Genomic DNA, 56,280 nt, shown 5'->3' on the forward strand with positions numbered 1-56,280 from the left:
TGCCTCTCAGAAGTTGTTGGTCTATATTGATATGACAGCTGATTTTTCAGCTGGACGTCCATGATGTGAATCTTATTTCACCACATCCCAAAGGTGCTCTATTGGACTGAGTCTCAGGTAGGCTGTGGTCTGTAAATGATGTCAGTTGGTACTAAGGGACCCAAATTGTGCCAACCAAACATCTCCACGCTATTACACCAGCAGCAGGATGGATCCATGCTTTATGTTGTTTAAGACAAATTCTGCCCCTAAAATCTGAAAGTTGCAGAGATTGAAAAAAGTTGCCTGGACTGATGGGTCTCAATCTTTTCTTGTCCACTTTTGTTGATCTCGAATGTAAAAGAGCCCACCCATCACGTTAATCACACTCTAGAATGGAAAGAAGCCAGGGAACACACACCAATTAATTAAATTGCTGAAATGTCTTAAAGATATAAAGACCTGGGTGATGTCTAACTTTCTGCTGCTGATTGTAGTTTGCCCTTAAAATTCTAGAAATATGTTATCTAACCAGCTCTGGGTGGCTACCTTGGCCCAAACATCGCAAAATATCCTGACGCTGAAAATCTACTTCATGCATTTATTATTTCTAGACTAGACTTCTTCACAGCGACGCGATGAAGGCTGTCCCAATTTAAAGGCTGCTCGAAATGCAGCCCTCAAAATCTATCTATCTATCTATCTATCTATCTATCTATCTATCTATCTATCTATCTCATAATGATCTGACAACACATATAATATTGACTATATTATATTTACATTACCACAGTGAGATGCTTTTAGTCTCAACAACATTAACTAATTGTTAGCACAGAAATGAAGCCCAACAATCATGTTTTACAGTCCCGTGGTCTCAGCCTCAGATACTCAACTAATCAGAGTGATGTCATGACTAAAATGAATGACTAACAAAACATTTTTCTCCTTCATTTCTGTCAAACAAAGCTGTATGTAACGTTTCTCGTAGTGAGTATCATGGTTGCTAGGCAACCTGAACAGCGCGACGAAGGCTAGACCGTCCCATTTCACAAGCCTCTCACTTCCGCACTTCTCGTTCTTATAGTACGCACCATATGTAGTACACGTAGTGCGCGTACTTCAAGCGAGCGGTCTCTTGATTGGGACACAGCCGTAGTTTTCCAGAGGCCTGGTAATGAGCTAATCATGTGATACAGGTGTGTTGACCCAGGGTGCGATCTAAAACCTGCAGGGACACTGGACTGAGATTGGGGACCCCTGCAGTAGATGCTATGCAGATGACAGTGAGCTTTGTCTATCCATAAAACCAGGTAACACACACCAATTAATTAAATTGCTGAAATGTTTTAAAGATATAAAGACCTGGGTGATGTCTAACTTTCTGCTGCTGATTGTACGTGGCCCTGGAATTCCTAGAAATATAATATCTAACCAGATACTTGCTCTGGATGGAATTACCGTGGCCTCCAGTATCACTGTCAGAATCTTGGAGTAATATTTGACCAGGACATTATACAAATATGTAGAGCTGCTTTATTTCATATGTGCAATATCTCTAAACATCTCAAAATATCCCGTCTCAGAGTGATGCTGTTCATTAATTTATTACTTCTAGACTGGACTACTGTAATTTGCTATTATCAAGATGTCCTAAAAACTTGCTTAGACGCCTTCAGTTAATCCAAAATGCTGCAGCAAGAGTACTGACAGGGCTTACTTCTTGTTCCTTGAGTATTTAAAAGTAGAATGGGAGGAAGAGCCTTGAGTTTTCAGGGCCCTCTACCACGGAACCAGCTTATTAGTTGGGATTGGTGAGGAAGACACTATCTCTAATTTTAAGATTAGGCTTGAAACATTCCCTTTTGATAAAACATACAGTTAGGGCTGGATCAGGTGGCTCCGAATTCTTCCTTATTTATGCTGCATTAGGTGTAGGCAGCAGGGGAATTTCCCATGATGTGTTGAGTATTTCTTCCTCAGTCACCTTTCTCACTCACTATGTGTTAATAGACCTCTCTGCATTGAATCATACTTGTTATTAATCTCTGGTTCCCTTCCACAGCATGTCTGTTGTCTTGTCTTCCTTCTCTCACCCCTGCCCGGTTGTGGCAGATGGTCGCCCCTCCCTGAGCCTGGTTCTTTGAGAGCTCTGCTTTCCTGTTAAAAGGGAGATTTTCCTGCCGTTTTCATCAGATTCCACTACACTGCATTTTCGCAGGAAATGCAACCTTTTCTAGTTTTTAACATTTAATTAACAATATATATTTTTGAATTTAAGCTAGAACAAGACTTGGCATTATTTAAAGGATATGCTTATGTCTGTGACGTTACCCCAAATAAATTGGACTCACGTCTTGAAAGTTGGTCTGCTAAAGGATTACCTACATTTGATAGTCTGATTAAAGTTGGGAATTTAATTAGTGTTGATACATTGAAACAAAAATACAATCTGGAAAGACAGGATTCATGCCGATACTTGCAAATAAGGCACTATATAAAGACGACAATTAGAGTGGCGACACTAATGTAGATTTGATAGCAACGCTCAAAAAGGCATATAGTGGCGAAGTCAACAAAAAACACATTTCCTCTTTGTATACATTTTTACAAATAAGATATTATGGGAGAAGGAGGGAGGAGTGTGCATAACACAGGATGAATGGACTCAAATATGGAAACAACAATGGAAATGCACTACCTCACAAAGATGGAGGGAATTTGGATAAAATTTTTTGATTAGGTTCTTTATCACCTCTTACCAAAAGACTCATTATGATGGGAATCCCCCGTATGCTGGAGAAAATATGGACACAGACGAGTACACCTCTGACATTTGCAGGCAGAATTTTAAACCTTGTGTGAAATGGGGTCAATGCAGTTCTTAAGCATGCATGCAAAGGTTCATTAGTCAGCTGTGAGCGAGTTTTCCCCATTCATCTTTAAATGCCAGATTTTCACTTCAGGAAGCACACAGCCCCACCCCACTGACGACTTGCTGTTGGCCAACACCCTCAACAACTTTTACTGTCGGTTTGATGATCCATCAAGCAGCTTTCACACCTCAATAGAGACACTTTGGTCCATCATCCCCCCACCTTCCCCGCTCCCCCCACAAAAGAGCCATCTACACTATCAAAGACTTCACCCACAGGAGCCCCCTCCTCACTTCACACCTATGAGGATTTCAAACCACCTTCTCCCACTACAGCCCTTCATATTCATGAAGCAGATGTGAGGACACAGTTTAACCCCTCTAGACCTACTAAAGAACCAATTCAATTCAATTTTTATCTATATAGCGCCAAATCACAACAAAAGTTGCCTCAAGGCACTTAATATTGTACAGTAGATACAGAGAAAAGCCCAACAATCATATGACCCCCCATGAGCAAGCACTTTGGCGACAGTGGGAAGGAAAAACTCCCTTTTAACAGAAAGAACCCTCCGGCAGAACCAGGCTCAGGGAGGGGCGGGGCCATCTGCTGCGACCGGTTGGGGTGAGAGAAGGAAAACAGGATAAAGACAAACCAGACTGTACTGCCATGTTTGTTGTTTACAATTGTGTTTTGTTTAGTTACTCCTCGTGTGTCATAGTGGTCTGATCAGACTTTATATATACCCTTCTGTGTCAGTTCATGTTTAGGTCAGTTATATTTCTTTGTGCAGTCATTTGGTTTGTTAAGTTTGCAGTTCTTTGCCCGAGTTCAGTTTTGTTTCTTTGACCTTTTTTATGAGCTCAACATTAATTACTTTGGTAAATATAATTTTTGGGTTAAATGAATAAAAACCCTGTTTTTCTAATAATTCCTGTGACTCCTGCTTTTTCCAACTCGGCCGATCACACAGCCCTAAATATTTCTTTAATGTCCTGGTCAAATATTACTCCAAGGTGTTACTGGAGGCCAAGGTAATGCAATCCAGAGCAAGTATCTGGTTAGATACCACATTTCTAGGTATTTTAGGGCCACGTATAATCAGCGGCAGAAAGCTAGTTGTCACCCAGGTCTTTATATCAAGCTCTGCTGTGTTCAAGCTATTAATTACTGCGCGCAGGAGAACCACAACACACATCAAACATTAAGGTTCAGTTATGCCAGCTTTAACTTTGGGATGCCTCAGCTTCTCCTTTATCCCCCCCACACACAACTCTCTGCATCAGGAAGGTCCTGGCACTGGTCATCCTGGGATTTTCATCCTTCTACGCCCTAACAGTTAGCAGATAACATAGTGAAGCAGCGCCAAGCAGTTTTCACAAGGTCATGCTGACACATAATTTGACTATGACTTTAAACATTGGTAACTTCAGGTGTTGCTCTGATATACAGGAAATGACATCACGGCTCAAACTCTTTGTCAGTAAACCATTTCTTTATTTAACATGTAAAATTTTGGTTTAACTGTTGCAGGATCTCATATCACAAACAAGCTGAAAAAAAAAAACTGCAGAAAACATGGATCGATGCATTCATTAAAAACATGATAACAGGAAACAGATTTTTGATTCAACTGCTGGAACAAAGCTAACCACTCAACATGAACACTACAGTAGAACAGTTTAGAAAGCTTAAAATGTAACGAGGCACATTTTCATTCATATTGTTTGAAGTCCGTTGAAGTGGTGAAGCCTCTCCCACATTCTTTACAGTAGTTCAGTTTGTCTCCAGTGTGTCTACGTTGATGTATTTTTAGGGTCTTTTGATGACTGAAAGTTTTTCCGCAAAGGTCGCAAAAAAGTCTTTCCCACAGCGATGATAGGGTTGAGAACTGGATCCATCTGTGTCGCTCTGCTTCTAAACAAAGACACAAACACAGTGTAAGTCAGTCCTTCAACATTTTCACCCTGAACGTTGCCTGAAATAAAGAGCATCTCTGCCAAAGTCCAATTACATTTTACTGTTTACATTATCACACTCGGCTCAATTTAAATTGCTATAAAAACGATAAGAGTAAAACCATTAAATTAATACTAGTTTAATGCTACAATAACAATAATACAATTCTCAAACACTATCACTAAAAACCTGTGATTAGAGTCTGAATAATCACTCAGAGGTGTTTTTCCATGCAGTAAAATTGCTAACATGCTAATACAAGTTGTTTCAAACAGTTGGGTTGACAAGATAAAAATATAGATACATACCTCACAGTAACTGCACTTGTAGAGTCTTTCTTGTGTGGATCTTTTGGTGTGCTTTCAGGTCATATGGAGATTTAAAAGTCTTGTCACACAAGTCACATTTATAAGGTCTCTCCTCAGAGTGGGTAAACATGTGGCGTTGTAACTGTGTGCCTGTTAAACATAGTTTACCACACTGATCACAGCTGTACACATCATGTCTGGTGTGAATGCGTAGGTGTGTATTTCGGTGCTGTTTCAGGCTGAAGGTTTTTCCACAAACGTCACAGCTGTATGCTTTAATCCCAGAGTGGGTAACTAGATGACTCTGTAAGCTGCTACTCTGAGTAAAAGCTCTGCCACACTGATCACAGCTGTACGCTTTAACTCCACTGTGGATGAGTTGATGTGATTTTAAGCTTCCAGACTGAGTAAAAGACTTTCCACAGTCGCCACAGCTGAACGGTCTCTCTCCAGTGTGGATGAGTTTGTGTGTTTTTAAGTGTCCAGACTGAGTAAACGACTTTCCACAGTCATCACAGCTGAACGGTCTCTCTCCAGTGTGGATGAGTTGGTGTTTTTTAAAGGTTCCAGACTCGGTAAAAGACTTTCCACAGTCTCCACAGCTGAACGGTCTCTCTCCAGTGTGGATGAGTTGGTGTTTTTTAAAGGTTCCAGACTCTGTAAAAGACTTTCCACAGTCTCCACAGCTGAACGGTCTCTCTCCAGTGTGGATGAGTTTGTGGTTTTTTAAGCTTCTAGGCTGAGTAAACGACTTTCCACAGTCTCCACAGCTGAACGGTCTCTCTCCAGTGTGGATGAGTTGGTGGTTTTTTAAGCTTCCAGACTGGGTAAAAGACTTTCCACACTCATCACAGCTGAACGGTCTCTCTCCAGTGTGGATGAGTTGGTGTTTTTTAAAGGTTCCAGACTCTGTAAAAGACTTTCCACAGTCTCCACAGCTGAACGGTCTCTCTCCAGTGTGGATGAGTTTGTGGTTTTTTAAGCTTCTAGGCTGAGTAAACGACTTTCCACAGTCTCCACAGCTGAACGGTCTCTCTCCAGTGTGGATGAGTTGGTGGTTTTTTAAGCTTCCAGACTGGGTAAAAGACTTTCCACACTCATCACAGCTGAACGGTCTCTCTCCAGTGTGGATGAGTTGGTGTCTTTTTAAGTTTCCAGACTCAGTAAAAGACTTTCCACAGTCTCCACAGCTGAACGGTCTCTCTCCAGTGTGGATGAGTTGGTGGTTTTTTAAGCTTCCAGACTGGGTAAAAGACTTCCCGCACTCATCACAGCTGAACGGTCTCTCTCCAGTGTGGATGAGTTGGTGTTTTTTAAAGGTTCCAGACTCGGTAAAAGACTTTCCACAGTCTCCACAGCTGAATGGTCTCTCTCCAGTGTGGATGAGTTGGTGGTTTTTTAAGGTTCCAGACTGGGTAAAAGACTTTCCACAGTCTCCACAGCTGAACGGTCTCTCTCCAGTGTGGATGAGTTGGTGTTTTTTAAAGGTTCCAGACTCGGTAAAAGACTTTCCACAGTCTCCACAGCTGAACGGTCTCTCTCCAGTGTGGATGAGTTGGTGTTTTTTAAAGGTTCCAGACTCTGTAAAAGACTTTCCACAGTCTCCACAGCTGAACGGTCTCTCTCCAGTGTGGATGAGTTTGTGGTTTTTTAAGCTTCTAGGCTGAGTAAACGACTTTCCACAGTCTCCACAGCTGAACGGTCTCTCTCCAGTGTGGATGAGTTGGTGGTTTTTAAAGGTTCCAGACTCGGTAAAAGACTTTCCACAGTCTCCACAGCTGAACGGTCTCTCTCCAGTGTGGATGAGTTGGTGTCTTTTTAAGGTTCCAGACTGGGTAAAAGACTTTCCACAGTCTCCACAGCTGAACGGTCTCTCTCCAGTGTGGATGAGTTGGTGGTTTTTTAAGCTTCCAGACTGGGTAAAAGACTTCCCGCACTCATCACAGCTGAACGGTCTCTCTCCAGTGTGGATGAGTTGGTGTTTTTTAAAGGTTCCAGACTCGGTAAAAGACTTTCCACAGTCTCCACAGCTGAACGGTCTCTCTCCAGTGTGGATGAGTTGGTGGTTTTTTAAGGTTCCAGACTGGGTAAAAGACTTTCCGCACTCATCACAGCTGAACGGTCTCTCTCCAGTGTGGATGAGTTGGTGTTTTTTAAAGGTTCCAGACTCGGTAAAAGACTTTCCACAGTCTCCACAGCTGAACGGTCTCTCTCCAGTGTGGATGAGTTGGTGTCTTTTTAAGCTTCGAGACCCAGTAAACGACTTTCCACAGTCTCCACAGCTGAACGGTCTCTCTCCAGTGTGGATGACCTGATGCATTTTTAGGGAAGCTTTAACGGTAAAATCCTTCCCACACTCGTCACAACTGTATTTTCTCTCTCCCTTTCTTCTGTGAGGTTTGTCGGCCTCCTGAGAGCGCTGACTTCTTGGTCCACGTTGGTCCTGCAGTGACAGAGAAACAAACAGAGGCAGTGAGTGAAATGCAGTCGTGGAACAAACTGAACTCCCTCCATTAACCCTTTATGGGTGGTCCGAGTGTGCTATAGAGATTATCTATAGCACATTTGGACACACACACACACACACACACACACACACACACACACACACACACACACACACACACACACACACACACACTCTTTCACCTCTGACATGGCTTTAAACTACATTAATTGACGTGACTGATTATTTGGTGAAACTGTGATATTTTCCTCACCTCCTGTGTTGAGCTCATTGTTTCCTCTGTAGTGACTCAGCTGAGTCCAGATGGCTGAAAATGTTCCTCTGCTGCTCCGTCAGACTCTTCTCCTCCTGCTGATCAGCTGGGACACAAAACAGATCTTTGTTAGGCTCCACACTGCACTGAAGAGTCAAAGTGTCTCATATGTTCATCTGACAACACAAAGTACAAATTTCACTCTGATTGCTTGTAGAAATCTTGTGAGACGTGTTGTGCTGCAAAGTGAGGAAACTCTCTCACTCACTTATACTTCAGGAGGAACTTTGTGACATTGGCTCTAATATTCTAAGCAGCCCTTTACTATGACAGGGCCAGAAAGTCCTATTTGAAGGTTTGGGAGAAGGACCATGTTAAAGGTGGATTGGGGTTTATACACTTTGTTATGATACAGGTAAGGCTGTAAGAGCCTGAGAAGGTGTCCTGAATGAACCTCTAAAACCAGTTTTCAGCTAACGACTCTGCTTCAGTCTGGAAAACAGCAACTACAAGTTTAAAGACTCCATCAACAATTCACACCCAGCAACAGCCTGAACAGCTCCTCCTGTGGTTTCCACAAACAGGGACAGACCTGTTACTCCCCCACCCCACACTTTCAACTCCTTCAGGCCCCCAGCTCCACCTACATAATGACTGAAACTAGCACCACTGAAGGAACAATGGGCTGGGAGGTCAGTTCCTTGACCATTAATATGCAAATTCTCATGACCATGTGATTGCAGCCATTCCCCAAACTCTTCGTGAAAGGTACTCATGACCATTGATCAATGAGCTTCTATCAGTGAAAAGACTTTTCTACTCCAACTTTCTGCCAGCAAATGCTCAACTTCTCCCAGCGTGCTGAGCCAATGATTAGTTGGTGTTTTTCTCCAAACACTCTCTCACTCTTCTCTCAACGTGTTCACAATAAACTGTGAACAGACACCGAGGAGAGCAGCAGAAGACCTCATTCAGGAGCTAAACTCAACATGAACTGAACTCACAGTAAAGTTAGCTCGGTGCTTACCTTTAGATGAGCCCACAAACCGAGAGAAACTCCGCGATGAAGCTGCAACTCTTTCCAAACACAGGAAACAGATCAGGGAGCAGAGACCCACGTGGTTCACGCTGATCTCGGCTACGATCCAGGAGACAAGGGTGGGCAGATCGATGCAGATATCGATCCAAACGGTGGTAGTGGTTTATGATCGATGCTTTAGTTCGTCCCTCTCCTCTAAATTTAGAACTTTACTCCCTTTGGATGAAAAAGCAGCTCTGTCTGTGAAAACACCGCTTCTTATGCGGCAGACTCACTTTGCTCCGCCCCCTTCTTTTTGCCCTGCTGGGATTTGTTACTGTGCAGTCACGTGACTCAGATGCGCTCGGAAGACGCATTTGGGGTGCAGAGAGAGAGAGAGAGAGAGAGAGGAGCACCATGTGGAGATATTTTACGGTTGTAAATGAAAATGCAGGAGAACAGATGGAAGGCATGTCAGCACCTAAAGCCACAGGAGACCACAACAAGATGTAGAGTTCAGCTTAGTTTTTTCACATCTCAGTTAAATGCTTTGACTGAATTCTCACTGCACAGTCTGTCAAGTAAAATATTCACAGTCTTGGAGTAATATTCGACTCTTCTTTGGGCCTTGACTCTCATGTAAAATATTTTTCTCGTTCCTGTTTCTATCATTTAAGAAACATCTCTAAACTGCGACATGTGGTTTCCTCAGCTGAACTGGAAAAACTCATTCATGCATTTGTGTCATCACACTTAGATTACTGTAATTCCCTGTTTACTAGCTTGGATAAATCATCTCTCTGTCGCCTCCAGGCAATACAAAACGAAGCAGCCAGACAACTAACTCGCTCTACCAAGCGTGTTCACATCACTCCCATCTTATATTCTTTACATTGGCTCCCAATACAGTTTAGAATTTGCTTTAAAATTCTTGTTTTAACATACAGAGCACTAAATGGCCAGGCCCCAGATTATTTATCCAAGCTTCTTATAAAATACACTGCTGCTTGTCATCTCCGCTCACAGACTCAGAGTCTGTTAGTTGTTCCCCGTACACGACTGAAGACAAAAGGGGACAGCCTTTCAGTCAGTTGCACCAAGCCTGTAGAACAGTTTACCACATCAATTACGTTTGCTTGACTCTGTGGATTCTTTTAAAAAACAGTTAAAATCTTTTCTGTTCAAACAAGCCTTTTGTTGATCTACATATTTTATTTAATTTTTTTTACATTATTTACATTTGATCTTTTACATTGTATATAATGTCTATTGTTTTTATTGTTTATTTTAATATTTGTGTACAGAGGGGGAAAAAAGTTACCGGGCCACCGAGGAAATGCCCGATGGCCATTCCAGCATTGGTTGTGCCAACACTTAACCCTTCACGTGCAAACTGTGGCACGCGTGCCTAGGGTTGCTGACCCCTGATGTAGATGCTAAAAATGACAGCCTCAACATGATCAAACTATCTCTAATAATCAGCTATGTACCACAGGCCTTCAAGGTGGCTGTAGTTAAATCTTTACTCAAAAAGCCATCTGTAGATCCAGCAGTCTTAGCTAATTATAGGCCAATCTCCAACCTTCCTTTCATATCAAAAATCCTTGAAAGAGTAGTTGTCAAACAGCTAACAGATCATCTGCAGAAGAATGGCTTATTTGAAGAGTTTCAGTCAGGTTTCAACAGCTTTAGTGAAGGCTATAAATCAGGCGTGCCCAATCCCGGTCCTCGAGAGCTACCGTCCTGCAGCTTTTAGATGCATCCTTGTTCCCACACACCTGAATCAAATGAATGGCTTGTTATCAGGCCTTTGCCAAACATGATGGCATGCTGAAGAGATCAAACCATTTGATTCAGCTGTGTTGGAGTAGGGATGCATCTAAAAGCTGCAGGATAGTAGCTCTCGAGGACCGGGATTGGGCACCCCTGCTATAAATGATCTTCTTATGGCCTCTGACAGTGAACTCATCTCTGTGCTTGTCCTGCTAGACCTTAGTGCAGCGTTCGATACTGTCGACCATAACATCCTATTAGAGTGATTAGAACATGCTGTAGGTATTACAGGTACTGTGCTGCAGTGGTTTCTATCATATCTATCTAATAGACTCCAATTCGTACATGTAAATGGAGAGTCCTCTTCACACACTGAGGTTAATTATGGAGTTCCACAGGGTTCAGTGCTAGGACCAATTCTGTTTACATTATACATGCTTCCCTTAGGCAGCATCATTAGAAGACATAGCATACATTTTCACTGCTATGCTGATGACACCCAGCTCTATCTGTCCATGAAGCCAGATAACACACACCAATTAGTTAAACTGCAGGAATGTCTTAAAGACATAAAGACCTGGATGGCCGCTAACTTTCTGCTTCTTAATTCAGATAAAACTGAGGTTATTGTACTCGGCCCTGAAAATCTTAGAAATATGGTATCTAACCAGATTCTTACTCTGGATGGCATTACCTTGGCCTCCAGTAACGCTGTGAGGAACCTTGGAGTCGTTTTTTACCAGGACATGTCCTTCAACGCACTTATTAAACAAATATGTAAGACTGCTTTCTTCCATTTGCGCAACATCTCTAAAATTAGAAATATCCTGTCTCAGAGTGACGCTGAAAAACTAGTTCATGCATTTATTACTTCCAGACTGGACGACTGTAATTCATTATTATCAGGATGTCCAAAAAACTCACTGAAAAGCCTTCAGCTAATCCAAAATGCTGCAGCAAGAGTCCTGACAGGGAGAGCATATTTCTCCTGTTTTGGCTTCCCTTCATTGGCTTCCTGTTAAATCCAGAATTGAATTCAAAATCCTGCTCCTCACATACAAGGTCTTAAATAATCAGGCCCCATCATATAGTAATGATCTTGTAGTACCATATCACCCTATTAGAGCACTTCGCTCTCGCTCTGCAGGCCTACTTGTTGTTCCTAGAGTATTTAAAAGTAGAATGGGAGGCAGAGCCTTCAGTTTTCAGGCCCCTCTTCTATGGAACCAGCTTCCAGTTTGGATTCGGGGGACAGACACTATCTCTACTTTTAAGATTAGGCTTAAAACTTTCCTTTTTGATAAAGCATATGGTTAGGGCTGAACCAGGTGACCCTGAATCCATCCCTCAGTTGTGCTGCAATAGACGTAGGCTGCCGGGGGATTCCCATGATGCATTGAGTTTTTCCTTTCCAGTCACCTTTCTCACTCACTATGTGTTAACAGACCTCTCTGCATTGAATCATATCTGTTATTAACCTCTGTCTCTCTTCCACAGCATGTCTTTCATCCTGTTTTCCGTCTCTCACCCCAACCGGTCGCAGCTGATGGCCCCGCCCCTCCCTGAGCCTGGTTCTGCCGGAGGTTTCTTCCTGTTAAAAGGGAGTTTTTCCTTCCCACTGTTGCCAAAGTGCTGCTCATAGGGGGTCATATGATTGTTGAAGCACCTTGAGGCGACCTTTGTTGTGATTTGGCGCTATATAAATAAAATTGAATTGAATTGAATTGAACTATATGCCTTTTTGAGCATTGCTATCTGTCAGGGAATTCCTTTCTTCTTTTTTTTGCCTGTCCCATTTGGTTCTTTAGCCGTCAGAATTGTTGTCTGAAGACCAACAAGGATACCCAATGGATTTACTTTGCCAAATGGGTCATCATGGCATTGCCGTATTGGTCCATTTGATCGACTTTTGTTTTTATTATTTATTTTATTTTATTTTACACACGGGACAGACATGAGTGAGGGATAGGAAAGGGAGAAAGAAAGAGGAAGGCAAAGAAAAACAGAAGGGGAAAGGGACAGTGAGAAAGGGAAAAAAAATCTCCTGGATCACCTGTTGAGAGAAAAAGAATAGAAAACAAGCAATAAAAAGCCAAAGCAACATACTAAACACAACACATTATTCTAGCATCGCATTAATCTAGCTAAGTGTAAACAGCAGTAAACACTAAATATTGAATGTTGTTGTGCAGCACGCAGGACAGACAGCGCACAATGTGCTTTGACGTAGCAGCCAAGAAAGGTGTAATTTAAGTCTACGAACTGTGAACACCCATGTGCACACCTGTGTGGATCAGCGCGCTTGTATTCAAATGGTTTCCCCATGTAATGGTCTGCAAGAGGCTGTAGAGAGCCATAACCCTGTCCCCCAGGGCATGAAGCAGGCATGGAGGAGATCCAGGCCCCAGACATCCAGAGGCCCCAGAGTGCGAGAGCCCAAGGAGAATGCATTGAGTATTTCTTCCTCAGTCACCTTTCTCTCTCACTGAGGTTGTATCCCAATTCAGGGTCTGCAGCCTTAAAGGCCGCATTTTAAGGCCGATTACATCACAGTGAAGGCTGTCCCAATTCAAAGGCTGCTTGAAATGCGGCCCTCAAATGCGTCCTTCACTTCCCTGAAATTTAAGGCTGTGGCGGTGTAGACTTTGTGGCCCAATATATCCCACAATTCATAGCACGGCAGTCGGTGTGGATAATTTTGCGGCAGACGGCAGAAGCGGAGTGGCCAAGGAGTAAACTGATAAAAGTAAGTACTGAATAATATATCACTTATTTATGTGCAAATGTTGAATAATGAAGAACATTAAAACATTACTGTTGGCCACATGTCGGCAAAGTTATGTGTCATTAGCGATGTTTGTACTTTCAGCATTTACTTGGTTTTAAAGCCTTTACTTTAAAATATACGCCGCTCAATAGTGGACCTTAATCTTACAGAGATTGTGATGATTTTGTGGATAATTAAAGTCAGTCATATATCCACAAACACAACAGGCTGAAAGTCAGTGATGCTGCTCGGTTTGCAGTCCTGAACATCACGGCACAAGCAGGATTCACTGCACTGTTAATGTTAGCTATGTTATATTGCTGCCTCTGTTCGGTGGTGTCGAGCCAAACAGACTTTAACGTGTGTTTGAACGAGCTGACGGTTCACTCGTTAAGCTGAAAAAAAGATGCTTTAATCACAGCAGTCACACATGTGTCCACTGTACCATCTGGGAACTCTTCTTGTTTAGCACTCGTAATAACACAAACACTAAATCCTGTTTGTAGCAGTGTGTACACCTGAGACTCTCACCTGTCTGTCTGTCCTGCTCTCTCTCTCTGTTTCTTTCTCTCTGATTGTGGAATAAAAGTATGAACATGTGTTTATAAGTTACACTTGTGTTTGAATCCTGCAGCTTATCACACATTTGATTTCCATGTGTGACGACTGCAAGTGTCCAGAGTGAGGACAGACTGAGGGACCCACTGCTGCACATCATCTGTGAGGCTTTGCACCCCTGATGATCCACCAGGACAAACTCAGCAGTGTGTGAGGAAGAGGAGGAGGAAGAGCCAGCAGCAGCTGACAGATGGAGAGAATAGACAGACTGTTCCCTGTTTGTGAAGGACTGCTAGGAAAGTTTAACATGTCCTGTCCTGAATCAGTCTAATTAGGTAATGTTCAAATAATGTGATCATTCCAGTGTTTTCAGTGTGGGAGAAAGTACTCAGGGCCTTCAAGTTACACACTATGAAAGGCAGCAACAAGTGTAATATTCAGAAACCTAAAGTCTGTATCAGCAGCAGAATGGAGCTAAAAACAAATGTTTGTTTCAGTTCTATGAAGCTTTGAGTATTTTGGATCAGTAACACTGCTGTGTTTGTTGCATCATATTGCTGTAATTGTGTATGCTTTATATATTCTGAGGTAAGTTGATCTATAGTGTTACATCATATTCTATAAGGATGTTATGTGTTTGTAGACTTTCTGCCCAGTTTGACCCATTTAGCAGAAGTCAGCCTGTTTAAGGCTCTGATCTCTCCCTCCCTCCCTCCCTCCCTCCAACATTAGCTAATTGTTATTTACTAACTAATCTTAAAATGACAGTTCAGCACAGAAATGAAGCCCAACAGTCATGTTTTACAGTCCCGTGGTCTCAGCCTCAGATACTCAACTAATCAGAGTGATGTCATGACAAAAACGAATGACCAACAAAACACTTTTTTTCCCGCCTTCATTTCTGTCAAACAAAGCTGTATGTAACGTTTCTCGTGGTTAGTATCATGGTTGCTAGGCAACCTGAACAGCGCGACGAAGGCTAGAACGTCCCATTTCACAAGCCTCTCACTTCCGCACTTCTCGTACTTATAGTACGCACCGTACGTAGTACACGTAGTGCGCGTACTTCAAGCGAGCGGTCTCTTGATTGGGACACAGCCGAGGTTTTCCAGAGGCCTGGTAATGAGCTAATCATGTGATACAGGTGTGTTGACCCAGGGTGCGATCTAAAACCTGCAGGGACACTGGACTAAGACTGGGGACCCCTGCAGTAGATGCTATGCAGATGACACTGAGCTTTGTCTATCCATAAAACCAGGTAACACACACCAATTAATTAAATTGCTGAAATGTTTTAAAGATATAAAGACCTGGGTGATGTCTAACTTTCTGCTGCTGATTGTACGTGGCCCTAGAATTCCTAGAAATATAATATCTAACCAGATACTTGCTCTGGATGGAATTACCGTGGCCTCCAGTAGCACTGTCAGAATCTTGGAGTAATATTTGACCAGGACATTATACAAATATGTAGAGCTGCTTTATTTCATATGCGCAATATCTCTAAACATCTCAAAATATTCTGTCTCAGAGTGATGCTGTTCATTAATTTATTACTTCTAGACTGGATTACTATTACTACTACTACTACTAGTGTGCATAACACAGGATAAATGGACTCAAATATGGAAACAACAATGGAAATGCACTACCTCACAAAGATGGAGGGAATTTGGATGGAAAATTTTGATTAGGTTCTTTATCACCTCTTACCAAAAGACTCATTATGATGGGAATCCCCCGTATGCTGGAGAAAATATGGACACAGACGAGTACACCTCTGACATTTGCAGGCAGAATTTTAAACCTTGGGTGAAATGGGGTCAATGCAGTTCTTAAGCATGCATGCAAATGTTCATTAGTCAGCTGTGAGCGAGTTTTTCCTATTTATGTTTAAATGCCAGATTTTCACTTCAGGAAGCACACAGCCCCACCCCACTGACGACTTGCTGTTGGCCAACACCCACAACGACTTTTACTGTCGGTTTGATGATCCATCAAGCGGCTTTCACACCTCAATAGAGACTTCCCCAACAATAGAGACACTTTAGTCACTCATCCCCCCACCTTCCCCGCTCCCCCCACAACAGAGCCATCGATGCTATCAAAGACTTCACCCACAGGAGCCCCCTCCTCACTTCACACCTATGAGGATTTCAAACCACCTTCTCCCACTACAGCCCTTCATATTCATGAAGCAGATGTGAGGACGCAGTTTAACCCCTCTAGACCTACTAAGGAACCAAGTCAATTCAATTTTTATCTATATAGCGCCAAATCACAACAAAAGTTGCCTCAAGGCGCTTTATATTGTACAGTAGATACAGAGAAAAGCCCAACAATCATATGAACCCCTATGAGCAAGCACTTTGGCGACAGTGGGAAGGAAAAACTCCCTTTTAACAGGAAGAACCCTCCGGCAGAACCAGGCTCAGGGAGGGGCGGGGCCATCTGCTGCGACCGGTTGGGGTGAGAGAAGGAAAACAGGATAAAGACAAACCAGACTGTACTGCCATGTTTGTTGTTTACAATTGTGTTTTGTTTAGTTACTCCTCGTGTGTCATAGTGGTCTGATCAGACTTTATATATACCCTTCTGTGTCAGTTCATGTTTAGGTCAGTTATATTTCTTTGTGCAGTCATTTGGTTTGTTAAGTTTGCAGTTCTTTGCCTGAGTTCAGTTTTGTTTCTTTGACCTTTTTTATGAGCTCAACATTAATTACTTTTGTAAATATAATTTTTGGGTTAAATGAATGAAAACCCTGTTTTTCTAATAATTCTTGTGACTCCTGCTTTTTCCAACTCTGCCGATCACACAGCCCTAAATATTTCTTTAATGTCCTGGTCAAATATTACTCCAAGGTGTTACTGGAGGCCAAGGTAATGGCATCCAGAGCAAGTATCTGGTTAGATACCACATTTCTAGGTATTTTAGGGCCACGTATAATCAGCGGCAGAAAGCTAGTTGTCACCCAGGTCTTTATATCAAGCTCTGCTGTGTTCAAGCTATTAATTACTGCGCGCAAGAGAACCACAACACACATCAAACATTAAGGTTCAGTTATGCCAGCTTTAACTTTGGGATGCCTCAGCTTCTCCTTTATCCCCCCCACACACAACTCTCTGCATCAGGAAGGTCCTGGCACTGGTCATCCTGGGAGTTTCGTCCTTCTACACCCTAACAGTTAGCAGATAACATAGTGAAGCAGCGCCAAGCAGTTTTCACAAGGTCATGCTGACACATAATTTGACTATGACTTTAAACATTGGTAACTTCAGGTGTTGCTCTGATATACAGGAAATGACATCACGGCTCAAACTCTTTGTCAGTAAACCATTTCTTTATTTAACATGTAAAATTTTGGTTTAACTGTTGCAGGATCTCATATCACAAACAAGCTGAAAAAAAAAAAACTGCAGAAAACATGGATCGATGCATTCATTAAAAACATAACAGGAAACAGATTTTTGATTCAACTGCTGGAACAAAGCTAACCACTCAACATGAACACTACAGTAGAACAGTTTAGAAAGCTTAAAATGTAACGAGGCACATTTTCATTCATATTGTTTGAAGTCCGTTGAAGTGGTGAAGCCTCTCCCACATTCTTTACAGTAGTTCAGTTTGTCTCCAGTGTGTCTACGTTGATGTATTTTTAGGGTCTTTTGATGACTGAAAGTTTTTCCCACAGCGATGACAGGGTTGAGAACTGGATCCATCTGTGTCGCTCTGCTTCTAAACAAAGACACAAACACAGTGTAAGTCAGTCCTTCAACATTTTCACCCTGAACGTTGCCTGAAATAAAGAGCATCTCTGCCAAAGTCCAATTACATTTTACTGTTTACATTATCACACTCGGCTCAATTTAAATTGCTATAAAAACGATAAGAGTAAAACCATTAAATTAATACTAGTTTAATGCTACAATAACAATAATACAATTCTCAAACACTATCACTAAAAACCTGTGATTAGAGTCTGAATAATCACTCAGAGGTGTTTTTCCATGCAGTAAAATTGCTAACATGCTAATACAAGTTGTTTCAAACAGTCGGGTTGACAAGATAAAAATATAGATACATACCTCACAGTAACTGCACTTGTAGAGTCTTTCTTGTGTGGATCTTTTGGTGTGCTTTCAGGTCATATGGAGATTTAAAAGTCTTGTCACACAAGTCACATTTATAAGGTCTCTCCTCAGAGTGGGTAAACATGTGGCGTTGTAACTGTGTGCCTGTTAAACATAGTTTACCACACTGATCACAGCTGTACACATCATGTCTGGTGTGAATGCGTAGGTGTGTATTTCGGTGCTGTTTCAGGCTGAAGGTTTTTCCACAAACGTCACAGCTGTATGCTTTAATCCCAGAGTGGGTAACTAGATGACTCTGTAAGCTGCTACTCTGAGTAAAAGCTCTGCCACACTGATCACAGCTGTACGCTTTAACTCCACTGTGGATGAGTTGATGTGATTTTAAGCTTCTAGGCTGAGTAAACGACTTTCCACAGTCTCCACAGCTGAACGGTCTCTCTCCAGTGTGGATGAGTTGGTGGTTTTTTAAGCTTCCAGACTGGGTAAAAGACTTTCCACAGTCTCCACAGCTGAACGGTCTCTCTCCAGTGTGGATGAGTTGGTGGTTTTTTAAGCTTCCAGACTGGGTAAAAGACTTTCCGCACTCATCACAGCTGAACGGTCTCTCTCCAGTGTGGATGAGTAGGTGTTTTTTTAAGTTTCCAGACTCAGTAAAAGACTTTCCACAGTCTCCACAGCTGAACGGTCTCTTTCCAGTGTGGATGAGTTGGTGGTTTTTTAAGCTTCCGGACTGGGTAAAAGACTTCCCGCACTCATCACAGCTGAACGGTCTCTCTCCAGTGTGGATGAGTTGGTGTTTTTTAAAGGTTCCAGACTCGGTAAAAGACTTTCCACAGTCTCCACAGCTGAACGGTCTCTCTCCAGTGTGGATGAGTTGGTGGTTTTTTAAGGTTCCAGACTTGGTAAAAGACTTTCCACAGTCTCCACAGCTGAACTGTCTCTCTCCAGTGTGGATGAGTAGGTGTTTTTTTAAGTTTCCAGACTGGGTAAAAGACTTTCCGCACTCATCACAGCTGAACGGTCTCTCTCCAGTGTGGATGAGTTGGTGTCTTTTTAAGCTTCGAGACCCAGTAAACGACTTTCCACAGTCTCCACAGCTGAACGGTCTCTCTCCAGTGTGGATGACCTGATGCATTTTTAGGGAAGCTTTAACGGTAAAATCCTTCCCACACTCGTCACAACTGTATTTTCTCTCTCCCTTTCTTCTGTGAGGTTTGTCGGCCTCCTGAGAGCGCTGACTTCTTGGTCCACGTTGGTCCTGCAGTGACAGAGATACAAACAGAGGCAGTGAGTGAAATGCAGTCGTGGAACAAACTGAACTCCCTCCATTAACCCTTTATGGGTGGTCCGAGTGTGCTATAGAGATTATCTATAGCACATTTGGAGACACACACACACACACCTGTGTTGAGCTCATTGTTTCCTCTGTAGTGACTCAGCTGAGTCCAGATGGCTGAAAATGTTCCTCTGCTGCTCCGTCAGACTCTTCTCCTCCTGCTGATCAGCTGGGACACAAAACAGATCTTTGTTAGGCTCCACACTGCACTGAAGAGTCAAAGTGTCTCATATGTTCATCTGACAACACAAAGTACAAATTTCACTCTGATTGCTTGTAGAAATCTTGTGAGACGTGTTGTGCTGCAAAGTGAGGAAACTCTCTCACTCACTTATACTTCAGGAGGAACTTTGTGACATTGGCTCTAATATTCTAAGCAGCCCTTTACTATGACAGGGCCAGAAAGTCCTATTTGAAGGTTTGGGAGAAGGACCGTGTTAAAGGTGGATTGGGGTTTATACACTTTGTTATGATACAGGTAAGGCTGTAAGAGCCTGAGAAGGTGTCCTGAATGAAGCTCTAAAACCAGTTTTCAGCTAACGACTCTGCTTCAGTCTGGAAAACAGCAACTACAAGTTTAAAGACTCCATCAACAATTCACACCCAGCAACAGCCTGAACAGCTCCTCCTGTGGTTTCCACAAACAGGGACAGACCTGTTACTCCCCCACCCCACACTTTCAACTCCTTCAGGCCCCCAGCTCCACCTACATAATGACTGAAACTAGCACCACTGAAGGAACAATGGGCTGGGAGGTCAGTTCCTTGACCATTAATATGCAAATTCTCATGACCATGTGATTGCAGCCATTCCCCAAACTCTTCGTGAAAGGTACTCATGACCATTGATCAATGAGCTTCTATCAGTGAAAAGACTTTTCTACTCCAACTTTCTGCCAGCAAATGCTCAACTTCTCCCAGCGTGCTGAGCCAATGATTAGTTGTTTTTCTTTTGCTAATTAAAAAAAAAGAAAACCACTTCCTGTCATGTGTTCATCCAGAGCAGCTGGACAATAAAGTTTATTGTGATCCTGATACTGCAGCAGATCGCTCTCCAAGTTCCAAGTTCAACTTTATTGTCACTTCAACCATATACAGTTTAAAAATACACAGTGAGGCGAAACAACGTTCCTCCAGGAACCAAGGTGCTACAAGACAAGTTAGTGCAAAAAAAAAAAAAAAAAAAAAAATAATATATAATATATCTAGTAATAATATTGTGCAAAAGAGCATTTACAGGTTGGTGTGTGTGATGGTTTGGTGGTGTAGGTCAGTGTGTTTGCGCTTTGTGTTGGTTAGTCAGTCCAGTCTCAATGTTTTGAGGTATTTGAGTTAAGCTGAGTGATAATGTTAGTGTATGTGTGTGTGTGCGTGTTTATCAGTCAGTCCCTTTTTGCTGAGGAGACGGATGGCTTGTGGAAAAAAGCTGTTGCACAGTCTGGATGTGCGTGCCCGAATGCTTCGGTACCTTTTTCCAGATGGCAGGAGTGTAAAGAGTGTGTGAGAGGGGTGTGTCCGATCAGCCACAATGCTGGTGGCTTTGCGAATGCAGCGTGTGGTGTAGATGTCCTCAATAGAGGGTAGAGACACCCCGATGATCTTCTCTGCTGTTCCCACTATCCGCTGTAGGGTCTTGCGGTCTGATATGGCACAGCTCCCAAACCAGACAGTGATGCAGCCGCTCAGGATGCTCTCAATAGTTCCTCTATAGAAGGTGGTCAGGATCGGTGGTGGAAGCCGGGCCTTTCTCAGTCTTCTCAGAAAGAAGAGACGCTGTTGGGCTTTCTTGTGCAGGGAGCTGGTGTTGAGGGACCAGCCGAGGTCCTTCTCCAGGTGTACACCCAGGAATTTGGTGCTGTCAACGATCTCCACAGAGGAGCCGTTGATGCTCAGCGGTGAGTGGTCGCCTCGTGTCCTCCTAAAGTCAACAACCATCTCTTTTGTCTTGTCAACATTCAGAGACAGGTTGTTGTCCTTACACCAGTCCGTTAGTCTCTGCACTTCCTCTCTGTACGCTGACTCGTCGTTCTTGCTAATGAGACCCACCACGGTCGTGTCATCAGCGAATTTAATGATGTGATTTGAACTGTGTGTTGCTACACAGTCATGAGTCAGCAGTGTGAACAGCAGAGGACTGAGCACACAGCCTTGTGGGGCCCCAGTGCTCAGTGTGGTGGTGCTGGAGGTGCAGTTCCCGATCCGTACTGACTGAGGCCTTCCGGTCAGAAAGTCCAGGATCCAGTTGCAGAGGGAGGTGTTCAGGCCTAACAGGCTCAGCTTTCCGATCAGTTGTTGGGAGATGATCGTGTTAAATGCTGAGCTGAAATCTATGTACAGCATTCGGACGTGTGAGTCCTTCTTGTCCAAGTGTGTCAGGGCAAGATGGAGTGCAGTGGAGATGGCGTCGTCCGTTGAGCGGTTATGGCGGTATGCAAATTGCATTGGGTCCAGTGAGGGGGGCAGCAGGGTCTTGATGTGTCTCATGACGAGCCGTTCGAAGCACTTCATGATGGTGGGTGTAAGTGCGATAGGGCGGTAGTCATTGAGACAGGACACAGAAGACTTCTTGGGCACGGGGACGATGGTGGTGGCCTTGAAGCACGTGGGGACAACGGCACTGCTCAGAGAGATGTTGAAGATGTCGGTGAGAACATTTGCCAGCTGATCAGCACATTCTCCGAGCACTCTGCCTGGGATGTTGTCTGGTCCAGCAGCTTTACGTGGATTGACTCTGCGTAGAGTTTTCCTCACCTCAGCTGTAGTGAGACACAGGACCTGGTCGTTCGGAGGAGGGGTGGTCTTCCTCGCCGCCACGTCGTTCTGCCTGTCGAACCGAGCATAGAAGTTGTTAAGCACATCTGGGAGGGAGCCGTCACTGTCACAGGCAGGTGGTGTCGTCCTGTAGTTAGCGATGGCTTGTAAGCCCTGCCACATGCGTCGTGTGTCGCCGCTGTCCTTAAAGTGGTTGTGGATTCTCTGGGCGTGTGCGCGCTTCGCCTCTCTGATGGCCCGAGAAAGTTCAGCCCTCGCTCTTCTAAGCGCCACCTTATCTCCCTCTTTGAAGGCAGAGTCTCGGGTCCTTAGAAGTGCACGCACTTCCGCAGTAATCCACGGTGTCTGGTTGGGTCGTGAGATGATGATCTTGGAGACAGTGACGTCATCGGTGCACTTGTTGATATAGCTGGACACTGATGATGTGTACTCCTCCAAGTCAGTGAAGTCGCCGTAAGTTGCAGCCTCTCTAAACATGTTCCAGTCAGTGCTCTCAAAACAGTCCTGAAGAGCAGAGATGGCTCCTGCTGGCCAGGTTTTCACCTGCTTCAGAACCGGTTTTGATCGCCTGACGAGTGGTCTGTATGCTGGAATTAGCATAACAGAGATGTGGTCTGAGTAGCCGAGGTGGGGGCGGGGCTCTGCCCGATATGCGCCGGGGATGTTTGTGTAAACAAGATCCAGCGTGTTTTCTCCCCTCGTTGCAAAGTCCACATACTGATGGAATCTAGGAAGCACTGACTTGAGATTTGCATGGTTGAAGTCCCCAGCAACAATAAACAGTCCATCCGGGTGTGTATTTTGCAGTTCACTGATCTTTGTATACAATTCCCATAGCGCTTCCTTAGCATTAGCGCTAGGTGGAATGTACACTCCGATAATGAAAACAGTGGTGAATTCCCGTGGTAAGTAAAAAGGTCTGCATCTAACAGTCACAAACTCCACCAGCGATGAGCAATAACTAGAGACTAGCACAGAGTTCTTGCACCATTTCTCGTTGATGTAAACACACAAGCCGCCACCGCGAGTCTTACCGCACAGAGCTGCATTTCTGTCGGCGCGAAACGAGGCCAGCCCGTTTAGCTGAATAGCGGCGTCCGGTACTCTTTCGCTGAGCCATGTTTCCGTGAAAACAAAGACACAGCAGTCTCTAATCTCACGCTGTGTGGCCTGCTGGAGTCGGATGTAATCCAGTTTGTTATCCAGGGAGCAGACGTTGGATAAGATGATGGACGGTAGAGCCGGCCGGCTAGGGTTTGTTTTTAGCCTAGCACAGACTCCCGCCCGCTTGCCGCGCTTCCGCTTCCTCGCGCAACGCTTCCGATGTCTCCACCTCCGTCCGCCGGCATCAGGCAACGCCGAGGCTTCGAGGCCTGGTTCGCGGAGCAAGCCGAGTTCACGCAGCGTTTCCCGCAGCCCCTCCTGGATGTCGTCAACTAGGTTATTTAGGTTGAAAAGTGTCTGGCTGTTGTATGCACGAACACCGACACCAGTTGCGACGTTATCCATACATAGTGCAAAATAAGCACGCTACACACAAAAACGTAAACAATAAACAATGCAGCACCAGTTTTGGCTCCGGAGTGGCCGCTGCGTGCTACTGCCGCGCCGCCATTTCCTGTTATCACTTCAAATAGAAATCAGGCTGTAGAGGTTTGGTGCAGGCAGAAAAACAGCTGCAGGGACAATGAAAAGACTTTTCTGCTCCAACTTCTCCCAGCATGCTGAGCTAATGGTTAGCTGGTGTTTTTCTCCAAACACTCTCTCACTCTTCTCTCAACGTGTTCACAATAAACTGTGAACAGACACCGAGGAGAGCAGCAGAAGACCTCATTCAGGAGCTAAACTCAACATGAACTGAACTCACAGTAAAGTTAGCTCGGTGCTTACCTTTAGATGAGCCCACAAACCGAGAGAAACTCCGCGATGAAGCTGCAACTCTTTCCAAACACAGGAAACAGATCAGGGAGCAGAGACCCACGTGGTTCACGCTGATCTCAGCTACGATCCAGGAGACAAGGGTGGGCAGATCGATGCAGATATCGATCCAAACGTTGGTAGTGGTTTATGATCGATGCTTTAGTTCGTCCCTCTCCTCTAAATTTAGAACTTTACTCCCTTTGGATGAAAAAGCAGCTCTGTCTGTGAAAACACCGCTTCTTATGCGGCAGACTCACTTTGCTCCGCCCCCTTCTTTTTGCCCTGCTGGGATTTGTTACTGTGCGGTCACGTGACTCAGATGCGCTCGGAAGACGCATTTGGGCTGCAGAGAGAGAGAGAGAGAGAGAGAGAGGAGCACCATGTGGAGATATTTTACGGTTGTAAATGAAAATGCAGGAGAACAGATGGAAGGCATGTCAGCACCTAAAGCCACAGGAGACCACAACAAGATGTAGAGTTCAGCTTAGTTTTTTCACATCTCAGTTAAATGCTTTGACTGAATTCTCACTGCACAGTCTGTAGTGGAGATATCAAAGATAGGCACGGCTGTGGCACTGATTCAGTCTTTGAGCACTACGGTCACCCCGGTGTGTCGGCCAGAACACCACTTAAGGCCAAATTGCCCAGAGCACGAAAGAAGGAGAGAGCTTAAGGTTCCGTTTGAGGCACTTTATTGTCACCGCTTAATTTCTGGGGCTGTAACACAGCGGGTGTACATAAGTGTGTGTCTGGGTGTGTGTGTGTGTGTGTGGTTTCCTACAAAGGAAATAAACAAGGGAAATAACAATAAATAAAGAGAATGGAAAAGTCAAATACTCAAATATAAACATAATACAACATAGTTAACATAATCAAATATAAAGATCAGAAAAATATAATACACTTCAAACTGCTCACACTATGCAACTAAATAGCATTAGTGCGAGGTTAAGCAACCGTCAGTACATGTGAACTACTTCCGGTAGTTATACAAAATAAAAGCGTCCCCCATTATATTCCGCTATAATGCTCTTATTGTGAAGGGCAAGTGGGACGCCATACTTCCGGTTATACTACGTTTGCTATTTTATTAATCCACGTACCTAATTGTTCGCTACAAACTCCGCTACTTCAAAGTAAACAATCACAAGCATCACATACAACATATAGAGAAGGTCTGATAACACAGGAATGACATTATGGACATACGAGCGACCGTACATGCGTCAACAAGCTAAACCGGGGCCAAGCTAACAACATAAGTTAGCATATGAAATGAGGGTGAACTCACGCGTTGCATGCGTGGCCTACCGCTCCAACTATGGACTACATTAGCTCCTAAATGGTAACATACTACAGTACTGACACAACAAAGGCAAAATACGACACAGGTCACTACTTACTTGTCATTTACGCACACCTAACATGCCCCAGGAATCAGTGCACCCCCTCCGGACCAACACTGCTCAGCCGCCATTAAACTGCCCACCTTACTAACCGGATGATGTCACTAGAAGGTGGGCTGGCCCAAACTGACAGAAGATGGAACATTACATGAACTTATATAAACTTATAAACACCAGTAAAACTATTATATGAACTTTGGGCAGGGATAGCTCAGTAGGTAGAGTGGTTGCCCCATGATCGGAAGGTCGGGGGTTCGATTCCCCTTAACAGCTACCCTGAGGTACCCCTGAGCAAGGTACCGTCCCTACACACTGCTCCCCGGGCGCCCAATGGCTGCCCACTGCTTCACTGAGTGAATGGGTTAAATGCAGAGAGCAATTTCCCCACGGGGCTCAATAAAGTACAATAATGTACACACTTTCTTCTTCTTCTTGGGGCCTTTTATACACAGTCTGTCAAGTAAAATATTCACAGTCTTGGAGTAATATTCGACTCTTCTTTGGGCCTTGACTCTCATGTAAAATATTTTTGTCGTTCCTGTTTCTATCATTTAAGAAACATCTCTAAACTGCGACATGTGGTTTCCTCAGCTGAACTGGAAAAACTCATTCATGCATTTGTGTCATCACACTTAGATTACTGTAATTCCCTGTTTACTAGCTTGGATAAATCATCTCTCTGTCGCCTCCAGGCAATACAAAACGAAGCAGCCAGACAACTAACTCGCTCTACCAAGCGTGTTCACATCACTCCCATCTTATATTCTTTACATTGGCTCCCAATACAGTTTAGAATTTGCTTTAAAATTCTTGTTTTAACATACAGAGCACTAAATGGCCAGGCCCCAGATTATTTATCCAAGCTTCTTATAAAATACACTGCTGCTTGTCATCTCCGCTCACAGACTCAGAGTCTGTTAGTTGTTCCCCGTACACGACTGAAGACAAAAGGGGACAGCCTTTCAGTCAGTTGCACCAAGCCTGTAGAACAGTTTACCACATCAATTACGTTTGCTTGACTCTGTGGATTCTTTTAAAAAACAGTTAAAATCTTTTCTGTTCAAACAAGCCTTTTGTTGATCTACATATTTTATTTAATTTTTTTTACATTATTTACATTTGATCTTTTACATTGTATATAATGTCTATTGTTTTTATTGTTTATTTTAATATTTGTGTACAGAGGGGGAAAAAAGTTACCGGGCCACCGAGGAAATGCCCGATGGCCATTCCAGCATTGGTTGTGCCAACACTTAACCCTTCACGTGCAAACTGTGGCACGCGTGCCTAGGGTTGCTGACCCCTGATGTAGATGCTAAAAATGACAGCCTCAACATGATCAAACTATCTCTAATAATCCTCTATGTACCACAGGCCTTCAAGGTGGCTGTAGTTAAACCTTTACTCAAAAAGCCATCTGTAGATCCAGCAGTCTTAGCTAATTATAGGCCAATCTCCAACCTTCCTTTCATATCAAAAATCTTTGAAAGAGTAGTTGTCAAACAGCTAACAGATCATCTGCAGAGGAATGGCTTATTTTAAGAGTTTCAGTCAGGTTTCAACAGCTTTAGTGAAGGCTACAAATGATCTTCTTATGGCCTCTGACAGTGGACTCATCTCTGTGCTTGTCCTGCTAGACCTCAGTGCAGCATTCGATACTATTGACCATAATATCCTATTAGAGCGATTAGAACATGCTGTAGGTATTACAGGTACTGCACTGCAGTGGTTTGTATCATATCTATCTAATAGACTCCAGTTTGTGCATGTAAATGGAGAGTCCTCTTCACACACTGAGGTCAATTATGGAGTTCCACAGGGTTCAGTGCTAGGACCAATTCTGTTTACATTATACATGCTTCCCTTAGGCAGTATCATTAGAAGACATAGCATACATTTTCACTGCTATGCAGATGACACCCAGCTCTATCTGTCCATGAAGCCAGATAACACACACCAATTAGTTAAACTGCAGGAATGTCTTAAAGACATAAAGACCTGGATGGCCGCTAACTTTCTGCTTCTTAATTCAGATAAAACTGAGCTTATTGTACTCGGCCCTGAAAATCTTAGAAATATGGTATCTAACCAGATTCTTACTCTGGATGGCATTACCTTGGCCTCCAGTAACGCTGTGAGGAACCTTGGAGTCATTTTTGACCAGGATATGTCCTTCAACACACTTATTAAACAAATATGTAAGACTGCTTTCTTCCATTTGCGCAACATCTCTAAAGTTAGAAATATCCTGTCTCAGAGTGACGCTGAAAAACTAGTTCATGCATTTATTACTTCCAGGCTGGACGACTGTAATTCATTATTATCAGGATGTCCAAAAAACTCGCTGAAAAGCCTTCAGCTAATCCAAAACGCTGCAGCAAGAGTCCTGACAGGGACTAGAAAGAGAGAGCATATTTCTCCTGTTTTGGCTTCCCTTCATTAGCTTCCTGTTAAATCCAGAATTGAATTCAAAATCCTGCTCCTCACATACAAGGTCTCAAATAATCAGGCCCCATCTTATCTTAATGACCTTGTAGTACCATATCACCCTATTAGAGCACTTCGCTCTCGTTCTGCAGGCCTACTTGTTGTTCCTAGAGTATTTAAAAGTAGAATGGGAGGCAGAGCCTTCAGTTTTCAGGCCCCTCTTCTGTGGAACCAGCTTCCAGTTTGGATTCGGGAGACAGACACTATCTCTACTTTTAAGATTAGGCTTAAAACTTTCCTTTTTGCTAAAGCATATGGTTAGGGCTGGACCAGGTGACCCTGAATCCTCCCTTAGTTATGCTGCAATAGACGTAGGCTGCCGGGGGTTTCCCATGATGCATTGAGTATTTCTTCCTCAGTCATCTTTCTCACTCACTATGTATTAACAGACCTCTTTGCATTGAATCATATCTGTTATTAACCTCTGTCTCTCTTCCACAGCATGTCTTTATCCTGTCTTCCTTCTCTCACCCCAACCGGTCACAGCAGATGGCCCCGCCCCTCCCTGAGCCTGGTTCTGCCGGAAGTTTCTTCCTGTTAAAAGGGAGTTTTTCCTTCCCGCTGTTGCCAAAGTGCTGCTCATAGGGGGTCATATGATTGTTGAAGCACCTTGAGGCGACCTTTGTTGTGATTTGGCGCTATATAAATAAAATTGAATTGAACTGAACTATATGCCTTTTTGAGCATTGCTATCTGTCAGGGAATTTCTTTTTTTTTTTTTTCCTGTCCCATTTGGTTCTTTAGTCGTCAGAATTGTTGTCTGAAGACCTACAAGGATACCCAATGGATTTACTTTGCCAAATGGGTCATCATGGCATTGCCGTATTGGTCCATTTGATCGACTTTTGTTTTTATTATTTATTTTATTTTATTTTACACACGGGACAGACATGAGTGAGGGATAGGAAAGGGAGAAAGAAAGAGGAAGGAAAAGAAAAACAGAAGGGGAGAGGGACAGTGAGAAAGGGGAAAAAAATCTCCTGGATCACCTGTTGAGAGAAAAAGAATAGAAAACAAGCAATAAAAAGCCAAAGCAACATACTAAACACAACACATTATTCTAGCATCGCATTAATCTAGCTAAGTGTAAACAGCAGTAAACACTAAATATTGAATGTTGTTGTGCAGCACGCAGGACAGACAGCGCACAATGTGCTTTGACGTAGCAGCCAAGAAAGGTGTGATTTAAGTCTATGAACAGTGAACATCCATGTGCACACCTGTGTGGATCAGCGCGCTTATATTCAAATGGTTTCCCCATGTAATGGTCTGCAAGAGGATGTAGAGAGCCATAGCCCTGTCCCCCAGGGCATGAAGTAGGCATGGAGGAGATCCAGGCCCCAGACATCCAGAGGCCCCAGAGTGCGAGAGCCCAAGGAGGACCACTGGAGGGCATCCGTGCCACCCTCATGGGAAGGGCTGAGGATCCCCAGACAAGGGGTCACCCAGTAGCCATCGAGCAGAAGCTAGAGGGGGCTGCACCGGCGTGCCCGCCGGCTCTGCCGGCAGCCAGCTGTGCCAGAGTGAACCGAGCCACAGGCCCAGAGGCCGGAGGCCCGAGGGCCCCCCCGCACCCCGGAGGAAGCCTGACCGAGCAACAGGCGCCAGGCCCCGGGGTCATATGATTGTTGAAGCACCTTGAGGCGACTTTTGTTGTGATTTGGCGCTATATAAATAAAATTGAATTGAATTGAACTATATGCCTTTTTGAGCATTGCTATCTGTCAGGGAATTTCTAAGAATCTCCCAACAGTTCTTCAGCTGAGACACCTGAGTTAGAAAACACAAACACTGCAGTTGTCTTTACTCCCGAGGGCAGCCAGAGCGCTCGTACTCGCAGAGAGACGCTCACGGATTCGTGCTCTGTCACTGTCTGCGTTCTTTATTTATACAAGCTGGTTACACGTGTGTACAAAGATAACAAAGTTATTCCAAGAACTCAGAGCTGAGGTTCCCCTTTTCTGCATCTGTATGTTCTCAGAACAGAGGAAGCTGTTAGTTGCTAAATAAGTTTATCACCACTGTAGCTGCCTCCACCAGTGTGTGAATGTGAGAGTGAATGAATAGTGGCATTGTAAAGCGCTTTGGGTGCCTTGAAAAGCGCTATATAAATCCAATCCATTATTATTATTATTATTATTATTATTATTATTATTATTATTATTATTATTAAAAGTTGTTATATGAAAAGTCACGTAGACATGAGGTTTGCTTAACTATCCTTACAAGGGCACATTTCATAAAACTGATCACATTATGTATAATTGACTCTTAACACTATCAAATCTACATTAGTGTCCGACACCACTGTAATTGTCATCTTTATATAGTGTCTTATTTGTAAGTATCAATAGAAATCCTGCGATCTTTTCCAGATCGTTTTTTTTTTTCAATGTATCAACACTAATTAAATTCCCATCTTTAATCCGCCTATCAAATGTAGGTAATCCTTCAGCAGACCAGCTTTTAAGACTTGAGTCCAATTTATTTGGGGTAAATCTCCCTTTTGACAAGAAAGCAGAACTCTTGCAGAACCAGGCTCAGGAAGGGGAGGCCATGTGCCACAACCGGGTAGAATGAGAGAAGGAAGACAGGATAACAGACATGCTGTGGAAAAGAACAAGAGATTAATAACAAGTATGATTCAATGCAGAGAGGTCTATTAACACATAGTGAGTGAGAAAGATGACTGAGGAAGAAATACTCAATACATCATGGGAAACCCTGGCAGCCTACACCTATTGCAGCATAAATAAGGGAGGGTTCAGAGTCACCTGAACCAGCTCTAACTATATGACTTAGTAAAAGGGAAAGCTTTACTTTTGTTGTGATTTGGCGCTATATAGATAAAAATTGAATTGACTTGAATCGGTTCTTTAGTAGGTCTAGAGGGGTTAAACTGCGTCCTCACATCTGCTTCATGAATATGAAGGGCTGTAGTGGGAGAAGGTGGTTTGAAATCCTCAAGGTTGTGAAGTGAGGAGGGGGCTCCTGTGGGTGAAGTCTTTGATAGCATCGATGGCTCTGTTGTGGGGGGAGCGGGGAAGGTGGGGGGATGATGGACCAAAGTGTCTCTATTGAGGTGTGAAAGCTGCTTGATGGATCATCAAACCGACAGTAAAAGTCGTTGAGGGTGTTGGCCAACAGCAAGTCATCAGTGGGGTGGGGCTGTGTACTTCCTGAAGTGAAAATATGGCATTTAAAGATGAATGGGGAAAACTCGCTCACAGCTGACTAATGAACATTTGTATGCATGCTTAAGAACTGCATTGACCCCATTTCACCCAAGGTTTAAAATTCTGCCTGCAAATGTCAGAGGTGTACTCGTCTGTGTCCATATTTTCTCCAGCATACGGGGGATTCCCATCATAATGAGTCTTTTGGTAAGAGGTGATAAAGAACCTAATCAAAATTTTCCATCCAAATTCCCTCCATCTTTGTGAGGTAGTGCATTTCCATTGTTGTTTCCATATTTGAGTCCATTCATCCTGTGTTATGCACACTCCTCCCTCCTTCTCCCATAATATCTTATTTGTAAAAAATGTATACAAAGAGGAAATGTGTTTTTTGTTGACTTCGCCACTACATGCCTTTTTGAGCGTTGCTATCAAATCTACATTAGTGTCCGACGCCACTCTCATCGTCGTCTTTAGTTCCTTATTTGCAAGTATCGGCATGAATCCTGTCTTTCCAGATTGTATTTTTGTTTCAATGTATCAACACTAATTAAATTCCCATCTTTAATCAGACTATCAAATGTAGGTAATCCTTTAGCAGACCAACTTTCAAGACGTGAGTCCAATTTAATTGGGGTAACGTCACAGACATAAGCATATCCTTTAAATAATGCCAAGTCTTGTTCTAGCTTAAATTCAAAAATATATATTGTTAATTAAATGTTAAATAAAAGCTAGAAAAGGTTGCATTTCCTGCGAAAATGCAGTGTAGTGGAATCTGATGAAAACGGCAGGAAAATCTCCCTTTTAAAAGGACAGCCGAAGCTGCACAAAACACCTACAAACTTATCTCACTACAACGTGGTGCCGAAAATATGACTCGCAGCTCCAGCACGACACAGCTGCTGACATCCAGCTAGCCACAGCTAAAAAGATATTTAGAGAAAACGTACCATTTCCTCAGGTTACACGAGTTGAGTTTTTTCACGCTGAAAAGTTGGTTTGTTTTGGCTCTCACCGAAGACACCGACACTGCAGACATAGCTGTTCCTTTGTGCTGCTTTTAAACGAAACATTCTTTGCATGTGAGGAAAATGCTGTTCATCCTCTTCAGCTCTAGCGTAGACTCTGCAATGTTTTCATGTTTCTTCTTTCCATGTGTCGCTACTTTGAAACGCTTGGGCCGCTCTGCCCACCACAGCTTCAAACTGGTCATGTGACTGCATGGCCACATCTCATTGGTAAAAAAAGTTACCAGAAACTCCACTGACGTCATGTTATCTAATGTGTTAAACTAATTATTTTTTTAAAAAGTAACGAGTCGAATTTTGCAAATGTAGCGGAGTAAAAGTACCGTTTCTTCTTCACAAATGTACTCAAGTAAAAGTAAAAAGTATCGTGCAAAAAAGATACTTTAAAAGTGCATTTTTTTCAAAAACTTACTCAAGTAAATGTAATGGAGTAAATGTAACTCGTTACTACTGTTACCTGATTCGTATTTTGAGGAAAGACAACGACTGCAGAGTCCCAGTACGGTGCGCCAAAACAAGGATTTTATTGAAACGTATATGGGGGGAAGTCGAGCACGATCACTCAAACAGCATCGATCTTCCCCGAACAATAGTTGGGGTGTGATACTTATAGACATGATGACCATGGTGACATGCGTCACTACAGATGAAAAACAACATGCATGTTCCAGTAATTCTATCTCAGGAGATATTCCAAAAAGAACAGTTCCTTCCGATGTTCCTCCACCTAACAGATGCATCCTGTCATTACACTCTTACACTGGACTAATCAGAACTAAACTGTCACGTATACAGGTACACAGCCTTTGCAATCAGTTCCCTCAGGCAGACTATGTGTCTGTGTTGTGACCTTAGCGCCTGACCCCCCTCTACGTCCTCTGTTACCAGGCAAACTTCAATGCAGGAGGCTGCTGAATGCACACAGGCAATATGCAGTAAATTATACGATAAACATGTAGGCAACCTTTCAATAGCTGAACTTTGCTCCATTGATCGGCCAGACATCGCGCTGCCCGTAGCTTCAAACCATTAATTAACTTGACCGAGCTTCAACCCTTTAATTATGCAATATGTGTATAACATGATTACAGTTGCACCTGCAATGAAAGATTATGTGCTTATGCCAACCCGTGAAATACAGACTTTAATATAACCTCACCAGTTTCAATAAATGTGTCAATGAAAGATTACAATGATAAATCATAAATGATACAACAGTAATATTGATTATGAATATAAAATAATATTTCATCTCGACATTACCCACCTCTGTCCAAGAGTGAATGTTAGAACAAGTTCAGAATCAGCAACTGACCTCACAATAGTGTCAGACTCATTGGCAGGTATTTGTTCATGGCAGGTACCGACCGTAGGTAAAGACCGCTATCCTATGACTGAGATAGAGCTGAATGTAGAGAAACATGACAAAGGGGGTGTTTAGAAGTGGTGTTGCAGTACTGCTGATTGGTAAACATTTAGATTAGTCAGTGACCAGGAAATACAAAAGATTGATATAAATGTTGAGGTTGCTGATTAAATTCTTCTACTTGTAATGCAGTCTCAGAGGTGGCAAATTGGGCGATAAGGTCTTAAGATCAAGCTTTTATATTTGAGGCAATTAGCCAAAATAAAGCCCATCTTATCAAAGGAGTGTTATGAGACAGCAATACATGCCTTTGTTACATCTAGGCTGGAATATTGTAACACACTTTATTGTGGGGTTAGTGATGCATCCGTTGTTGTGGAATAATCTGTCCTTGCACGTTAGGCAGGTCTTTTTTCTTTCTGAGTTTAAAACTTATCTGAAAACATACTGATTTGCTGAAGCCTTTGGCACTATTTTAAGGGGTTGACTCAACTTTCTTTAAAAACATTTTTAATGAAATTATTTTATTTTGTTTATTTGTTTATTTGTTTAAATCTACCTGTATATATACAGTACTTTTTAAAGCGCTATATAAACGTTAACATAAAACCATATAAATAAAGCTGGTACGGTCAGATGGATGGAATAAACGAGGAGTATGGATGTCCAATCTTGAGGAATGGAGAGGCAAGAGCAGTAAAAAATGAGGAGAAGGCAAATGTGTTGGCAAAAACGTTTGTTAAAATCCACAGTTCAGGCAATATTAGTGAAGAAGGGTGAAGAGGAAGAGTAATGCCATCATAGAGAATAGGGCTTTACTGAAACAGATAGAAGATACGGATGATTTATTAAATCACTTTAAAAAAGAGGTTGTGGTTGTGCCCATACATGAACCAGGAAAGGATGATACAAATCCAGGAAATTACAGTCTCATAGCTTTAACATCTGAGTTGGGAGTTCGCCTTGTAATCGGAAGGTTGCCGGTTCGAGCCCCGGCTTGGACAGTCTCGGTCGTTGTGTCCTTGGGCAAGACACTTCACCCGTTGCCTACTGGTGGTGGTCAGAGGGCCCGGTGGCGCCAGTGTCCGGCAGCCTCGCCTCTGTCAGTGCTCCTCAGGGTGGCTGTGGCTACAATGTAGCTGCCATCACCAGTGTGTGAATGGGTGGATGAGTGGATATGTAAAACGCTTTGGGGTCCTTAGGGACTAGTAAAGCGCTATATAAACACAGGCCATTTACCATTTATCTTTAAAATTACGGAGCGAATAATAAATGACAAATTAATGTGTTATATAGAAAATAAAGGATACATATCTAAACATCAAAGTGGTTTCAGAAGAGGGAGAAATACAATGGATAAAGAAAGGAGGGGACGATGCTTGTAATAAAATTCAAAGGAGAGCAGGAGAAATGAGGAGCACAGTTTGGAGTAGGCGCGAGGAGGTGGTCATTTCTAGAATAAGGTTTGGACATACTGGTTTGAACACAAAACTATTCATGACAGGGAAACATGATGCAGGGAAACGTGATCACTGCAGAGAAGGGTGAACTATAGAACGTGTTAGATTACACTGTCAGAAATATCAGGTGGAGAGAAGGTAACTGATCCAAAACCTCAGTAACATAAAAATTAAACTGGATCTTATTGATTTACTGCAAAAGGACTCAAGACGTGAGTGTTATCAGGCCCTATTCCACTTTTTAAAAGAGAGTAAACATTTGAGGAGGGCTTGAGGGTCGACACTCCATACCAGTTGGTGGCAGTAACGCACCATTTTATTGTTTGCAAACCGCCAATAAAACTTAAGAAGAAGAAGAAGAAGCAGGGGAGGAGACGAAGAAGAAGAGGTGTGCGTACTGTGCTCTTTGCTGTGTCTTGCCACAGTTTTAAAAGTAGGGCACTTGTTGAAGAACCCGTATCAAAGTATTGTGGCGACGCCTCGTGTTTAATGTAATTGATGAACGGCGTGTTGTGAGGTGTGTATTGCAGCTGCGAAGACGAACGTTCGTTCTCCTGTTATGCTGGGCTCACACTGTGCGATTTTTGGCCCATTTTGAGCCAGTTTTTGAGTCGTGCGACCGTTTTGTCGATCGGCCCGGTTTTGGCCTTCATCGTGCGTCGTGTAGTATACGTGGGGGTAACGAGAAGCGATTAACACCTCCGAGCAGCTCCCGAACATAAATCGCTTGGTCGGGAGGGTGTCACCGCAGCTTCTCGCACTGCGCACGCGCAAACACAACAACCGTGAAAATAGTTGGATTTACATTGCTGCTCAAACACAGCTGATCATGTTTTTCATTAGCAATTTAGCAAAGTTGATGGTGGTGGTGTGTCTGTGTGAGTGAAAGGCAGAGAGGGAGAGCGAGCGACAGAATTTCTGTTATAACCTTCATTTTATGGACGCACAGTGTGAGCACTCGGGTCGCATCAGAGCATCGGGCCGTATAGTGTGAGACCCTGCATCGTGACCTACGAACTTCTAACCCCTGCGAGTCAATCGTGCAGTTCGAGCAGAAGCTGAATAATGCGACTGAAAAAATCGCACAGCGTCTGCCCAGCTTTAGGTTACAGCTGGTAGGAAGGTGCGTTCAGTGTGTCTTTGTAAATTTAAGTTTCCATGTCAAACGAGATAAAACAGTTATTTCTGGATGCGCACTTATTTGCTGAGATTAACAATGTGTTTTTGTAAACCACGTGATGATTTAAGTAATTTAATCTTTACAGAATATGTCAGCGAGGCTAAAAGAGCAATATTTTTATGTTTAGTAAACTGACGTTTCTAAATGTTACTGCTTTTATTTCATTAGTTCTGACGAGGACAGCTGAGTGATGTTGTTGGTGAGCTTGGATTAAATCATCTCTAAACAAAGAACTTGTCCTCGTGGTGACTGACTTGGGGAGTGGAGGTCAGTGAGCCCATTGTCTCTGCTGGTCCGACTCCAACTACAAAGCCGGCCGCTCGCCCCCTCCTGAGTCTGAGAGGAGATCCAGAGTAAGTCAGTTATAACTACACTGGTTGCTTAACTTCATCATTTTCTACAGGGTCTCTCTCTCTTAGCTCACTTTGGTTTGATTTCTGCCTTCTGTTTAGCCTCTCTGTTTGTCTGCCTCAGGAACTTAATGGTTTATCATTTGAGTTACACTCTCTGTTTCCCTTCATATGAAGGTGATGTCTGTGGAGTGATCATGACTTCATTAAAAATCCTCTGTTTTCCTTTTCCACTTCTCTTCTTTCATATTCTTTCTGACGTCTTTTCTTGTGTAAGCTGCTAACTCTTGTGATGGAGATTTCTTTATTTTATGTGTTGATCATATGTTTTGACAATATCACTTTAGTAATATCTATAGTACATTTTGTGTGACTTGGTTCTACATATAGGAAAACATCAAATATGTTATTCCACACACAGATGGGTATTGTGAGTGAGTTGGACTGACAAAGTCTCACACTCAGTCTTTCTCTCATTTCAGTTTTATTGTTGACAAACTGAACGGTTTGTATTACAGTCTAGTCCAACTTAACTGAATGCAACCATCTGGTACAATTATAGCTATTCTGAACTATGCAATTTATGAAAACTATGCAGCCCCTTCAGCAACTGAAGAATTTGAAAGTAAATTAAAACAAAATCTAATTTTACATTAAATAAAAAAGTTTTAAACTTAATTAAAATAAAACATGTCTTAAATTAAAATAAGTAAACTGTCATGTTTATTGCTGCCAAAAAAAAAAGTTAAACACATTTGGACAGTGAAGGAATGTCAGGATTCTTGCTCAGAAAAAGGATCAACATGAAGTCAGATCATGTTCCAGTCCATGAAAAAATTGTTTGTAACAAAATATCGATTTCTGCTGTCCCTGTATCGATACATTATTAGCAAACAAAATATCACGATACTACACAGTATCGATTTTTTCCCCCACCCCTATTAGGCAGATAGTGAGACTCCTCCTTATCTCCAGGGAGGAGGTGTTGAGATGAAAATATTTGAAGTGCCTCAATTCTATGCTGTATATGAACTAAAATGCCATATAACCGTATAGTGTAGTATTAAGTGGACATGGCCCTGAAAAATAAAGGCATTAGACTACGTGTCCTTGGGGGGTAGAAAGCTGTAGACCAGCGGTCCCCAACCTTTTTTGCACCACGGACCGGTTTATGTCTGACAATATTTTGACGGACGGCTTTGTGAGGTAAGAGGGGGCACTTGTGGATGAGCTGAAGATATAGACCTGATGTCACTGTTTGGGTTCTTTGTCATTACAGGAGAAAGAAGTGAAAGCAGGCCCAAACCTCAGCACATGGATGACATCAACCAAAAACATCCAGCACCAGAAAGTAAAGATGAGCCAGCGGCGATCCCTGTGGAAAAGACTTTTCCTGCTATGAAGCAGATCAGAAGACGCAAGCACGCCAACAGGGAGGACAGAAGCTTGAGCTGTGATCAGTGTGGAAAGGCTTTTACTCAGAAAGGTCACTTGAAATCACATCAGCTGATCCACACCGGTGTGAAACCATTCAGCTGTGATCAATGTGGAAAGACCTTTACTCTTAGATGGAGCTTAAAATTACATCAGGTCGTCCACACTGGATTTAAAGCTTTCAACTGTGATCAGTGTGAAAAGTCTTTTACTCTGAGATGCACCTTAAAAAGACATCAGCTGATCCACACCGGTGTGAAGCCATTCAGCTGTGATCAATGTGGAAAGACCTTTAGTCTAAGATGCAACTTAAAAAAACATCAGCTACTCCACACCGGTGTGAAACCATTCAGCTGTGATCAGTGTGGGATGTCTTTTACTCGAAAAGGTCACTTAAAGAGACATTATATGATCCATGTTGGAGGTAAATCATTTATCTGTGATCTGTGTGGAAAGGCTTTTATGGATAGAGATCACTTAGAGAGACATCAGGGCATCCACAGTGAAGTTAAACCTTTCACCTGTGATCAGTGTGGAAATTCTTTTACTCAGAAGAGCAACTTAAAAGCACATCAGCTCATCCACAGTGGATATAAACCGTTTGGCTGTGATCAGTGTGGAAAGGCTTTTACTCAGAAGAGCAACTTAAAAGCACATCAGCTCATCCACAGTGGATATAAACAGTTCAGCTGTGATCAGTGTGGAAAGGCTTTTACGTCTATGACTGGCTTAAACTCACATCAGCTCATCCACTCTCGAGTTAAATCATTTGTATGTGGTGACTGTGGAAAGGCTTTTACTCGTATGACTAGCTTAAAATCACATCAGCGCACCCACTCTCGAGTTAAATCATTTGTATGTGATCAGTGTGGAAAGTCTTTCATCCATTACAAAAGTCTATTGAGCCATCAAAAGACCCACAAAGTGTCCTCCTGTGCGAAAAGTGGCAGACCAATGGGACATTACCCTGACAGGGTTCATTTGAACACAGTGGGAGAAACGGGGGATCTGAACAAAAGTTCTTCTGGATGCTGCGTCAAACTTAAAAAGCTTGAGATCAGGCTTCACAGAATTCAGCTTTAATTTCCTGAGAAAGTCAGAGCTTCACTGTCTTTGTAGATCTAGTGAAAACATGAAAGGGTGCAAAAAGAGGCACTGTGGTACTGCATGATGAAGTCAGAAGTGACAGAGAAGTATGTGAGCGTGGTTCAGGACATGTTTGTGTGGTAGCAGTGACTACCACACATACTTGGGTTGAAGGTGGGGGCAGGATTACATCAATTCTGAGCCCCTTCTTCCTTTTTCAAAGAGAGGGCAATACTCAGGAAAGGATGATGACAATAGAGCTGCAAGACAGGATGGAAAGAAAAAGAGTTTAAGAGAAGATCATGAATGTTGTGAAGCGATCGAGCCGCGATTACAAAATCTTAGCTTATGGAGTTAGTTATCCCAACACAAGTTTAGCGAGTTTAACTTCACTGGCTGTGTCCACAAACAGCATGCAGAGCAAACATTACTCCCATCATCTGATCACAAGAAAAGCAAAATGTCAGAAGAGTTCACCTTCTGGGTCAAACTGTCAGACCTGTTACTGTTTATTTGGCTGTTCATCGTGAGGTAATTATCAGTGGCAGTGCTGCGCCACTTCTGTTGTAACTCACAGGAAATGTGTTTTAAATGGGCTCTATTGTCACAAAACACGGAGTGTACAGGTAACAGAACCCCAAAAGCATACTCAGTACACCCAAGCTCAGAACTATGTACAAGTTTTATATAACTGAGGAATCTTCTAACACAGCTAAGGGAACCAAAATTATATTTAAATGTTCATTTGCTATTTCATCTAGGGTTTGAGAGTAACGAAATTTCTATTCTCTGTATGTCCTGTACATGTGGCAGAATTGACAAATAAAGTTGACTTTGACTTTGAAAAAGTAAGGCTCATGCCGCGGGGGACGAGGTAATGTGTAAAGTTTTCAGTGGTCTGTGTTTTCTTACAGGATGTGAGTGTGTTTTGCTCCATGAAGAGACAAACCTACATTCTTTTTTTTATGTTGCAATAAAAATATTTTTATTGTAAGTCATAAATGTGTGTCATTTATGATAAAACTGACTTGCTGTCCCTTTGTTCCCGTGTACCTAAGTAATTGTGGGTAATATCTTGATGCATGCTCAATCATCCAGGTAAGGAAATCCCAGAAGTTGATTCTGTTCATCTGTGCATAATGAATAATGAAGGCTGTTAATCATTAGCATGCAAAGTGTCATGACCACTGATCACTAAATCCACTATTGGAGTGTACATTGTCCGCTCCATTCATAGCTGAATGCATCACATTTACTTCTCCACATTTTGTACCAGAAGATTCACCAGCCTTTAGAAGACAGTGGTCCCGAACCAGAAATGGTAAAGTCGCTGTGTATAAGAGCAAGGATATTTTATACAGTGGCTTGCAAAAGTATTCGGCCCCCTTGAACTTTTCCACATCTTGTCACATTACAGCCACAAACATGAATCAATTTGATTGGAATCCCCCTTCCCCCGCCACACACACATAAAACATATTAACATAAAAGTGTTGTCGGAACCATACTGAATTTCCCCAAAAACACACACACACACATATGAAGAGAGAGAGAGTATACATAGTATGCAAACGGCTACCAAACAGCCATCATAATTCGTCATACAATGAGAACAGGACAAATCAACAACTGACACTGACTAATTAATATTAAAATCTGTAACATAACATTGTTTTGAGTTTAGTCCGTTACTGTTACTATTTTTACCATTTCTTCTTGGAGCAACTGTAACCCACATTATTTCCTTAGGGATTAATAAAGTATTCTGACTCTGATTGTTTCAGGATGAGCTGCCATTATCCAATCACACGTCTGCTTACCTGTAGCTCGTTTCTCCTCCTCTTCTTTTGAATGAATGAATGAATGAATGCTTTATTGGCCATATGCAGGTTGCCCCACAGAGGAATAGGACCCCCCCCCCGACTTACACACACAACAACAAGACAACACAAGGGAATACAGTCGGAGACCGGCAGCGTTGAGAGAATAACACTGAAAAAATTACACAACATTGGGAAAAGTACAAGAGGAAAAAAAGAGACCTCTTCACACGCTGGGCAACCTATGGAAGGACAGCATGAGAACAGGAAACAAAAAAACTCCTCTGCACAGAGAGCACATTAATGTCCACATCACAACATCAGAGCACATGACAAGCCACAGGGGATGGATAGGGGGGTGGGGGGTGATTCGAAGGAACACAGCAGTCGTCCTGCACCATGCTATCATTTCAGCGCGGCACGCAGACCCGCTGCCTTCCCCCGCAGGAACAAGCATCGAAGGCGTTTGGAAGGGAGGGGGATGAGTGCGTGCTTATCAGTGTAAGTGTGTCCAGAGTTCAGCTGAGACAGTGTCCTTCGCTGTATCAGGCTAAGTAAACAGTCCTCCAGCCGATCCTGGTGTCCTTCATGGGATGGGAAGAATAGTCATCACACAGTCGTTATCAGGGAGTTGTTTTGGTGGGCTCCAGCCTTGGGCCTAGCAGCTGGCGCCGTGGTGTCCAAATGTTGAATATTGTTGATTTCTCCTTTATGCGAGCAGCGAATTTAGCACTCTGACACTGGGGCCTCGATTTCCCGTTGGAGCGCTGCGAGCCTCCCCATGATGGTATCAAGCTTCTGTTCCGTGGTGTTGTCATTCTTTTGGTTCTGAGACCCCACAGCTGCAGTGAGCCGTTCTGCGATGTTATCCAACTTTCGCTCAAGGGTGTTATTGTGAGCAGGCCCCTCTCTGATGTATCCCATCATACGCTCAATGGTGTTAGTTTGAGTCTTCACGGCAGCTGTAAGCGTCTCCAAGGTGTTAACCATGCTGCGTTCGGTGTGGGAGGCCGCGCCTCGTCCCATCGCTTCAATTCCAGCGGTCAGCTTAGGGGGAGTTTGAACAGCTGGTTCCGCTCTCTTATTTCTCCGATAAGTCAGGGCCAAGCCAGCTCCGATCAGCAAGAACCCTGTTATCATGGCAAGAACCCTGTTATCACCCTTTTCTATTTTTTCTAAACTGAGCACCTGATGGCTTTGAACTTTTCTTGTACATCTTCCATTGGTTTTAATTTTGCACTCCAGTATGAACACCCATCCCTCAACTCGAGGATCACCACAACATAACCTAACAGACCTACACCTTAGTTCACAGATTCCCTTTGTGTAGGTTTTATTTCTGGGATTTCACACAACCCAGGATTCAAATCATGAATACATAATGGGCTTGGATTTACATCATTATGAATGAAATGTGCTCTATCTGGAAGCAGCCGGCCCCGCCCCTTTCGACAGGTTGTGTGTGAGACTTTAAATCATCAAACTGTAAATTATACATTTTAAATTGTTATTGATCCTTTACCCCGAGTCCTAAAGTGTATATTTGTTTTCTTACTCTTCTTATATTTATTGTTTGTTTACTTGCACTGCTGTAACTGGAGCCTCGTCGTCTCGTCTCTCTGGACTGTCTGTAGCGGAGATGACAATAAAGTTTACTTTGACTTCAGCAGCGAGCAGGAGCACCGAGGAAAAACATGGGTGCAAATTATAAGTCTGTATCATGATGTCTGGTGTTTTAGTGTTTGTTGATTTGTTTTTATTTTGTTTTTATTTTGCGAGTCGGTTATTAGATGCTGCTCCAGCCGGTCAGAGACTCCCCCGCCGCCCCGCCCTCTCCTTTCTGTGCCGCAAGCAGCAGGCGCACCTCGCAAACGGAGGGCGCCCTTACTCCCAGCAAATGGGCGATAGAAAAACGATTGGTGCCCATGCCATTCCCAATATGCGCTGGCTGATGTTGGAGCAGCATGAGTACGAGCAATTATTTATTTATTTTTGCCGATGCCCACTAGGGCAACCGCCCGTATCAAAAACCGCTACTGGTTACAGTGATGGTTCATGCACTTCATATAAAAGCAGACCAAACAGATGTGCAGGTGACTTCGGGTCACTTCAGACAGGGTCAGTGAATGTCTCATTCAAAAAAACTGTGGGGAATGAAATGGGATAGTCCTTAATTAATACGTTTAAGCCTCTGGAAATAGGGACTGTGTTTGAAGTAAATTAAACATCTGCACTTGATTGGAAATCCGCTGTGGTTTTGTACAGAGGCTAAACTGGTGTATGTGTTCATAATTTGTAAACTGAAGATAATTAATCTCAGAAATCATGACACAATATGGAGCCCGCATAAGCTGCATTTACTAGCATCAGGAATACCCGTCCTGTAGTAACTCAGTATCAGATCGATACTGTTGCGACTTTCATCCATAAATAAAGCCGCGGCCGGCTGAGTTGGTTGTGTCCCTGTGACGCGCCTCCAATAATCCATATGAGTCGGACTTGTACTTTGCGCATTTATTTTAAGAACAAAACAAAAACAAACGTTTGCGCTTTCAATCAATTTACAAATAGCGCATGGATTAACTGGTGTGCCAAAAAATGACGCTCAACAGAAAAGTTTGCCCACATCCACTCACCCAACACACCTGCATCAGGTAAATAGACTGTGACCACACCCACATGCCATCACCTAAGACGCAGGTAAAGCTATACACCTGTGCCACCGTAACAAATAAGCAAAACATAAACATTGACTTTGGCTCTTACAGATACCAAAGCTGTTACGACTCTGCTAATCACAGTTCAATCAAGTTCACTTCTCCATCCCTGAGGGATCCTCTTGGTCATACCGTATTTTAATAAGAAGAATCGGATTTGATATTCTCCGCATGCTCATTGGACAGGAGCCTGTCAATCACAAATTATTAGCCAATGAGCAAGCCGTTTCACAGCCAGATCCGTGCTTCCAAAGTTACGTGGGTTTTCTATCACCAAGATGGCGACCGCGGAAACGCTCGTCCCGATGCTTTCAAACGGCTTCAGAAAACAGCGCGTGGCGTCACCTGTAGCTACGATCGCACCTGACAACCGCGTGAACCACGTGGGTCTCTGCTCCCTGATCTGTTTCCTGTGTTTGGAAAGAGTTGCAGCTTCATCGCGGAGTTTCTCTCGGTTTGTGGGCTCATCTAAAGGTAAGCACCGAGCTAACTTTACTGTGAGTTCAGTTCATGTTGAGTTTAGCTCCTGAATGAGGTCTTCTGCTGCTCTCCTCGGTGTCTGTTCACAGTTTATTGTGAACACGTTGAGAGAAGAGTGAGAGAGTGTTTGGAGAAAAACACCAACTAATCATTAGCTCAGCATGCTGGGAGAAGTTGGAGCAGAAAAGTCTTTTCATTGTCCCTGCAGCTGTTTTTCTGCCTGCACCAAACCTCTACAGCCTCATTTCTATTTGAAGTGATAACAGGAAATGGATGAGAGCGATCTGCTGCAGTATCAGGGTCACAATAAACTTTATTGTCCAGCTGCTGTGGATGAACACATGAGAGGAAGTGAACTCCTAAAATGATCTGCAGACAGCAGTGAGAGTGATGAGGAGAGAATAGAGATACCAGTAACAACACATAAGACAAAACACAAACTGCAGGAGACAAAAAGAAAGACATGCACCGGTGACTGCGGTCTGTGTGTTGAGGCCAGGAGAAAATTAGGCTTAAGCTGAAATTGGGGAACTCGGCTATCTATACTCCAAAAGCCAGGGAGGTTGTTTGCAGGGGAGTTACTAAATTTTTAAAACCCAACTTGGAAATATCACATTTTTACTTGATAGCAGCAGGTGTTAAAATTATTGGTCATATTTTGTGGCAGGATGCCTAAATAACATTAAATGTTTAAATGTGTCCATTTTAAAGTTTGAGAGCTCTACTGGACAGCTGTGAGGTTACAAATGAAGAGCGTGTTATGTGCAACAATGTAGCAATTTTACTGTTACACTTTGATTCTCTTTACAGACTTGTCATCTGCATTGTATCACCGTCTGATAAGGTCGCTTATTAGAGTATTGTGCACTCATAGGGGTCATTTTGATGCCCGATATGCCTGTTTTTGTGAGCATGTACAGAGCTAGGAGTAAAAGCCCAGCTTAAGAGGAAGCTGATATTCACTGTTTCTATGTAGCTAGCTACACAAATCTGGTTAATGTTTGCAAACATGCTGTCTTTTAGGCTATATCAGAATCAGAAAGACTTTATTTATCCCCAAGGAGCAATTAATAAAGCCTCACATAGAAGCTGCAACTCCACTGAGCATGTGCATGTGTTTGTGCATGTCCGCCAGACTCAGGGAGATGCACCAATGTGCTATGGGAGGGGTGAGATGGGACAGAAGACACACCAAGTTTAATAATAACAAAGAACGCAGCAGTGACACATTAACACATGTGGATTAAAAAAAGAGGTGTGTGAAGACGTGCTCATTGCATCATGGGAAGGCCTTAGCAGCATGAGCCTGTTGCAGCATAACTAATGAAGCATTCAGGGTCACTTGATCCAACATTAACTATAAGTTTTATTAAACAGGAGAATTTTAAGTAAGTTTTTTGTTATTCGAGTTTTTATTGGGGAAATACAGGCATGAATGCACTTTTGGCTCATCATTTCATCATTTTAAAGTAACAAAACCGAGAAGGAAAGAAAAATGTCTGGGCCTTGTCGTACAATGGGTACACTAAAGTTTGACTTTGCAAAAAACTGTGTTTCAGGCTAAAAAGTTCTGTGGTTCAAAAAACCTATGAAAAGCACTTTTTTATACTTGTGTTAGGTTTTGTATAGAAATGACACAAAATTCAATCTCGGGCTAAATGTGATGTAAAAAGTTTACACTGACATCCATCTTGATCAAAGATGAGTGTTGTGAAGCTTATCTCAAAAGTAGAATCTGCCTACCAAATCCAAACTGGGAGCTAGTTCTGCAGCAGAGAGGGGCAACAGGAGGTTGAAAGCTGAAGTCTCTGCCTCCCATTCTACTTTCAAATATCATAAGAACGGCAAGTAAACCTGCAGCAAAGTGGTCTGCAGTGAAAACATGGTATTTTGAGGTCATTAAGATGGGGCCGGATTATTCAAGACCTTGTATGTGAGGAGGAAGATTTAAAATTCACTTCTCGATTTAACAGAGAGTCAATGAAGGGACGCCAGTGTAGTATTCTCTCTCTTTGTAGTCCCTCTCAGTAGTCTCGTTGTCTAATAAAAATCTGTTCTTTGTCCCAGCTGATCAGCAGGAGGAGAAGAGTCTGACGGAGCAGCAGAGAAAGATTTTCAGCTATTTGGTCTCAGCTGACTCACTACAAAGGAAACAATGAGTTTCGCAGAAAAGGTGAGAAAAATATCAGTTTCTCTGTTGGTGAATCTGGGTGCACTTCATCGGCTCTCAAATCTAAACTGGGAGCTGGTTCCACATCGGCTGCTGTGTGTTAGCCCCAGGCTACACATTCATACCTATACAAACAAGAATCAAGTTAATAGATGAAATAAGAAGATCACACATTAACAGGACACTAAAATAGCAGATTAAGAAAATTGAAATTCATATTAAACCCCCAAATTTTAAATGTAATAATTTCCCATTTAAACATAATCTGATCTACAAACATCTCAGAGTGACAGCCCTGGTCTTTATGAGAAATATTGTGAAGTCTTTAAAGCTCCCATTTCGACAATATCATAGGATTAAAACAGTGGAGTGCCACCCAACAACTCTCAGCTGATCAGCAGTGAAATATGACTAGAAGTAGAGAAAATAAACAGGATAGTAGCTGGATACGTTTTCATGGTCCAGTATTGTTCTGATTTTCTTTTTCCCCTCCCTCTGGCAGTCAGGTAATTTTCTGGGTATTGAGATTGAGTTTGTAGCATCGTGATAATCCTGCTTTAATCAGCTTCACTCTACTAATTACTGCTTGTTCTGGGTGGGGATGAGAAACATAAGAGAGATGATATTTACCACTTTTAGTTGCTTCTTTGTCATAAGGGGTCTGGTATAGTTTTAATTAATATCTCAATCTAAACACTAGGTATAGCCATTTACAGATATTCTAATGGTTAAGTTATGGAAAAATGAATAATTGATAGTAAAGTATGCTCCTGTCACCAGAAGGTTGGGGTAATCCACAAGGTATTTGGCAACTGCCATGATTCAACATCAGGTTTAAAGCTCGTGTTAATGGAGGAAGTTTGAAGGTTGAGTTTGTTCCACGACTGCATTTCACTCACTGCCTCTGTTTGTATCTCTGTCACTGCAGGACCAACATGGAGCGAGAAGTCAGCGCTCTCAGGAGGCCGACAAACCTCACAGAAGAAAGAGAGACAAAACATACACCTGTGACGATTGTGGGAAAGGTTTTACCTGGAAGGTCTCATTAAAAAAACATCAAGTCATTCACACTGGAGAGAGACCGTTTAGCTGTGACTTGTGTGGAAAGTCTTTTAGACAGCCTGGAAGTTTAAAAAGACACCAGCTCATTCATAGTGGAGTTAAAGAACATACTTGCAATCAGTGTGGGAAGTGTTTCTCTCGGAAAGAAGGGTTGGAAGAGCACAAACGTATCCACAGTGGCGTTAAACAGTACAGCTGTGATCAGTGTGGTAAAGTCTTTGCTCACCGTAGCGGCTTATGGACTCATCAAGTTGCCCACTCTGGAATTAAGGCATACAGCTGTGAGGTTTGTGGAAAAACCTTCAGCCAAGTAGGGCACCGAAATGCACACCTACGCATTCACACCAAAGAGGATGTGTACTACTGTGAACAGTGTGGAAAAGTGTTTATGACAAACAGAGACTTAAAAATCCACAAATTCACTCACACTGGAGAGAGACCTTATAAATGTGACGTGTGCGATAAGGCTTTTAAAGATCCAAGTTCCCTCAAAGCGCACCAACAGATCCACACCAGGAAGAAACTCTACAAGTGCAGTTACTGCGAGGTATGTGTTTACATTTTTATCTTGTAGTTTTAGTGTTTGAACAACTCTGCTTATTAAATTTTGTTACAATATTAGCAACTATGCTGTATGTACAGGAGATTCATCACATTTCAATATCATTTTTTGTTTTGTTTCTTTCATGATTAGGTCAACAAAACAAACCTTTATGTAACTATATTATTTAATGGCACTTTCATGGTATTAAAAGATTATTTCTGTAAAAATGTGGCTGTATGTGAGTTTACAGTTACTCATTTTCTGTCTGGTCTACATAGAATAAAAAGAATTGTAGTGTCATTATAAAGATATAAGACTTAAAAAACAACCACAACTAAATAGTCTACTCTCAAGTAGGCTGTTTGCCTGTGATGCCACTGCTGGTTGTTAACATTAATGTTTTCATAACACTTCCATTACAGCTGGTAAGTGGGCCTTAGAAACTGTCCACACCTAAACTTTTGAGGCACAAATTCTTCTGTCTCCGTTCAAAACACATTTTAGTTATCTTTGACGCACCTGAGGGATTTACTATGAGGGAATTTCAACCACTGTCAGAGATCAAGTTTTCCGCTTCAGCTTCTGTACGAGGTCATATAAAAAATGTCAACCATAAAAAGATCCCCATGAGTGCCACCTAATCTAATCGAAGACATTGTCCAATGATGATAAAGTGGTGAAATATAAAGAAAATAAAAGTGTAACACTAAATTTCTACATAATTGTAAAAATATTAGATTAATATTGCAAAGAAACATTAAGTTTGTTATTTCAAGTGACAATTTTAGAGTAATGGTGCATTCACTGGTCGTGTGCGCATTCGCACCTCGAAGCACGTCCAAAGCGAACTGGTCAGGCTTTAAAATATGCAATTTTCATGCCCGTGAAGCGGAAATGTGGGAGGAAGTAGTGCCAGATGGCAGCTGTCGATCTAGCGTTTGAAGAGAGGGTCTCCCTTCTCTATTCACCGTGGAGAGCAGAGCAGCGGCGTAAAGGACGCTTTACACATTAGTCATTACAAAAATTTATTTGAAACAATATTAAGATGCTCAAACTGAAAAACATTAAACATGAATATATAAAATATAACTATTTACAGAGAGACAGGAATAAAAAGGACCCAGCTTAAAGTGGAAGAGCCTCAGGGAGAAGGAGGAGAAAAATAAGAACATTGTTTCTGCCCTGGAGGCTCCTGATTGGTTTTCGCGGCGCGACTTGACGCTGGAGTTCAGATTTTTCCAACTCAAGCGGTAGACGCAATAAGCGGGAATGCACAAAATGCACCACACAAACTGCAGTGCGTATTTTACTTCGCGCTTCAAACGCATCAGCCAGGCTTCTTTTTGCGCGAATCAGGCAGAAAAGTGTTTTTTGCGATGCAAATCTGTCGCGCTTCATCACGCTCCTCCATTGACTTTACATGTTAACCTGAAGCTCTGGTCGCTTCTAATGCGTTCGGTGTGAACGCATTAGTTGAAAGTACATGAGTGTTATTGTTGTATTCTTTTTGGTATACCTACAATAACTATATTTTACTTTTTAGTTATCACTGACATAGTAAAATGTAACTGGACATTGGCAGAGATTCTCTTAATTTCAGGCAACCTTCAGGAAAAAAGATTTTGAAGAAATTCCCTGACTCTGACTGTGTTTGTGTCTTTGTTTAGAAGCAGAGCGACACAGATGGATCCAGTTCTCAACCCTGTCATCACTGTGGTGGTGGGAAAGCGTTTCATTGTGACATTTGTGGAAAAACTTTCAATTGGCAAAGGAGCCCAAAAATACATCTACGTAGACACACTGGACACAAACTCAAGTACTGCAAAGAATGTGGGAAAGGCTTCCCCACAGCAGGCGAATTAAAGCGCCATGAACTCATTCACAGTAGCATTAAAATGAACCTCTGTGACCAGTGTGGGTCATCCTTCACCACTGCAGGTGAGCTTAAAGCTCATAAACGAGTCCACACAGGAGAGAAACCATACAAGTGCAGACACTGTGACAGAAGCTTCTCTCGTGCAAATACTCGTAATGATCATGAACGTACACACATTGAAGGAAACTTCAGCTGTGACCAGTGTGACAAGAGCTTCAAGAATCTCAGTTCATACTCCAAACACAAACGATCGCACTCTGCAAATAAGCTATTTCAGTGTGACCAATGTGCAAAACCGTTCACTTCATTATCTGCTCTGACCAAACATCTGCATGATCATGCAGGACTAAAATCTTTGCTGCCATTGGATCACAACAAATCTGAACAGACAGAAAGAACCTCTTCCTGATCAGGCTCCACATAGTTCTGACTGTTTACCCCTGTAAAGAGTCAGCTAATGTCACACCTGGTTCTTATGACATAGCTATGACTTTTGGACTGGCAGTGATACTCTTTGTATTTAATAAGTGGCAACCATTGAAAACTACAGACATTCACCACCAACAGGAGGTGCCATATGGGTTTAGTGCTATTTGGACCAGGTGGTAGTCAGAGGCCCTGGCGTTCTGAGCTGTGGCATACATGACTAACCATGGGACCAGTATAATTTTAAATTTGAACTAGACCTGGGCTGTACTTCTGTGTAATACTTATTTACAGTGGTGGCCCGCAGAAGTAAAAGCCTTTGTCCCAACAATCAGTTTACTCCCTTCGAGCAAGTGCTTTGGCCACAGTGGGAAGGAAAAAGTCCCTTTTATGAAGGGAGCTGGGATGAAGAAGAGACATAAACATGCTGTGGAAGAGAACCAAAGATTAATGAAAGTTTTTCATTTTAACATGGATGAGTTGCTCAGTGGAAACCAAATGTACCTACAAATAATCGAATCGAACCTGAAGCCATTCGATATTTTATTTTGATAAATATGGCAGCACTGAGACTCATTTCCTGACTCGTTTTTTTCAGTTAATTCAAATGATTTAATCTTTTAGTTTTGGTTTCTAATTTAGGCTCAGTTCGTTTCATGTAACCTTGCCCACATGTTAGTTTGTAGCTATATTTAATTAACTTTAAAGTTTGTCTTATTAAATGTTTCGGTGTGAAAAATAAAGAAATAATCGTATATTATCGTTACAGCCATTGGACCCATCCTACAATCCTACACTCAATCCTGCTTATGTTGGTGACTTTATTTCACTCAAGGTCACTTTAAATCACTCATACTGTAAACTGTAAAGCTGCTACGTTGGTCATTTTAAACCACTTCAAGGTCACTTTAAATCACAATTCTAAATTGTAAAGTTAGACTGAAATGAACCTTTTTTTTACCTCAAAGTGTATATTTACTCCCCTTACCTTAGTCTTATAGTGTATATTTATTCCTACTCTTCCTATATTAATTGTTGTTCTTTTTGCACTGAATGGAACTGGAGCCTCGTCGTCTCATCTCTATATACTGTACTGTATATAGCAGAGATGACAATAAAGTTTACTTTCGCTTTAAAACGAAAAACTATTTCAATGTCTTTTGCTCTATAAACGTGTCTCATGCAGTCTGGTTCGCCTCGAGGTCAATCCAAAATTCTCCATTGATTAGTGCATTGGGGCAGTAACTGAAATTAGCACGGTTAACAGTGAAAACCTTATGAATCTATGATGTATCCATATCAAACATGTAGTCCTAATCCGCCCTGGGTCCAGCATCTGTAGTTTGGTTTCACCAGGTTGAGGAGGTTTGGCCTTTTTCTCGTCTTTTTGATCTGTAAACGGGAGCCTGACAGACAAGTGATGGAAAAAGGTTTGAAAACCAACTCTGTCTCATGCATGTTTTATTGGTGTCTATTGACATACAGTAAACATTTTTTGTGTCTTAGATAAAAGAGTTCAATCCAAAGTTAAAGCAAGATTCAAGTCCATAAATTATGAAATAACTGATGGTGAAATAAAATTAACTAGAACTCAGAGTAGAACTTATAAAGCCATAATGTGGTGTGAAGATAAATAAATAAATAAATAAATGAATTTCCATAACCAAGATCTATGCCAGGGGTGTCCAAAACCTGGCCTCAAGGGCCGGTGTCCTGCAGGTTTTAGATGTATCTTTGATCCAGCACAGCTGATTTAAATGGCTAAATGACCTTCTCGATATTTCTTGAAGTTCTCCAGAGGCCTGGTAATGAAACAATCATTTGAATCAGGTGTGTTGACCCAGGGTGAGATCTAAAACCTGCAGGTCATTGACCCTTGAGGCCTGGAGTGTGCTGCCAGCTAAATCTAAGCTTTATCACTCTGACTTTCCCACACTGTCAAACTCTTTGTGTTATCACTGGTCTAGTTCCGCCTTCACCAGACCAATCAGCAGTCATGCCCCATACTTTAAATCTAACCTTGCATCTGCCATTGGCCTTTACAGACGCCTTTGTGCAACCCACCCCCTCCTCTTCTTTGCCCCTCTTCACTCAGGCTCCATATAAACCACCTTCGTCTCCACCATCAGGATCTAGGCTCTTAGGGGTCCTACTCTAATCCCTTTCACAGCTGGGGTCCGTTCTGCCAAGACATACCATCAGAGGCTAACTGCCAAACACGTCTATCTAAATTATGTTCATCGATAATTCTGTCTTTGACAGAAAAAGGAACAGAAATCCTATAAAGTGAGATTAAATGTGTCACATTGTCAGTAGTTGGTGCCTGCATATATTTCCTCTTCCTGTTGAAGAAAGGTGTAAATCCTCCTTCATTAAGACTTTCTGTGAATCAAGTCAAATGTAGTCATGATGATCTCTAAGGTTGCAGTACAGCAAACCTGGAACAAATGCAAACTGGATTATGGTGAACCTTAAACTCACATTTTAAGATTATAGTCTTTTTACAGCATTTTTACAGCTGTTATTTTAAAAGATTTATTGCAGAAAATTCAGTATTTTTTACTCCTTTACATTTGTTTGACAGCTTTAGTTATTTTCCAAATCAAATTTAACCCAACATCCTGACTCATCCTAGCAGTCCAGTTAAAAGCCCACATCGACTCATCTACTGTTGAAAACATGTCTCAATTTATTCAAAAACTCTTTATGCTGTTTCATTCAGTTGAATAACAGAAAACATAAACTACAGCTCATACAACTGCTCTCATAGCTTACTCAGGTTTAAAAAAATTACAAATTTCAACTTAATGAGAGAAAGAGTTAAAAAAAGTTTTTAAAAAAACACTACCACAAGAAAAACCTCACTGGTGTTAACAAAATTGAACAAAACATTGTGATGCACAGCACACATACTCAGTCCCACCGTCGATAATTTCTTCAGTTCAGTCGATACTTTTCCAGATACAAAATCTGCACGTTAGATTTCCACAGTTGAAATTTTGTGCCCAGCATTAGTTTTGAAGTGTTTGATGATGTAAAGATGGTGGCAGCAGACGGGTGTGCCACAAGGCCACATTAATGTCGAGTGCAACACTTTCATCTTTTCATTACTGCTGATTAGCTGCTAAATGTGTTTATTGCTGGAATTTCAGCTAACAGAGCACAAATGAGAAAAAAATATTACTTGTAGGATTTTTATCCCCCAAGATCATAAGGAATTGTATGTAATTTCACAAAACAAATAGATTAACACCTGAATTGATGTGAGTAACAGAGTTCAGGTATTTGCAGTGTTTCCTTTCACTGCATGCTTCTCTGTGACGTCTCTGACTGAAGTGGGGACAATCAATAGTTTCTTTATGTGCTGATGGAGACTCAGCTGGTGTTTCAAATGTCCTCTTTAGTCTCTTTTCAAACTCCAGGTCTGAAAGGTGAAGCCAATACAAAGTGCCCTAAACCTATATTTTTTTTCTCGCTGGCCACCAGGGGGCGATAGTTATGGTTGCAAAAAAGATTTAAGCTCCTGTGTAAATATCTGTCTGCCTGGACCTCTTTAAATTGTTTCCTGGTGAGTTCATGGGCTGATTTGCTAATTTCAGGTCATAGTGAACGAAACATTAGGCCAGGTTTGTGGACTTTAAGCTCAGACAAATGGGAGGTTGCATCATAAATTCTGTGCCAAGTGATGTGGATCCATCTGTTTTGGGACTTCTGTGGAAATAGAGGAGCAGCTGAAAGCGTCTATTAGTTCAACTTTTTACATTTTAGAACTAAACGGTTTTAGCTTATTTTGAGCCACCTATCACACTGGCTATGCCAAACTTGCTTTGTGCACTCCTGTGGTAAGCAAACACCGGTATCGTGTGTGTGTGTATAAGTTAATGGATATTTTTCACTGGAAAAACTTAATGAAGAAAAATAATCACATCAGTGAAACAAAAAGGTAAAAATATGGAAGGAAACATTTTTCTTATTGGAAATTAATTCCAAATGAAGTATAAACAAAAACAGGTTTTTCTCTGGCAAAAAATGCGGATTATTCGACCACTGAAAGTCATCCCCAACAAAGTCCCTTGTTTTTGAGAAAACCAACAGCAGCCGGCTGTTAATGGAACTAACCCACCCCCGCCCCCCAGGATTGTTTAAATGTTTGTGGAATCTGTTAACATGAGCAAAAGTGTAAAGTGAAGACAAAACCAGTCGACTACAAGCACAGCTGGTGCTTTTCGGGGAAGAGATGTCCCAGATTTTCACCGGCACACTCTGTCTCTGTTGCTCTTTACATATGTGACAGAAGTCATAACTACAATACAAATTGTTAACATGGGGGCTTTAGCAAACTAGAAGTTACCTACACTTGATTCCAGTTGTATCTGTACAGACCCTTAAAAAGCTTTAATGTTGAGACTATACAATGCTACATAACACACCAGGATGCCATTCGTACTGTAAGGTGTCGCAATGACTTACACCTAAAGACATATGCAGAAGAGAGAATCCCACAGTTAAATTTGAACTGTTTCAGCTGAGTTTGGGTTGTGGTCCAGCATAAAACCTGTGCTAAATCAATCCATCTGCTCTGAAGGCACCTTGGAAAATAAGGTTCAACAGCAGTCCTCACTTTCTGAAGTGATTTAAATAATGATCTTCAAAGTTTGAAGAGCTTTGAATCATTAACATGACTTCAAGGCAGGTTAGTTGGAAGAATTGTGGTCCAATAACTTCATTTTGGATCCAAGGTTTTCCATCGAGGGAACACCTTTCTAGGATTCGTGACTATTCTCCAGCTGATAATGTCATGACCTGTGGAATATACTTCCATTAGCCATGTGTCACCAGAGAAAAGGATGAGTATAACTTGATGGTATAAGGAATAGGGTAAAAACTGATCAAAGAAAAGGTATCTTACTTTAATGCTGAGGGTGGAGTCTAGAATTTTACGTCCAGCCCTTTACTGTTGGTTCTCACGCAAGCATTTCTAAAAAGAAATTAAAAAAAAAAAAGAAGCCAAGTGTTTATGAACTCTCAACAGTGCAAGGCTACAAAAACACAAACCATCAGCTCATCTCACTTGCAGAAGTACAAATAAAAGTAAAGATGGCTAATATGTGATTGCTATTGTGAAATATTAAAAATAATAAAAGTCAAGTGACAGAGGGGAGCAAAGTAGAAAGTTGATGATGCATGGAGCAAGGATATTGAAAGTGGATGAGTAAATACCTGGGGTCAAACATTCAAAGCATCAAACAATGAACAAAAGAGGTGCAGAAGAGAGCGTGGGGAGGGTGAAGCAAGTGGAGATGAGTGTTAGGGGTCATTTGTAAAATAAGGAAGCAGCAACAGTGCAAGGGAAGGTTTACAAGATGTTAGTACGGTCTGCTATGATGCATATTTTACAGATGGTGATACTAACAAAAAGGCAAGAGGATGGACAGGATTAAAAATGAGTGCGAAACACAGAAAAAATTAGAGAGGCAGGGCTGAGATGGTTTGCACATGTGCAGAAGATGGAAAGTGAATATACTGGCCAAAGCATGCTGAAGATGGAGCTGCCAGGAAAGAAGTAACACCTCATGGATGAAGGTCGTAAAGGAGGACAGTGGGCTGGTGTGACAAACGAGGATGGTAAAGAAAGGGTGAAATGGAGGCAGATGACTAACATAAAATCTTATCCTGAGTAAAACACAGAATGAAGGCATGTGAAGTAATAAAAGTTCAGATGTATTAATATGTATGTAGCGTAGTTATGTAGTGGCAGATCATTTGTGATTTATAGTGGAGACAAAGTTTAAAAAATTAGTTTGTAAATGTCCGTCGGGTGTAGTGGTTAACAAATTCACTTGCAAGCAAACAGTCTGTGGGTCAGTTCCAGCCTTGGGGTAACTGCTGAATCAAACATGCTGAGCTACTTGCTGAGGCACCGGAAGCAGTTTCTTTAATTCAAATGTGATTATCTCTGCTAAATGTTTGTGTGTAAACAACGCATATGATTTTAGGCCAAAAAAAACATTTTACTTTTTTCATTTCATACATTTTGGATGTCAGGTTGTACAAGAGTAGTGCACATGTTGGGCCAGCTGTTTTTCCCTGCTTCTAGTTTTTAATATTACAGTAAGTGAGAGGACTTAAA

At 42.2% G+C, this 56,280-nt stretch overlaps 4 protein-coding genes across 6 annotated transcripts; 2 read left to right on the forward strand and 2 right to left on the reverse strand.

Moving 5' to 3' along the window:
- Window positions 1-4,566: 4,566 nt before the first annotated feature.
- On the reverse strand, window positions 4,567-9,156 carry LOC146625906 (uncharacterized). 2 transcript variants are annotated; one of them, XM_085363010.1, is made up of 4 exons: window positions 8,870-9,156; window positions 7,843-7,948; window positions 5,123-7,565; window positions 4,567-4,772 (listed from the first exon to the last, which is right to left on the reverse strand). In XM_085363010.1, exons 2-3 carry the CDS (start codon window positions 7,858-7,860, stop codon window positions 5,124-5,126), a joined length of 2,460 nt encoding a protein of 819 aa, XP_085219136.1. In that variant the 5' UTR covers window positions 7,861-7,948; window positions 8,870-9,156; the 3' UTR covers window positions 4,567-4,772; window position 5,123. The 2 variants fall into 2 exon arrangements, with proteins under 2 accessions (XP_085219136.1, XP_085219137.1); XM_085363011.1 differs by lacking the exons at window positions 7,843-7,948; window positions 8,870-9,156 and having other exon boundaries at window positions 5,123-7,577.
- Window positions 9,157-17,469: 8,313 nt separating this feature from the next.
- LOC146625907 (uncharacterized) lies at window positions 17,470-24,354 on the reverse strand. Of its 2 annotated transcripts, XM_085363047.1 has the most exons (4): window positions 24,050-24,354; window positions 19,455-19,557; window positions 18,044-19,310; window positions 17,470-17,693 (listed from the first exon to the last, which is right to left on the reverse strand). In XM_085363047.1, exons 2-3 carry the CDS (start codon window positions 19,467-19,469, stop codon window positions 18,045-18,047), a joined length of 1,281 nt encoding a protein of 426 aa, XP_085219173.1. In that variant the 5' UTR covers window positions 19,470-19,557; window positions 24,050-24,354; the 3' UTR covers window positions 17,470-17,693; window position 18,044. The 2 variants fall into 2 exon arrangements, with proteins under 2 accessions (XP_085219173.1, XP_085219171.1); XM_085363045.1 differs by lacking the exon at window positions 24,050-24,354 and having other exon boundaries at window positions 19,455-19,825.
- An 11,027-nt stretch (window positions 24,355-35,381) lies between these two features.
- On the forward strand, window positions 35,382-39,999 carry LOC146625908 (uncharacterized). The gene is made up of 3 exons (XM_085363050.1): window positions 35,382-35,522; window positions 36,354-36,538; window positions 37,815-39,999. The coding sequence occupies exon 3, from the start codon at window positions 37,850-37,852 to the stop codon at window positions 39,050-39,052; it is 1,203 nt and encodes a 400-aa protein (XP_085219176.1). The 5' UTR covers window positions 35,382-35,522; window positions 36,354-36,538; window positions 37,815-37,849; the 3' UTR covers window positions 39,053-39,999.
- Window positions 40,000-46,184: 6,185 nt separating this feature from the next.
- Window positions 46,185-50,207, forward strand: LOC146625909 (uncharacterized). The gene is made up of 3 exons (XM_085363044.1): window positions 46,185-46,245; window positions 47,171-47,851; window positions 49,516-50,207. The coding sequence occupies exons 1-3, from the start codon at window positions 46,228-46,230 to the stop codon at window positions 50,131-50,133; spliced, it is 1,317 nt and encodes a 438-aa protein (XP_085219170.1). The 5' UTR covers window positions 46,185-46,227; the 3' UTR covers window positions 50,134-50,207.
- Window positions 50,208-56,280: the final 6,073 nt, after the last annotated feature.

The sequence above is a fragment of the Diplotaxodon limnothrissa genome, linkage group LG9 (assembly GCF_057381915.1).
Source record: "Diplotaxodon limnothrissa isolate DT_005_m linkage group LG9, D_limnothrissa_male_GT1.1, whole genome shotgun sequence".
NCBI classification, from domain to species: Eukaryota; Metazoa; Chordata; class Actinopteri; order Cichliformes; family Cichlidae; genus Diplotaxodon; species Diplotaxodon limnothrissa.

Coding starts and splice junctions, on each gene's coding strand:
- LOC146625909 (XM_085363044.1), top strand. Junction 47,852..49,515: donor ACAAGTGCAGTTACTGCGAG/GTATGTGTTTAC, acceptor GTCTTTGTTTAG/AAGCAGAGCGACACAGATGG.
- LOC146625908 (XM_085363050.1), top strand. CDS start 37,850: ATGGATGACATCAACCAAAAACATCCAGCACCAGAAAGTAAAGATGAG.